The sequence below is a fragment of the Phycodurus eques genome, chromosome 12 (assembly GCF_024500275.1).
Source record: "Phycodurus eques isolate BA_2022a chromosome 12, UOR_Pequ_1.1, whole genome shotgun sequence".
NCBI lineage: Eukaryota > Metazoa > Chordata > Actinopteri > Syngnathiformes > Syngnathidae > Phycodurus > Phycodurus eques.
Window position 1 is genome coordinate 13,913,634 of NC_084536.1, and position 72,089 is coordinate 13,985,722.

At 41.6% G+C, this 72,089-nt stretch overlaps 2 protein-coding genes across 2 annotated transcripts; both read left to right on the forward strand.

The window, feature by feature from the left end:
* The first annotated feature begins 235 nt into the window (after nt 1–235).
* On the forward strand, nt 236–53,507 carry itprid2 (ITPR interacting domain containing 2). Its single transcript, XM_061692181.1, is given in 23 exon segments — nt 236–345; nt 1,938–1,981; nt 9,031–9,080; nt 9,177–9,230; nt 16,118–16,157; nt 16,244–16,339; nt 19,118–19,265; nt 19,757–19,817; nt 29,379–29,498; nt 33,769–34,102; nt 34,300–34,522; nt 36,941–36,992; nt 37,288–37,370; nt 39,479–40,102; nt 40,104–41,371; nt 41,374–41,443; nt 43,025–43,072; nt 43,154–43,219; nt 43,221–43,279; nt 43,461–43,578; nt 45,979–46,032; nt 49,550–49,864; nt 52,272–53,507. Coding segments are annotated over 23 exon segments (4,041 nt in total). The 5' UTR covers nt 236–312; the 3' UTR covers nt 52,353–53,507.
* A 3,422-nt stretch (nt 53,508–56,929) lies between these two features.
* hpxa (hemopexin a) lies at nt 56,930–65,418 on the forward strand. The gene is made up of 8 exons (XM_061691594.1): nt 56,930–57,000; nt 59,189–59,447; nt 61,790–61,943; nt 62,029–62,241; nt 62,357–62,452; nt 63,648–63,778; nt 63,872–64,019; nt 65,070–65,418. Exons 1-8 carry the CDS (start codon nt 56,945–56,947, stop codon nt 65,297–65,299), a joined length of 1,287 nt encoding a protein of 428 aa, XP_061547578.1. The 5' UTR covers nt 56,930–56,944; the 3' UTR covers nt 65,300–65,418.
* Nucleotides 65,419–72,089: the final 6,671 nt, after the last annotated feature.

Genomic DNA, 72,089 nt, shown 5'->3' on the forward strand with positions numbered 1-72,089 from the left:
TTAAAAACAAATTTTTAAGAACTTTATTGGCCATCAGATATTTACAGTAATACGGAACAAGGCTAAAAATAAACTTTCTTTTGGATTCAAATATACTGTGTACGATGGCGACGCAGAGTAAATGTCTTTTGTAAAGTCTACTTTGTAAAGTCTACTTTGAACCTTTAGATGGCAGTGCTGTGGCCGACTGCACCCTGGCGTCCCTGCGGCGGCGGGCCTGGGCCAAGAGCAGAGACTCTACCTGGCAGGAGACACAGAAAGCACTGACCTCTGGACCCCCACAGGGACATCTGACAGACTGCCCTGATTCCAATGGAGACCCTAAGAGGACCTCTGAAGAACCAGGTGAACCTCACCATCTTAGCTCTGACATGTTTGTTGATGTTCCTTTCCTGGTGATAGATCTGGTTCTTTGATTTGTTTGTAGATCTGGTTCATGGCTCTTGTGAAAGATCTGATTCTGTGATGTTAGGGATATATCTAGTTCAGGGATCTTGGTGACGATCTGGTTCTTTGGTGTTGGTGATAGATCTAGTTCATGGATCTTGGTGATAGATCTGGTTAATGGGATATGGTTGGTTGATCTTGTGGAAGATCATTTTTTTAAATTTTGCATTAGCTCTGGTTCTTTGAGGTGTTAGATCTAATTCATAGATCTTGGTGATAGAGCTGGCTCAGGAATATTGTTGTCGGTAGTTCTTGTGGTAGATCCAGTTCATGGATCTTGATCATAGATCTGGTTCTTTGAATTTGGTGGTTAGAATCTGGTTCTTTGATCTTGTTAGTAGATCTGGTTAATGGGTCTCAATAAAAAATCTGGTTCTTTGATATTGTTAGATCTGCTTCTTTGAACTTGGCGTAGTGATACAGCTCTTTCATTTTGGTATCAGGCACATAGAGCTGTATACCAGGTGATTGAAAAGTAAATCCCTATTTTTAAGTACTTTCTGAATTATAATTCTTACAAGAAATGAACATGAGAAGAAAGTGTATTGCATGGAGTTTTAGTCAAAATTCAATATGGGCACCAGCATTAGCCACCAGTTTCTCAAGCCGCTTGGATACCGCATTAACTGATTTCAAAAGGAACTCTTGTGGGATGGAAGACATAACTTCTCGTATTCGCCCTTCAAGTTCTTCCAAAGTCATTGGTTTGGTAGAATAATCTAGTTCTTCCAAAGTCATTGGTTTGGTAGAATAATCTAGTTCTTCCAAAGTCATTGGTTTGGTAGAATAGACTAGTTCTTCCAAAGTCATTGGTTTGGTAGAATAGTGTATGTTCCTTTAATCATGGAACATACACAAAAACATTTTGAAAAATATTACAACATATGAATAAATTATACGTATTTTAAAATAGGGAGTTACTTTTCAATCACCCTGTATATCTGCTTGGAGCTCAGTAAATAACTTTTTGAAGATGCCTATTCATCGTGATTTTGGTTAGCTATGTGAAGCTCTACACTAGCAGCATCAGACCTGTCACAAATGCTTTCTGTTCGGATGATCTTGTTTTATGAAAACAATATGTTTGCACTGCCATCATCCGGAAGATTTTTATCTCGTGAATGTTTGCACATAATAGCACTTAGCATAACAGCTAGCGGCATGCTATGACATATACTATGTCAGTCAGATAATTCCCTGGCGGCACAGTGGTTACAGTTTGGGAATGTTTTGTTTTGTGCTCTTGTTTCAACACGCCACGCGTTGACTTTTGTTCCTCTTTCTTGCCTTCCTGCGTTTATTTGTCAGCGCCACTCACTAAAACAAACACACAATGCATTAAAAAAAAAAAAAAACATTAGCCGCCAAGCCGGAAGCTTCTGGGGCTTAATGGTTTTTTTTCGTTTTTTTTCTTTTGTAACCAGTTTGGGTTGGATGCTGTCGTCTCACAGAGCATCGCTCTCTCCTCTCTCTTTTTCTTGTTTTCATAGGACTTACTCCCAACAAGATCACCGAGCTGGCTCGACCAATGCAGGTAAGTTTTGAATGACAGCTGATTGACAGCCTAAACAAATATGCTTGAAGGATAGGGATGTAACAATCTATATCTCACAGTTTGGTTTTATTTTACGATATTAATCAAGTGGTAAAATAATTATTGCGATATTGTGGTAAAGCTCACGGTATTATCGTAAAGGCTCTTTCACGCTGCACTTGGCAAGGCGTCTGATGCCCTCGATTTTCCCATTCGTTATCTGTGTGCTGAGGGGGCATCAGCACATTTTGACGTAACGCCGAGCGTCGCATCAATGCAGACGGGATCTGACGCTCAGCGTCGCGTCATCGGATAGAAAACTTTTCTATTCTGGAGCGTTGAAAAGCTCCTCCAATGGGAGCGGTGCTGGTGGAGTGTTTTCTGAGTGCTATTTTGGTGGACTGCTGTAAATGGCAAGGGGGAAATGGAGGAAGGGATAATAATTGCGGTGTCCCACTCCTCCGAACTTTGGGCCAATAGAAAAATAATATACCAAGATGGCTCTACAGGAGTCTTTCAAACTCCCTTTCAAAGGTCCCTGCTCAGCCTGAAATACACCTCGAAGCACTCTTCCTGGAACTAGAAACCTCACAAACGACTTTAAACTCTGAAATGCTGCTATGACGTTAGTATGAGATATCCACATTTCCTTTTTTTTCCCCGCCGCGTCACCTCCTTCTGCTTTTAAATAAGCAAAGTTAGGGCTTTCTTTTCCAGCAATGACTGCATCTTGCCGAGTTGCGGTCCACTTAGCGGGGAAAGCCTCCAGACTTCCTTCTCGGCTGTTGCATTACCACTTCCAAAGATGGAATGGCCACACCCCCGTTGCCGTCGTCGTTGCGCTTTGACGCGGGGGCCTTTCATACTGATCAAGTACAGTGCGAAGACTCAGGGTATTGCCGGAAGGTTCACGTAACAAGGGTACAGAGGTGAAAGCGGGACAACCGTAAACCTCTCTTTTTCTTGCTTTCTTACTTGAGTCCTTCTCGATATATTTTAGTTGTCTGTGCACAGTTTTCCCACAGGTTTTTGTGAAAAACACATCTTCAAACGGGCTCTACACAACTTTTGCACTTGACCCTTTTTTGGGGGAGGTACAGCATGACATATATATCCATCCATCCATTTTTCTGTACCGCTTATCCTCACTAGGGTCGCGGGCGTGCACATGAAATCTTTACTCGCACACACTGAAAAAAAGGGTCGCATATGCAACCACTTTGGTCGCAGTCTCGAGCTCTGTCAAATCATATATTACTGTGCACGGTATCACCGTCCATCCAGTGTTAACATTAGTTTACTGTACCTCCAAAACGCTATTATTGCTGTAGCAATAACATGGGTCTCGAGTGCAATTGATTTGGTCGCACATGCGGCCCTAATCTCTGAATGGTGCATCTTTAAATAAATAAATAAATAATTACTGTAATTTCTCGTGTATAATGCACCCCCCCTCCCCCCAAAATGTAAAAAGTCAATGGTGCGCATTATACATAGGTATAGGGGAAAATTCAATTTTATAAATGTATGCCCTCATCTCGAGTTTATCAAAAAGCTGTACACTTTCATTCCAATATGCCACCGCCACCTAGAGGTTATGAGAAAGGTGTACACTTTCATTCTAATATAGTCCACACAGGCGAACCACAACCTGAACCTCAACGTAACAGAATTATGGGCGAGGGGTCGTCCGTTGCAGCTGATTGTTCGTTATATTGAAGTACTTATGGACCCATATTACAGTACAGTACAATATTGTTTTGTACTTTTTTCATGGCCTAAAAGGCCCAGTACAGTAAAAAGTTATTGAAAATAAATACAAAGAAGCTTGAAAATATTTGAAAATGTTTAAATTTTATCCAAACTTCCTATGTTGGTGTGCGTTATGTAGCCATTGCTGACGTACTTGTCATAGGCGCGTCGCTTTCATGAGCCACGAGGAATTAGCATGCTTCCTTGTTCCAAATCCATTGCCATAGATGACTGGCTTGACAAAAAATGTTGTTCCAAATTCCAAAGACTCGTGTGTTGTGTTCCTCTTTGAGTTAATACCACAGCAAGTCATGTGCTGCTCTCTCTGCGTAGAGCACTATGCAAGATATAAAAAAAAAAAAAATCTTGTCTTCCGATGCCACCGCATCCCATCTTTTACGATCACTGGGGTTTATCTTGTCAACTCAAACGCAACCGGATATACTCATTACCATAGTGACGACAACAACAATGGATCGCGCTGCATGTATTGTAAGAACAAAATGGGGAAAACCGTGTGGTGGTATCACCGGTGCTCTGGAGTGGATGTTCTTTTCAGGATTGCTTGAGGTATGTTGACGTACTTTTAATACGATATGTCTCGCAAGCAGGCAACAAAACGTTATGTAGCCTAGCAAGCTAGTGCTAGCACTAATGGTTGTACGTAAACATGCCGGCGTTCTGTCGAATCATGCTCTAAGGTTTTGGTGTGTGTGAAGTAATTTAATTACAATACAGTAATTTTAGCACTCATTATTTCTGTCGTGTTGTAATGTTGGTTTGACCTGGCTGATTAGAATACATGACCTGACTAGAGAATACTTTTGAACATAATCAGTATGCAGTAAAAAAGCATAGACAGTAAATGAACAAGTTATTTAAATAGACACATTGCTTCAGCTTGTGATCAGATCGGTGATAGTTTTTTTTTTTAAACTCACTGATCGGAGATCGGCCCCAAAAATCCTGATCATGTAAAGCTTAATGGAAACTATTGTAGGACACATTGTTCATCCCTGGCGGTCCGTTTTATCCTATATCTGTTAAATTGTGGTCCGATTTAACGAGTTTCCACTGTATGTTTAAATAATTTTGCTGTGCTGCACTCTAGTGTTTAATTTTCACACTGCGGCTTTACTGAGGTATTCTCCACCTCACACATAGCCATCTGCATGTGAGCTGTCTTACACAATGTGCTGTAAACTCGACAGGTCATCTCCTTGGGTGGCAGTTTGACTCCTGGTGCAAGACAATAAAAAAATAGTTAAGCCAACAACAACAAGCTGCAGAGGGCTTGTCAAATTATTCATAATTTTACAACTATTTATGGAATTAGGGGACTAACTGACATAAAACAGCATTTTAACAACTATACAACGGTGCTAGGCATGCTGGGAAAACCTCTTGCCCAATCGATTGCAAAACGCGGCTTTGACTGGCTTAGTACGCCGTAGCAAGTTACAATGCTTCTGCATTCCGCCCAACGTAGCCATTCGGTCATGTGGGCCAGTCAGCCAATCAGTGCATTTCTTGTGACATGGTCACATGGGTTTTGCGTCCAATCGGGTGAATTTACACTCAAAGGAGGAAGTGAAGCGCTCTAGCAACCTGGCTAAGCGGGGTGGCTTGAAGTCTTTTAAGCAGAACTGCTCATTATTTTATATCGAGACAAGACCAAGACAATATCGAGGCACTTTTAATTTGGCAACTTATTCCATTTGCCTGCAGCATAGCAGCTGAAAGCTGCTTCACTATGTTTGCTTTGAACTCTCTGCTTCGTTAGCTGATCTGAGTCAGCAGATCTCAGAGCCCTACTAGGCTTATATTCCATGAGCATGTCTTTAATGTATTTAGGACCTAAACCGTTTAGTGATTTATAGACCAGAAACAGAACTTTATTCTCTTCTAAAGCTGACTCGGAGCCAGTGTAGAGACTTCAGAATTTGAGCAATGTGTTCTGATCTCTTTGTTCTGGACGGAACCCGAGCTGCAATGTTCTGAATGGGCTGCAGCCGTTGAATGCTCTTTTGATGGATTTCAGTCAGAATACCATTACAATAGTCAAGCCTACCAGAGATAAAAGCATGGATGAGCTTCTCCTGGTCTGCTTGGCACATGCAAGTCTTCACCCTGGATATGATGTTCAGCTGGTAAAATGCTGTTTAAGTGATTGATTTGCTATGACTGTTGAAAGTCAGGTCGGAGTCGATCAACACACCAAGGTTACGGACTTGGTCTGACGTCTTTATAGAGAATGACTCCAGGTATTTACTAACAGCAATCCTCTTTACTGCCAAAAACAATTATATACATTTTTTTGTGGTTTAATTGAAGAAAGTTTTGGCTCATCCAGTTATTTATCTGTTTTAGTCACGACCCAAAGCTCGTAACCATAAGTGAGGGTAAGGAACGTAGATCGACTAGTAAATTGAGAGCTTTACCTTTCTGCTCAGCTCCTTCTTTACCACAACAGACAATATAGCGTGCACATCACTGCAGACGCTGTATCGATCCGCCGGCCGATCTCCTGCTCCATTATTCCCTCACTCGTGAACAAGACCCCGAGATACTTGGACTCCTCCACTTGGGTCAGGACACATTGTCACCTACAGAAATGCTTTTGTGGTCTACATATAGGAACTTTATTGGAACATTTTAGAGGCATCTGTGGTGTAGTCAATACAAAATTGAGCTGAAGAAAGCCGTGTATCTATGCGGAAATGAATCTGCAAAGCATTTTCTCGTGGGATGATAAAATCATAAATACCGGGCCGATTGTTCTATTTTCAGAGGTGTACGTGGGCATAAATAGGGAGACAAATAAAGATGACATGCGGTAATTAATCTGCAAGAATGACTTCAATTGGGATGACGTGGTTATCTTCTTTCGTCAAGGAGGCATTTCAACGGTTGATTTATTTTTTATTTTTTTTAAAAACAATTCTTCCAACAATTCTTCCAACAAAATCACTATTTTCAGTCACTTTTGTATGAAAATGATCCAGATTTCAATACAGGCAACAATTACAACGCATAATACATAGAAGTTCAATGAGGAAATGTCTTTGCCTTCTGCCATCTATATGTCTGTCTGTGACAGGCTGACATGTCCAAAATGTGGGCGGGCTAAAATCTGGCTGAAAATAAAATATTTCATCAGAAAATTAGCATTAAATTACTACTGAGTCTATGTTGGGGGGCATTTTTTTATTATTTTAAAGACACTATGGAATAAGTGTCAATTTTCTCACCATTAACTAGTTCATTTAACAAAGGGTTTAGTTGATATATAGCATTTTCAGTTGGCTAATTTTTCTCACCTTATTAGTTTTTGTGTATCTTTGCCACAAAAAGCATTTGGCTAATTTATAGAGATGACAATTCTAAAAACGTTTTTATATCTGGCGTCAGAATGTCAACTAAATGGAATGTGAATTGCATTTGAATAAAAAAACACAATGATAGTTTTACAATATTTACAATAGTTTCTCTGCTTAATCAAACTTTATTTAGTTAATAAAAAATGTAAAGTGTCAAAAGTATTTATGTAAACCTTTAAAGAGCTCAACCTGTACCACGTATCCACTAGCAACATTTAGACAGCGTCACAACCATGTTATAGAATGCATTTAAAATACTTTTTTTTCAGTTTTTAGATGTAAAATCCGAGCCAATCATCACATTTTTGTTTGATATTCAACAACATGTAATGATTAGTAAATAAACCGCTACCCCTTCAATTAGACCAGTTAGCAACTAGCAACAGGCTATTTCCTAGTTGCAAAATCCACACAGTGAAAGGAGAGTCGAAGCCCCCAACTGTAGCGCCGGGTTCGGAGTGGCTACACTTAGATCTTGCTAATACGCCAACCAACTGACCTACAGGCTGGTGTTGTTTTTTTTTCTCTGACATCTCAAGGTGTGTTTATTTGTATTATCAGCCCACTGACGTAGGATCAACACACAGTCTTTGCTTATACGCACACACACGCACGCACGCACACACACACACACACACATACACACACACACACACACACACGCCCAAGTAGACGCTGTCAAAAAATGTCGAGAGACGAAAAAGAGAGAGTCAACAAAGGAGGAGCTACTTCATCTGCTGAGTCAACACTCTTATCACACACATGCTGGCACACTAGCTCACACATGCATGCACAGTGTTGCCATGTATGCAAAATTAAGCAATCGCTCTTTTCCATGGCAACCACCACAGGGCCCAACATGGCCACCTGTGGCAAGTTGGAGGGCATGTGAACGTGGCGGCTGCAGTAGGTTATGCAAAGTGTGTGCATGCGTGTATGTGTGTATTCATAATAACAGAGTGCGTGTGATAATGTGCATGAATAAAAAACTATATAAGTGTGCCCATGTGTGTGTTAAGAGAATGAATGTGTAAATGTGTATGAGAAAGTGTGTGTGTGTGTGTCTGTGTCTGTCTGTGTCTCTGAGGGAGGAGGGCAGCTTGAAGTTTGTCCCATTGATAAGAGCGTTGTCTTGCGTAAGAGCGTCCGGCTGCCTCTAGCTCAGTCGCTAAGCAGCTCTCAGCGAGTTGGTCCAGTCCAGTCGGTCCAGTCTAGTCTGGTCCGGTCGGTTCTAATCAACAGGTGACCCGCCATAGCTGACAGCCCCTTAGCCGCTTAACCACGTAGCCTGACAGACAGGTAAGACTGGGTGAGCTAACATCCAGGAGCTGCGCTATTTCAGGTGCTCAGTATGCGTGACGCCGTGGAGCACGCCTCGGCCTTTCTGGCACCTAGCGTCACTGTGTTAGCCTTTTTAGCATGACAGGAAGTTAGCCACATTTATCATGGGAGCTGGGAAGACTATTAGCATCAGCGCCTCAGTTGGATTAGGAGTTAGCATCATTGGCAGATCCTTTACTCGCGCAATTACTTGGTCCTACCTAAAAGTAGTTAGCCTAACCTGTTTTAGTTAGATAACTTTGCTCTGTGTGTGTGTGTGTGTGTGTGTGTATGCGCGTGCGCATGTAAATGTGCAGGGATCATAGAGTGCACGTGTGTGTAATTTTACAGGCATCTTGAGGTGTGTGCATGTAAATGTGCAGGGATCAGCGTGCAGGTGTGTGTGTGTGTGTAAATTTACAGAGATCTTAGTGTGTGTTTTTATGTGTGTTTAAATATACAGAGATCTCTGTGTGCGTGCGTCTGTATAAATTTAAAGGCTAACATGCTGTTTTTTTTTTGTTTTTTTTTGTGGGAACCTCTCAAGTGTTTGCTCCCGTCCCCACAGTATATTGTTTTAAAATATTTGTGTCTTAGGACGCCGCTGGCTGTGTCACTAGATGATCAGAGCACACCTTCGGGCAAAGGTAAGCACTTCCTGTACAGAACAACCTTTTGTGTGTGTGTGTGTTTAACGTGTGCGAAGCGATTTACGCCAGCCAGCATTTGTCAATTGACAACAGGTGCGCCGAGGAACGGCTGCAGCTTCGAAGATGACCTTTCTCTGGGAGCTGAAGGTCAGTAGTAGTATCTGTTCACATCTCTTTTAAGTGTGACCTACAGTACATACCAGAATGGCATCTTTCAAAGTTACGCAACGGAAGCATGTCAGAAGCCAATTAAGTTCAATTGTTGTTTTGTCATTTTGTCATACCGAGCGGGTGCAGAGGGCTAAATAAAGCAGTCATTTTGTCGTACCGAGCGGGTGCAGAGGGCTAAATAAACCAGTCAGAGTTATTTTTAGTAACATTATCTTTGTGGTAAGATTGTGACGGTAGGAAAATATTAACACCCAAAATCCCACGAAAAACGCCTCCATCAAATACAAAATGCCACACTGTGTGCTTCGCAGTTTGGTTTCATTCAGGGCTCTACACTTACTTTTGCCACTGGTAAGTTGGTCGCACCAGCACATGATTTGGTCGCACTCTTTTTTGGGGCGATACAGCATGACCATGCATGCTGATGAATAGTTGTCTTAATTGGCATACCGTAGTTTAAGATTGAAAGTGGGAAGGGAATATATAAATATATCAGAATCAGATTCATCTTTATTTTGCCAAGTATGTCCAAAAAACACACGAGAAATTTGTCTCCAGTACTCTAGTACGACAACAGACAGTCAGTTGACAGAGAATACTTTTGAGACATAAATACATTGAGAAAAACAATCACTGAGCAATAAACGGTTGCTGGTAATCTGGTAATGCCGGTACAAATTATTATTATTTTTCTTTTTTTTGACAATTGTACAAAAAGATGTAAGGTCCTCTAGCACTTAGAGCAATAGTCCGGTGCAATGACCATTGTGCAAAGGGCGCCGAGACTTCAAGGAGTGTATGCAGTTTAAAGTGACTAGTAGTGCGATAATCTGGGACAATGTTGATTGTGCAAATGTTGCAGATAGATATATATATATATATATATATATATATATATATATATATATATATATATATATATATATATATATATATATATATATATATATATATATATATATATATATATATATATATATATATATATATATATATATATATATATATATATATATAGAGAGAGAGAGAGAGAGAGAGAGAGAGAGAGAGAGAGAGAGAGAGAGAGAGAGAGAGAGAGAGAGAGAGAGAGAGAGAGAGAGAGAGAGAGAGAGAGAGAGAGAGAGAGAGAGAGAGAGAGAGAGAGAGAGAGAGAGAGAGAGAGAGAGAGAGAGAGAGAGAGAGAGAGAGAGAGAGAGAGAGAGAGAGAGAGAGAGAGAGAGAGAGAGCACACACACACACACAGATACAGCGGCTGAAATAAGTATTTAACACGTCACCATTTTTCTCACTAAATATACAGTACCTCCAAAGGTGCTATTGAACTGAAAATTTTGCCATAAATTGGGAACAACGCAAGTAATCCATACATACATAGAAAGTAGAACAAATAAGATCAGAAATTAAGTTGTGCGTAAAAATGTGAAATGACACAGGGAAAAAGTATTGAACACATGAAGGGAGGTGCAAAAAGGCATGGAAAGCCAAGACAATACCTACAATCTATCAATAATCAAACAGCAATGCAGCTCCTTGTCCTTGCAAATGAATATCAGCTGCTTCAGTCCTAATTAATGGCCTACAAAAGGTCTCATTGCCAAGGTGTGTGTCAAGACACATCTGATGGGTAAGAGCAGAGAGGTGTCTCAATGCCATCGCAAACTAATTGTTGCAAAACATAACAATGGCATATTACAGGCGCATATCTAAGCTTCTGAACATTCCAGTGAGCACGGTTGGGGCCATAATACATAAGTGGAAAGCCAATCGTACCGCAATAAATTGCCCTCGATCAGGTGCTCCTCCCAAGATTTCTGACAGAGGAGTGGCAAAGAATTATCTGAAGAGTTGTCTAAGAACCAATGACCACCTGTGAAGAGCTTCAGAAAGACCTGGAATTAGCAGGTACTGTTGTCAAAAGGATGTACTCCGGCCCCGTAGCCTGTATGCACGCGCACCACGCAAGACCTCATTTCTGGGGGGAAAAAAAGCATGTCAAAGTTTGCTTAAAGTTTGCTGAACAACATTTGGACAAGCCAGTAAAATACTGGGAGAATATAGTCTGGTCGGATAAGAGCAAAATCGAACTATTTGGATGCCATAATGCACACCATGTTTGGAGGACAAACGGCACTGCACATCACCCTAAAAACACCATAACAACAGTGAAGTTCGGAGGTGGGAACATGATGGTGTGGGGCTGCTTTTCAGAAAATGGTACTGGTAAACTTCACATAATTGAAGGAAGGAGGAATAGGCAAATGTACCTAGACATTCTTGACAGAAATCTGCTGCCATGTACAAGGATAGTGAAAGTGAAACGAGGGTGGAAATTTCAGCAGGATAATGATCCAAAACATACTGTCAAGGAAACTGTCAATTGGTTTCAAAGAAAAAAATAAAGCTGCTAGAATGGCCCAGCCAATCATCTGACTTGAATCCATCCATTTTCTGAGCCGCTTCTCCTCACTAGGGTCGCGGGCATGCTGGAGCCTATCCCAGCTATCATCGGGCAGGGAGGCGGGGTACACCCTGAACTGGTTGCCAATCGCAGGGCACATACAAACAAACAACCATTCGCACTCACATTCACACCTACGGGCAATTTAGAGTTTTCAAGTACCTACCATGCATGTTTTTGGGATGTGGGAGGAAACCGGAGTTCCCGGAGAAAACCCACGCAGGTATGGGGAGAACATGCAAACTCCACACAGGTGGGGCCGGGGATTGAACCGCGGTCCTCAGAACTGTGAGGCAGACGCTGTAACCAGTTTCCACCGTGCCGCCTTCAGAAAACCAATGTCAGTAAATACAGTTTGGCGCTACATCCGTAAGTGCAACTTGAAATTCTACTATGCAAAGCAAAAGCCATTTATCAACAACACCCAGAAAACCCGCCGGCTTCTCTGGGCATGAGCTCATCTAAGATGGACTGATGCAAAGTGGGAAAGTTTTCTGTGGTCCGATGAGTCTTGAATCCAATCGAAAATCAATGGAAAGAACTGAAACTCAAGGTCCCTAAAAGAAACCCATGGAACCTTCAAGATTTGAAGACTGCTTGTGGAGGAATGGGCCAAAATCACACCATTGCAATGCATGCGACTCGTTTCTCCATACAGGAGGCGTCCTGAACCTGTCATTGCAAACAAATACTTTTGTACAAAGTATTAAATGAATACCAGTTGGTGTGTTAAATACTTTCCCCCTTTGTCATTTTACATTATTACACACAACTTAATTTCTGAGCTAATTTGTTTTACTTTCTTTGTATGTGTTACTTGGGTTCTTCCCAACATCTGGTGAAATTTTCAGGTCAGTAGCACCTTTGGAAGTATATTTAGTGAGAAATACTTATTTCACCCGCTGTATATAGTGTTTTAGCTGAGAAGCAGATAGCATGATTTCCATGTTGGACTTGTAAGATTCGTCTACCTTGCCGAGTTGGAAATCCAACTTCAGGAAGGGTGGGTGATTAAAAAGTGGAGGGGACAAATCGATGTCATTATGATTCTGAGTGGGTACCAGTACCATCTGCGCCCTTGTCTGCGGCACATCCTCGCCCGACGACGGAGGGGACTGCTCCACCATGTGAGGCTCGCTCTCAGCCATGGAGATGGGGCAGCGCGCGGCCGTCAGCCGTTCACGAGAATAATGATACCACATTCTCTCTCTCTCTCCAGTGAAAAAGACGGCAACATTCAACCACCATGTCTTATAAAGTGAGATTGTTTTAGAGGGAGCATTAAAACAAGGCAATCAGCGCAAGTGCGACCAGATGAAATTTTTACTCATGCACACTGAAAAAAGGGTCGCATATGCGACCATTTTGGTCTCAGTCTCAAGCCCTGTTCATTAATGATTTTCATGTGCCTTAACATGATGAACGTGTCGGATTTCGTGTTCGTCGCACGCACTGCTGTTGGATGTGGATATTTTGCAACGCGCTCGGTGTGTATCTTGTTTCATCTCAGGCTGTTTATTTTTTTCATTTCCGTAGCTTTTTTTGTCCTCTATTTTTTTCATGACTTCTTTTGGCTTTCATATCTTTTTTTATCTTCCCTAATTTTTCTTGACTTAAGTTTTTGTTAATTGTTCTATTTTTTTTGAAATTTTCTTGACTTTTTCATAACTTTTTAAAACAAAATTCTATATATATATTTCTTTTTTCTTCACTTTTTATGTGTGGAGTTTGCATCTTCTCCCCGTGCCTGCATGGGCTTTCTCCGGGTACTCTTGGTTTCCTCCCACATCCCAAAAAACATGCACGCTAGGTTTATTGAAGTTTCTAAATTGCCCATAGGTGTGAATGTGAGTGCGAATGGTTGTTTGTTTATATCTGCCCTGCGATTGGCTGGCGACCAGTTCAGGGTGTACCCTGCCTCCTGCCCGTTGATAGCTGGGATAGGCTCCAGCACGCCCGTGACCCTTGTGAGGATAAGATGTTGAGAAAATGTGTTTTTATATATATTTTATATATATATAAAAATATATATATACACACACACAGACACGTATACATATTTATTCCTTTGTTGTTACTGTTGTAATATGGATAGGTTGGTTGTAAAACTGAATTGTGCTACTGGGACTAAAAGTATTCTGAATCATAACTGGAGCGAATTATATGATATTGGAATGAATGGTATGTATCGTATCACATGATAACTGACAAGAATCATGCTCTTGTAACTGTATTGCATCGCCTCATATTGTACAACCCCAATTCCAATGAAGTTGGGACGTTGTGTTAAACAAATAGTAACAGAATACAATGATTTGCAAATCATGTTCAACCTATATTTAATTGAATACACTACAAAGACAAGATATTTAATGTTCAAACTGATAAACTTGATTGTTTTTAGCAAATAATCATTAACTTTGAATTTTATGGCTGCAACACATTCCAAAAAACCTGGGACAGGTGGCAAAAAAGACTGAGAAAGTTGAGGAATGCTCATCAAACACCTGTTTGGAACACCCTACAGGTGAACAGGCTAATTGGGAACAGGTGGGCGCGATGATTGGGTATAAAAGGAGCTTCCCTGAATTGCTCAGTCATTCACAAGCAAAGATGGGGCAAGGTTCACCTCTTTGTGAACAAGTGCGTAAGAAAATAGTCGAACAGTTTAAGGACAATGTTCCTCAACGTACAATTGCAAGGAATTTAGGGATTTCATCATCTACGGTCCATAATATCATCAAAAGGTTCAGAGAATCTGGAGAAATCACTGAATGTAAGCGGCAAGGCCGAAAACCAACATTGAATGCCCGTGACCTTCGATCCCTCAGGCGTCACTGCATCAAAAACCGGCATCAATGTGTAAAGGGTATCACCACATGGGCTCAGGAACACCCACGCAGCCACGGGGAGAACATGCAAACTCCACACAGGTGGGGCCGGGGATTGAACCCCGGTCTCCGGTCCTCAGAACTGTGAGGCAGACGCTCTAACCAGTTTCCCACCGTGCCGCCTTCAGAAAACCAATCTCAGTAAATACAGTTCGGCGCTACATCCGTAAGTGCAACTTGAAATTCTACTATGCAAAGCAAAAGCCATTTATCAACAACACCCAGAAACCCCGCCGGCTTCTCTGGGCATGAGCTCATCTAAGATGGACTGATGCAAAGTGGAAAAGTTTTCTGTGGTCCGATGAGTCCACATTTCAAATTGTTTTTGGAAATTGCGGACGTCGTGTCCTCCTGGCCAAAGAGGAAAAGAACCATCCGGACTGTTATGAACGCAAAGGTCAAAAGCCAGCATCTGTGATCGAATGGGGTTGTGTAAGTGCCAATGGTATCGGTAACTTACACATCTGTGAAGGCACCATTAATGCTGAAAGGTACATACAGGTTTTGGAGAAACACATGCTGCCATCCAAGCAACGTCTTTTTCATGGATGCCCCTGCTTATTTCAGCAAGAAAATGCCAAACCACATTCTGCACGTGTTGCAACAGCGTGGCTTCGTAGTAAAGAAGTGCGGGTACTAGACCGGCCTGCCTGCAGTCCAGACCTGTCTCCCATTGAAAATGTGTGGCGCATTGTGAAGCGTAAAATACGACAACAGAGACCCCTGACTATTGAACAGCTGAAGCTGTACATCAAGCAAGAATGGGAAAGAATTCTACCTACAAAGCTTCAATAATTAGTGTCCTCATTTCCCAAACGTTTCTTGAATGTTGTTAAAAGAAAAGGTGATGTAACACAGTGGTAAACACGACCCTGTCCCATCTTTTTTGGAACGTGTTGCAGCCATAAAATTCTAAGTGAATGATTATTTGCTAAAAACAATAAAGTTTATCAGTTTGAACATAAACATCTTGTCTTTGTAGTGTATTCAATTAAATATAGGTCGAACATGATTTGCAAATCATTGTATTCTGTTTTTATTTATGTTTAACACAACGTCCCAACTTCATTGGAATTGGGGTTGCAAGTAGAGTGAATCATATGCTATCTCAACGGGACTGAATCGTGTCACTTCACAACTGGAATGAAACATATGCTATTGTGACTCGAGTAAATGATATTGTATCGTTCGAATGAATTCAATCTCATTGAAATTGAATTGAATCTTATGGTATCATATCGCATCGTAACTGGAAATGAATCGGATCGTAACTGGAGTGACTGGTATCACAATGAAATTAGGTTGAATTGAATTGTATTGTTGTGACAAGTCAACCGCATTGTAATTGGGATGAATCGTTTATATCGTAATTGAAGTAAATGATAGATATCGCATTGTAACTTCAGTTATTTCCATAGTATTGTAGTAGTTTTAAAAAAATAAATAAATTATGTATCATATCAAGATTACTATTGCTACATAATTGTTGATGTATTTTTATGTTGTGATTGCAGCTGACCATCTTCAGTCCAGCAGCAAGAAGACTGGATCCTGGTGAGTCGTCTTCATCTTCTTCCTCTTCATCTCAGTCGGCTAGCTTCCCACCAAAGGCCTAGCTCACTTCCTGTTTCGCCCCCCAGTGGCAGTCTGGCTGCCGATCAGAAGAGGAATCAGTACAAAGAAAAAGGACGAAGTATGAACTCCACCGGGTCTGGAAAGAGCAGCACTGTGTCCAGGTTAGTAACCGTTAGTGACTACTCCCACCTAATATTGTGGCGTTCAATGTCAACTGTAGTCTTCTGTGTTCAAGTGCAAAGTTTCAGCGAGGATAAGATCATGTTCCTTTTTAGACTGTAGTTCCCATGTCATATCAGTGAAGAGTAAACACGCCAGCGTTATTAGCGTTTTGTTTGCATCATGGCTTCTCATTGGCTTGGTAGCTTCTCAACCTGGAAGTGGAGCATCCTAGTATTATTATGAGTGATGTACCAAAATTTCGGCTGGCGAAATGTTTCGGCCGAAAATAACCCTAAAGTGCATTTTTAGTTTCAGATCGAAATACTTTTTTCACCGAAATAAAACTACTGAAATAACATGTCACATGCATAACATGTTGAAAATTGACGGCCATCGCACGTGGGTGTGTACACTTTTTAATAAAGAATAAAGAATCATTTACTATTAACATTACTATTAAATGCCCAAGAGAGCATTGGTTAATATCAAGTTGAGTTTACTGGGAGGTCACTTTATTACACACACACTACACTCACGGTTTGATAATGACTTAGTGCCATAAATCTAGCATAAATGTTAAATAACGCATATAGTCAACAAACCTACTGGTAACGTAAACGCACATTAATAACGAAGACGATTGTCTTTTATTGGAATAATTAAAATTTGCATGTCGCGATGAATTATGAACTGCGTGGCATCATGCTAGCTCAAACTAAGCGTCTTTCTTGTCGCTCAACCTCGATGCTTTCCGCTGTTTGGCTATGGAGAATGCTTGGTGCCTGCTATTTTGAGCCATCCAAGCTACCGTGGCTAAATATGATGCAGAGCCGCAGAGGCGAACGTTCGCTTGGCGTGAGTTGTCAGCGCAGCATCGCTAAGCTATCGCGTGACGTCACAAAACACCAAAATAAGTGATTGGGTGATACAGTACACCTATCACATTGGTCTGTCTGAAACTGTGTTACAGCAGAGATTAGCAGACTTTGAAGAGTAAAATAGCAGGCAAATTAGTATGTGCTTGTCGAGGAAAATACTGCAATATACAGCCATAACAGGGACCGGAAACAAATTAGTACCTCACCGCTGCTACGTCACTTGAACCTATAATTTAAAAGTATATTATTACAATAAATCTTTATAACCTTTATTCCCACAATGGAGAAATTTGCATCATTTCAGCAGCAATCATGGATACAGGAAACACAAAAATAGCATGCAAGAGAAGACATTTGGCTGCAAATGTCTCCATAATTACAAGGTTAATGCAATGAATACTTTAAAATAACAAATATAGAAATATTGAAATATTTATATTATATACGATTATTGAGTAATGATTATGTTGTATAATTGAACAGTATGGAGAATTTGTTTTTCCTATTACCGTATTTTCCGGACTATAAATCGCTCTGCAGTATAAGTTGAACCAGCCAAAAAATGCATAATAAAGAAGGAAAAAACATGTATAAGTCGCACTGGAGTATAAGTCGCATTTTTGGGGGGAAATTTATTTGATAAAATTCAACACCAAGAACAAACATTTCATCTTGAAAGGCAATTTAAAATAAAAATAGAATAGAGAACAACAGGCTGAATAGGTGTACGGTATGCTAACGTAACACATTCAGATAACGTTTCATGACGCAAAAACAACAAACTGAGAACGTGCCTGGTATGTTAATGTAACATATTAACAGTTATTCAGATAACTATAGCAGGAAGAACATTCTAACAAGTTTACCAAACCATCAGTGTCACTCCAAATCAATAAATCCAATGAAATCTTCATTCTCGGTGTCACTGCTAAACGATGCGCGGCTTCCTCTTTTGTCGCTTTCGTCAGGCCTAGAGCGCCCTCTTGTGGTTGTCAATGTGAAAATAACGTGAAATTATATAATAATGTGTTAATAATTTCACATATAAGTCGCTCCGGAGTATAAGTCGCACCACCGGCCAAACTATGAAAAAAAACTGCGACTTATAGTCTGAAAAATACAGTACATAATATACTGCAATAACTGTCTTGCGGTAATGTTCTTGACATAATTTAAAAAATATGGAAAAATTGTTTCTATAGGTTGGCAGCTTTGCAGTCATAGCCTTAAATGCAATTTTACTAATAATTGGCATAGTTTTATGAATAATAATTGCTGTGTTTGATTTATTTTTCTAATTTAATTTATGTGCAGCGCTCTGTGTTGTATTTTTTTGTATGAAAAGCGCTTACAAATAAAGTTTGATGATCTATTCCAGAGTTTCGGCGTTCGGATTTTGGCATCATGTTCACCAGTTTCGGTCAAGAATTCCGGTTTCTGTGCATCACTAATTATTATCATTATTGTTGTTAATGTTATTGTTGGTTGAGACATTTTGTGCGAAGTAGCCAGGACAGAGACGAGTCTAACGCAATAATCCAAAGAAAAAGAAAAACATGCTTGTGGAGTTCATCCCTAAGAATGATCACTTAAAAATGACACTTCCTGTTTCTTGGTTTTCATCACATTTTTCCTCTTTGCCGTCAGCAGTGCGTTTCTGGAGTAGCATCGCAAATATAAAGCCAACGAAAAAGCAAAAAACTTAATAGGCAATGTGTGAACTCAACAGCAGGTTAGCCTCTGCCTAGCATCATATCTACTAGCTTGGCTCATTATCACATTTAGGTGCCCTTCTAAGGTAGAATCACAAAAAAAGCCAACAACAAAGCAAAATACATTTTGCACCAGCACATTAGCATCCTATTAGCATCGTGCTTACTAGAATGTGTACCGATCCAGTGTGTCGGAGCTGCTGGACCTGTACGAGGAGGACCCAGAGGAGATCCTGCTGAATCTGGGTTTTGGGAGGGATGAGCCTGACATGTCCTCCAAGATCCCATCCAGATTCTTCAACAGCTCATCGGCAGCGCGCGGCATCGACATAAAAGTAGGAAAAACATTTACATTGACCAGATCTATGTGAAATCCATGTGTGAAGAACTTGCATCATTCCCAAAAAGACTCATGGCTGTACTAGCTCAAAAGGGTGCTTCTACTAAATACTGAGCAAAGGGTCTGAATACTTATGGCTGTGTGATATTTCAGTTTTTCTTCTTTAATAAATCTGCAAAAATATATGGGGTACTGTGTGTACATTAATGAGGAACAAAATGAATTTTTTTAAGGGGGTCTGAATACTTTCCTTCCCCATTGTATTAAAGGTATAGTTATAATACTAATGATTGTGTTTGAAGTGCGCCTGAAAGCCTCACTTGGCCCTCCCCTACCCGTTTAAGTCTGTCTGTAATGAGACAGTGTGTATGTAAATGGAAAGCTTGATAAATATGGCTTGACTTTTGTTAGCATTGTAGCCTCACCTGTGCCTTTTTGTTGTTGTTGTCTTTGTTGATGTGATGATGTCACTTCCTGTGCTTGCAGGTGTACCTGGGAGCTCAGCTTCAGCGTATGGAGGTGGAGAACCCAAACTACGCTCTGACAAGTCAGTGGCTCTTCTACACTTGTGTAACGCTGTTTAACGCCTCTTCAGTATGTGTTGAGGCTTCGTTGCTGCTGTGGCCCACTGCTTCCCTCCTTCCTTCCTTCCTTCCCTCCCTCCCTGCTTGTGTGCCTGCATTTCAGCATTTATGCCAATTGCCAGGACAACCGCAGCCACACACCACAAAGATGTGCTTGTTTGCCTCTCACATACACACTAACATGCACACATTCTCTCACAGTAACATGCACATACACTCACTCACTCACTCACTCAGTCGCTTACACACACACACACACACAGACACACACAGAAGCATACACGAACAAATACTTTTAAAACGGTGAAAGTCGCAATGCTTTTTCTTTTTTTCCATCTGCCAGGACCTCAACCTGCTGACTCCCCTTTATCCCCCTTCCCTCCACGCCGTGATGTTTCCAAGATGGCCGTTTTTATTTAGACTTAAATGTCTCTGCCATTAAACATGGTTGTGAAAAAGTGCTCTTTTTGTAAAGGCCCGTCTGGAAGTCGTCTTCCAGAACATTCTCGCCACACTACGTCCGTTCCCGGGATCTGATGCTTACGTAACAACATTAACAACACTGAGGCTGTGTTGGGAATCGCTCCCTGGCCACTATTATAGTGCGACTTTGAGTTGCACGTTTAATTTATTGTGACCACGCTCGTAACTCAAATCAACTTTCACCATTTAAATGAATGGAAATGCCATTAATCCGCTTAAAAAAAAAAAAAAAAAATCACACCCAAAAATGTTTTTCTTAAAACACATTCACTGCCATTGATGGCTTTAGAAATCAAATATCCATGTTAACTGGGACGGCTGACAGTGAATGAGTTAATAAGAAAAATAGCACGCTACAGTATTTGACTTCATAAATAACACATTGATAACATAATAAAGTAGAATGTCAATAATTAAGTTTTTGCATCAGGATTTCATGCTTCAATTCAATGGATGTTGTACTGCTCCTTCTGGTATGTGCATCAGGGGGCAGTTTAACACATACTTAATGACTTTAGACTTATAGGTTTAAAGATGAAACACGAAGAAGGCATCCCTTTCTGTGCAAGAGCATAAAGGAGATATATTGTTAGCCTAATAGCTAGGAGTGCACATGAGTGAGGCGCAGACACGCATGCTCGCGGACTTTACACAAAGTGTACCGTATTTTCACGACCATAGGGCACACCGTATTAAAAGGCGCAGTCTCAGTTACGGGGTCTATTTCTGTATTTAACACATACATAAGGTGCACCGTATTATTGGGCGCAGGCATGGTAAAACATACGCTAGCTTAAAACAAACGGTAGCATACATGAACGCTAAAACAATGTTTTTAAAAAGGCAGCGGGAGCAAAACTGAGTTCGGTTGTACTTTATTGAAGTATTTAACAATGTACTCATGTTATTTTTTGATCAATCATCATCCACAAATCCATCAAAGTCCTCATCTTCTGTATCCGAAATGAACAGCTGGGCAAGTTCTCAATCAAACACTCCAGGTTCGAGTCAGTCTCGTTGCCGTGCGATAGCTCGAACAACAGTGCAAGCAGACACGTTAGCCCCAGCATCCATTCACAAACTGTGGCGTAACTCGCCTGGCGCTGCCTCCTAGTCTTAGTAAAGCTTTGTTCGCCATCTGTCATCCATGGCTCCCACGCCGCTCACTTCACTTTGAATGCCCTGTTAACACGGATGTCTAGCGGTTCGTCAAGCCTCCCGGAATGACGGCAAGCCCGATTTATTGCATTCAGTCGAATGGTGACTGTAGAGACGCTTCTCCCAGCTGTTCTTTGCTCATTAATCCATTGCTCGAGTTGGTCTTCCAACTCGGGCCACCTCGCCTTGTTTCCGCATTTTGTTTTTCTTTTTTTTCCGCGGAAACTCAGCTTCGTCTTCTTGACTTGGTGTAGCTCGTTTTCCTCCTTCCTCCACTTTTGAACCATGGATTCGTTGATCTTGAATTCTCTCGCGGCTGCTCGATTCCCATGTTCCTCCTCGTAACTGATAGATTGGTGTTTAAACTGTGCTTCGTAAGCGTGTCTCTTCGTAGGTGCCATTTTCGGGGGTCCTGACCCAAACCGATGTTATTTTGCACAATGCTCCCAGTCAGTCAAGCGGTAAAAAAACAACAACAAAATGGCACTATATACCTACTGGGGGGGTGCCTTTAGCTTCCTACTTCACGCACCCTTCTCCGTGTCCTCAACCAGGTCCGCTTTTCCTCTGTGTAAGCAGCGTCTCGGCTAGAAATGCTTAAAAAAAAAAAAAAAAGTCAAGAGGAGCGCTCATCACACAACATTTATAGATGTTGGAACTCGGTGCACGCATTATAAGGCGCCCGAGTCCATTTTGGAGAAAATTTTAGACTTTTAAGTGCGGCTTGTGGTCGTGAAAATACAGTAATAAATACTGTTGTTTTGTCAGAGTCCTTTGTTCTTTGTTGTATATTTAGTTTTACAGTAAAGTTCAACTGGGAGTGGCAATAAACACAACAGTTAGCTGTAGTGTGAACTCGCGCTATTCACAGGGGATAGGGACCGAGCCCGACCGCGACTAGCGAAAACCAGGAATAATTGACACTCCATGAAACAAACAATTCTGAAAAAAAAGGTGTACATACAGGGATTGGGTAATAAAAAGGGAGCTTCTGTAGTGTTCGGCGAGATATCACAAAGCACAATTCGATCGATATTTTATTAATGCTCGATATGGGGAAAAAGGGATCATCGATTTGATTTTCTGTACGATTCGCTACTCCGTGAGACTTCCATCAACATGGAGGAGAAGATGCAAGTGATTAGCGAGCCATTAATAGCTCCAAAAAGAGCATGTCTAGCATATGGAAACAACCGTAGTCTGCATAACGTGTATAAAAGAAGTTACAACGATGAGAGGCATATCCATGTAAAATCACCTGAAGATGAAGCACGTTATCGAGGGCGACGCATGTATCACGTTAAAGAGAGCCGCGTCTCCGTCCCGCTCCCGTAACATAAACAAAACAATGCCGTGGAGCGCGTAGCGATCGTGGTGGCAGTTGAAATGCTTGTGGTTTTTTGTTCGTTCTATGAACGGGGCGGGAAGAAAACAAGATAGTAGTTTTTCGATCAGAAATGAGAGACAGTTTTCACAGGGTTTGTTTACATTAGCATGAGCATCTACTAGCTAGGATTGTTGCGTGAGCGATCACGGCAATAGTTTGACAGTGCGCTGGCCGTCACTATCTGAACTAACTGTTCCGTACTGTTGGGTGTGCACAGTGTGGCATTCTCTGGAATCGGTCTTGTATTTCTTTTTTTTCCCGCTTTATTTACAGATCAGCGCCTTATATTCGTTCCACACAGGGCCGGCCCGCCCAAATGCTAAAGGCACCATGGCCTCAAGTGGGCCCCAAAAATCGGGTAAAAAACTTTTTGTAAAATGTTTTATGGGGGAGAAATTCACCTTCAATATAATTCTATTAAAATGAAACACGAATTTAATTAATATAAACAATAAAAGAAGAGGCGCAAGGCAAGCTATTTACAGTACTTTGAAATCAGCTCACCTCGATGCTCTCTCTCGCTCCCGTTTTCCCCACAATGTGCAGAGCGATGCATTCAAAGCCAGTCGGAATTAACAGCTTTAAGCACAACAAAACCCTTCTTGCTCTCACAACCCCCCAACAGCAACACACCACAATAAATACACCAAACAGTTCGTTACAATATTAAAGGGCAATAAAAACATATAAAGACATTCATTATTTAATGTTAAACTAAAAGTTAAAACAACAGTGACAGGCCCATTTGTTGTGGAGAAAATTGAAAAATAATACATCTTAGGCTGGAGCTAGATGTTATCGAAATTACAGTTTTGTGTATTATGTTTCTCTCTTACCTACTTACGCATATTCAGATTAACATATTTTCTCTTATTTTTGTCAACATTTCTCCAAATTCTAAATATAGTTAAAATGAAGATGCCAATGCACATAAAGCACCACATTGCTAGAGATAAATGTAAGGAATGAAACTTATTGATGAACTGTCAAACTACTAATGATAAAATAAAATGAGACAAAAGGAAATTATTTCTTGGTCATTGAGTAAAACCCTAATGAAATCTTTGTCGCTGAATCAATCTCAGTGGGGAAGCTGCACATATTTTCAATGACTTGACAACTAACTTTTAACATTGAAAACATTGATTCAATTTTAAATGAATGCACACTTAATATTAATACAAATGATAATAGCAAATACTCCCTCCTCTGCTCAGGGCAAATTTATTGATGTGACCCCAGAGAACTTTGGAAATGTCAAAACGGCTAAAACTCTCCAGAACACAAGAGAAGAAGAAAGAAATTCGAGGGAAAATCGGAGAAAGAGAGATCAAGTTGTTGCTATTCATGGTTGCTACAGGTTTCGCAACAGCAAGTTACTCACATGATGTTAAAACTATTGCTATTCAACTTTTTTGTAAGCTTATGTAAATCGCTGGTGGAGGGGGGTGCATATAAAATCTCGCCCAGGGCACCACATTGGCTTGGGACGGCCCTGGTTCCACAACTTCATGTTTCTTCTTTGCATCATCTTCTTCCTGATTTCCGGCAGACTGGGCGTGTTTAAGTGCATTGCTACCGCCTAAGGGTTAAGTGATGAACCCCTACAACAGAGCCAAACCCGAAGAAATACATTAGAATAACAAATATTGACGCCATAATTTATTAATGATTACAATTGTAGAGTAATGATTATGTTGCGCAATTTTGAACAGTAGGCAGAATTATTCTTATCGTATTACATAATATAATGCAATAACTGTCCTGCGGTAATGTTCTTGACATAATTTACAAAATGTGGAAATTCAGTCAAATTGTTCTCGAAGTGAATTTCTACAGGTTGGCAGCTTTGCAGTCATAGCCATAAATGTAAGAAAATAATTTCTTCTGATGTTTCGGTTTTCGGCCTTGGGTTTCTCCTTTTTGTTTTTTGGGGGTTTTGGTCAAGAATTTTAATTTTGGTGCATCATTAATTTTTAGATAATTACATTTTGAAACACCTGCAGGGAAAAGTAATTCATTTCTTTGTGATGTTTATAATTGTTAAATAAACCTGCTTTATAATGTAAATCAATTTGGTCTGGTCCGGTTGTTTACATTTAGAAATTTAAATACAATAAATATCGAGTCATATCGAATATTGATATTTGGGGGAAAAAAATTGTGATATCAAATTTAGTCCCTATATGGGTTTTCAGCCAAATAAGGGGAAAGTTTCCCAAAAAATCAAATACATAAATTCACGAATGCCAAATCGCTAATATCAGAGTGTCCAATACACTTTCAGACTTTGTTGTGAAGTCCGCTGCCGCCATCCATCCTAAAGCTCACTTTTATGTCAAAATTATGCCTGCGACGCTAAGCATAAAATCTGCTTGTGACTGGAAAATCTTGTAAATTGTGGCACTCATAAATCAAGGTTCCGCTGTATTATCTAAAAATCCTGTTGAAGTGTTTCGGGTGAAGGGAAATCCTTCATTTCCTAATCGCTACAAAGGGATTTTTTTGTGGAATTTTTAGGGATCTTGGTTGACTATATAAAAATCCCTACACAGGGAGTAGAAAATTAGTTAATGATTCCCAACGCAGCGTGAGAAGTCTCCCCCCCCCCCACTTCCTGTTTCTTCTTTGTGTTTGTGGACAGTCAGCAAAAAGTCACATGTCAGGTTGACCAGTTTGGGCTTTATGCAAGGTCAGTGAAGACGTAACGTCAGCGCACACACAGTGTTTCGGAACTGACAAGTGTTTAGACCAAGGTGGTGGACAGCGGAGGTCCTCATAATCCCCGGAGGTCCTCATAATCAAATTTTTATCATTTCCAATAGTAATTATAATAATTTACAAGTCAATACAGCACTGTACTCCAAAAGCATCAATAGTGAGTGAGTGAGTGTTTAGTGTATTTCTGCAGGCAGGAAGCGTGTGTGGCATGCAGATATGCTAACGGCGCTTCCTTAAATAGCGCTTCTGTCTTTAATAGCATGCGGCTGTTTTAATGGATTACTGTTAGCGTACTCAACGACCCATCATTAAATAATGTTAAACGGGCAAAAATGGGCAAAAAAAGGCCTTTAAAATTAAATAGGCGCCAGGTTCTTGTGACCCGCTCAGTCCGGCTCCCGCTAAGGATGAAAAAAGGCTCCTGATGCTTTGCAGGGCAAGTACATTCCGTTCTTCTATTATTAGTCCCGATTTACACATATTGGACTAAGCAGCCAGGACGGAGGCCAATAGAACACTTTTCCTTAAGTTTCACTTACTCTTGTGTGGCGTCTTCACACAAAAAGTGACTTATTTTTACCTTACATCATTTTTTTATCTTTGGTGAAACATCTTTATATTTTCTTGATTTTGCCATCACTTTCTTTCGACTTTCTAGACATTTTCATTACTTTTTTGTTACTTTTAAAAATGACTTTGTCTTGCATTTTTTTTTACCCTTTTCATGACTTTCTCAACATTTTGATTTTTTTCTTAAAACTTTCAAATGACTTGGACTTTATATATATATTTTTTTTTTTACCTGTTTCATGATTTTTACATTTACATTAGTTTGTTATGACTGTGTTATTGCAACTTTTCATGACTTTTTTTTTTTTTTTCATGTTTTTCTTGACTTCATACATACATGGAAATCAGTTGCCGTTTCGAAATCAAAATAGGCCATTTACGTGAATCGTATAGATCCAATGTGTTTTTAGGGAGTGGAGTGGGGGGGGGGGGGTCGCCATCGGTGTCGTCATAGGCTGTTTCGTAGGCCTTGAACACTGGCAGAGAGATCCATTTCACACATCCACAATCCACACAAAGATGTAATTGTGAATATTACTCTGCAGCGGACTAATATGCGAGCACATTATCCTGAGGTTCCGGCTGTGCGCTTGGGACCTGCTTTGGATAAGTCACAGGAGTTGACGAGACCAGAAAAAACACTTCTGTCGCTTCTGCTGTAAAGAAGTAACGGTAATTTTACTCCGTTACAGTGATCTAAATGTCACTCGCTGCTTTTATTGATCAGTTATTGCTTGTTTATCAGCTATTTCATGTGTGAGACTACGACTTCGACTTCCGCATCGGGCTCTGTTTGCGCAAATCCAATTTAAGCACTAGTGACGTTTAAGTCTAGTTCATCAATCAAATGACACAAAGTCACATGACCTTGCACGTCTTCTATTGAGCTTCCCGGGAATAGGTATTATCACTAGATAAACCAGCCCGGCTGATTGTCGTGCCTTTGTGGCCACCATTTTTGGAAGGTCGTCGTTACCATGAAGGGAACGGCGTGCTGCTCTTGTTTATATTTAGACGAACAAAAACAACAGCTTTCATGTATTGTAGTATTTGTCTGGCACTGTCTACCCCAATGTGGATATTTCAGCTCAGTTATAACCTTCACACATGGAAATCAGTCGCCTTTTGGTGAAATACGCCGTTTTGAACTCAAAATAGGCCATTTACGTGAATCGTATAGAGTCGATGATTTTTTTCCTGGGGAGGAGGGGGTCACCGTTGCTGTCGTCATAGGCGCTCGGGACCTGCTTTGGAAAAGTGACAGGAGTTGACGAGACCAGAAAAATATACTTCTGCTGCTAAAAAGTAACGGTACTTTTACTCGGTTACAATGATCGCAATGTCACTCACTACATTTATTTATCAATTATTGCTTATTTATCAACTATTTCGTGCACAAGACTGCGACTTCGACTTGCGCATTGGGCGCTGGTTGCGTCAATCCAAGCGGTAGTGACGTTTAAGTCTAGTTCACCAATCAAACGGCACAAGAAAGTCACATGACCTCAGACAACGTCTTCTATTGGGCTTCCTGGGCATAGATATTAACATTAGATAAGCCAGCCCGGCTGATCGTTGTGCCGACATGGCCACCATTTTGGGAAGGTCGTCGTTATCATGAAGGAAAGGGCGCGCTACTCTTGTTTACATTTAAACTAACAAAAACAACAGCTTTCATGTATTTTTGTGTTTGTCTGCCCAAATGCGGATATTTCAACTCACTTATAACTTGAGAAAACACTGTGCAGTAAATTGCAAATGTTTTTGTTATTTATTTATTTTTTATTGTTTGTGCTACTTAGTCAGTACTTGAGTAATTATTTCACTGTGTACTTTTTACTCTTACTCAAGTATTTTTTTTGGAGGACTACTTTTACTTGAGTCACATTATTTTCAAGTAACAGTACTCATACTTGAGTACAATATTTGGCTACTCTACCCACCTCTGGAGCAGACATCCTCTATTGCTACTCCTGCGTTTAAGCAACATATTTGCTCATCAGATCAGCCAGTGTCGTATTTGTTACACTGGTCTTTTGTATTTTCGTGTTGAGGTTGTGCGGGTCGTGGCCCTGGTTGTGGTCCCAGGAGAACCGCAAAGCACACGTGACATCGGCGACAAGAGCTGATCCGCGAGTACATATTGTATTAATTAGGAAACGCGCCTACAATGATCGAATTAGTTTACTGGTGTTAATGTTAAATGTATTAAGCGACGGAGCGTTGTTAGGGATTATGTCACAACACAGAATGAACGAACTTCAAATTCAGAAATGGCCAATAAAAACAGAAAAATAGTGTACTTAATATTGTCCTGGAGGATGCATTTGGGATTAGCCTTTGAAGTTGGTAATGGTGAAAAATGAAGTGAAACAGACAATGATTTTAGTCAATTATTTTCCAGAATGAGAGTGCTTAAAGAGGAGGATGCTATTCATGTGGCACAGCTTGAAGCAGGGATCAGGTGCAGGTGGAGATGGGCCTGGCTCAAGTTGGAGGCCAAAACAAAAAAGCAAATAAATTAGGCAAATTAAATTTTAATATTAAATTTGTCCATCAACATGTACTTGAGTGGTGTAAATCAATGTTTTTTTGTGTGAAGAAAATGTGTTTATTTCTCCTTATTATACTTTTCATTCTTCCAGATTGCTTAATTTATGTGCGGGGGGGTTGCCTCCTACAATGTTTTTTTTGGGGGGGATTTGTCACCTTTTTCATGCCATTGGTGTTTGCATGTCTTTTCATAATACATTTTTCCTGATACCTTTGTCTGCAAGCGTTTGCTGTCATTTTCTTAGTATTATGACCTTTTCCTTTAGTTTGTTACGACGTTTTGTTGACTCATTACTTTTTTATTTTGCTTTTATGACTTTTTGTTGACTTATTTTTTGGGGGAAATTTTCATAACTTTTTCTTGCCTTTTTAAAACTTTTGTGACTTTAAAAAAAATATATCTGTACTTTTTCAGGCCTTTTTTTTTTCCATGACCATCAGTCCAATGTTTATGTGCCCTGACATTGATTGGCGACCAGTCGAAGGTGTGCAAAGTGCTTTAGAAAATAGTTTGGATACTCAAAGTAACTTATTGCAAAGCTTTTGTTGCATGTACTGTGACTGCCATTTTCTTGTATCTATGCACAGGTATAAAATGTCCACATCGTTTTTGATTGCGCGTGGTCGTCACCGTCTGTTGTCCGTCTGTCAGGTCGCTTCCGTCAGATTGAGGTCTTGACCACGGTGGCCAATCAGTTCATCCATCTTTACGGCCACGTGTCCGGTCAGCCCGTCCAGAGCGTCAGCAGCATCAGTGGCAGCAGGGATCAAGGTAAATGTGGTGACCACCAACAACAATACACTCTACATCGCAGTCTTGTTTGAGTTAACAAATGCTGCATCGTTTAAATTAGTATTGTACCTAATATTGCTGTTGCTAAGTTAATACGCTAAAAAATTTGTCAATTTATTACACTTTCATGTAGAGAATATGTCGCCACCGCAAGCCGTCCACATTAAAGTCTGCACTCACGGCGACCCACCGACCAGAAAGAAAGCCTGAAATCCTTCACAAAAGCAAACGACTGTAGTTACATCCGTCCCTGAAACCAGGTCATTCGAACTTCTCAAGCTTAGCTACGTCACTTGCGAAGATCTCCGCCTACCTCTCAGCTCCCGATAAAGCGCTGTCAACATAACACATGTGCTCTCACAAATCGGTCTTCTACATGGAGGCAACCAATCAGGGGAAAGGGGGCGGTCTTAGCCAAACATTGACAAAGCGACTACAAAACTGGGTCAAACAGAAGTAGCTGTTAGAGGTGCCTTTTCTAGGTACTCGTATGACAAAACCAAGGTTGTTTTTCTTCAAAAAGGAAACTTTAACTTTTGTATCAAGTCCATGTTAGAGACTCACTCTGTGGAGGTCTAAATAGCCAAAATATGGGACCTTTAAAAAAAATTAACAATAGTTGAACAACTTATCTATCAATTTGTTGTGTTTATATCATAATATGAGGCGATCATACATTTATGAGTTCACAGTCATAACCGCCCTCCGAGAGAAATCATAACTCCAATGTGGGCCACGACAAAACGAGTTTGACACCCCTGGCTAAAACTAATGCCATATATAAACAGTTATATGTTATCATGTTTTTATTGAGCATAACGTAGGCATTCACAGGACACGGAGGGGAACATAAGTGAAAGTGAAACCTTGGATTTAATAACTGAGTGACCCTCCTTTGGCAGCAATAACCTCAACTAAAGTTTAATGTAGTTTCAGATCAAATGTGCACAACGATAGCATAAATTATAGGCCATTCCTCTTTACAAAACTGTTGCAGTTCAGCAAGATTCCTGGTATGTCTGATGTGAATAGCTCTCTTGATGTCATGCCAAAGCATCTCAATTGGGTTGAGGTCAGAACTTTAAATGGGCCACTCCAGAACACATTTTTCTTCCTCTGAAGCCATTCTGTTGTTGATTTGTTTCTGTGTTTTGGATCATTTTCCTGATGCAACACCCATCCTCTTTTGAGCTATAACTGTTGGACAGATGGTTCCAAGTTCTTCTGCCAAATAGCTTGAGAATCTTGTGAATTAATTTTTCCATTGATGATAGCAAGTAGGCCTGTCACGATAATTACTATTTCGACTTATCGTTTGATAAACAAAATGGACACAATAGTTTTTCCGGACTCGATGAATTGTCATTGTTGTGGTGAGCTGGCGCGCGGAACACACAGTGAGCCGACAGAGTTCGACGGCTGTGTCATTAGCCGCTAGTGGGCTCATGGACGGGGCTGGACTTGCAGTAAAATATTTCTTCCACTGCAGGTACTTCCGGGTCCCACAGTCGCCATGGCGTCAGGGTTAGATTTTTGTAAACACTATCTGCCAGTCAATGCAACAGCATGCTCCTTAAGTAAAGTTTCAGTGTACAAAAAGCACAACTGTCGATCATTGATGTGCGCTTTTGTTTTTCTATGTGCCTTTGTGTGAGGCTTCTGTAGTATTAGCCCGTGTGAACTGTAGCCTCACAGCACACAGCACTGCTGAGCGAAGCATAGGCTGGGCAAAATGAAGAGCGGCTAGGAGAAAACTTTTGATTATGTAAACATTAGGCCAATGAAAAATATTGCAACACATTCCCTATTCTATTTTGGAGCTTGTGGATGATCAAAGGCTGACTTGGACCTAACAGATAAAGGAAACTGCTTGCTTCTTGAAATCACCACGAAAGGAGGAAAAAACAAGATAATGTTGTGTTATTGTAGTTTGCTTTGCTTAAATACGTTAATAAAATGTCAACGATTGTGTCATCGCTTGCAGTTTCTTTTGACCAAAGAATGAGTGGGCTGGAGTGATCGGTCCATATTGAACTCAGGTCTTGATTTTGATGATTATGCTTTAATGATACGTCGTCGTCGTCGTCTTCTCAACACGTTTGGCGAAATTTTCGGTGTACCTTTAGTGAATTGTTAGTAATACAGTCATTTGGTGCAGAGATCAACGGACCAGAAGAGGCGGGGCGGGATCAGTCCTTAAAACCGCAAATGCGTGGCTTAACCCCCGTTGAAACGTCAACATATTTGATTGACAGGAGAAGGGCTCGTCTTCAGCAGACCACCCACAGTCTTGCAGCTCGAGGGCGGGCCTGATTTTTCATGATTTCAGAGCCATAAAACAACAACAACAATATTTTATATTATTATCCTTTATCGTGATAGTTTTGGGGAAAATGTATCATCCTTAAAAAAATTATCGTGACAGGCCTAATAGCAATCTGTCCAGGCCCTGAGGAAGCAAGGCACGCCCATACCATGATGCTCTCTCCACCGTGCTTCACAGTTGGGATAAGGTTTTGATGTTCGTGTGCTGGCTATTTTTTCTTCCACACATGGCATTTTTTTCCCCTTCCAAACAATTCAACTTTGGTTTCACCTGTCTACAAAATATTTTGCCAGTAGTGCTGTAGAACATCCTTGTGCTCTTTAGTAAACTTCAAATGTGCAGCAATGTTTTTTTAGACAATAACACTTCCTCCCATAGTGTTCGCCCATGATCTCAAATTCTTGTTTAATGTTTGACGTTTGGTGGATTTGTCAATAGAGATGTTGTCATGTCCAGGTGATTTCAGCTGAAACTCTAGGGTTATGTTTTTTCTTTTTTTTTAATTGAGATGCTGAGGCATGACCTCAAGAGAGCTATTCACCAGACATACCATGCATCTTACTGAACTGCAGCAGTTTTGTAAAGAGGAATGGTTCAGAATTCTTCCTGATTGTTGTGCACATCTGATCTGCAACTACAGAAAACCTTTGGTTGAGGTTATTGCTGCCAAAGGAGGGTCAGTCATTAAATCCAAGGGTTCACATACCTTTTCCTCACTGTCCTGTGAATGTTTCCATGTTATTTTCAATAAAAATATGAAAACATAAAATTGTATGGAATTAGTTTAAGCAGACTATTGTTTGTTCTTGTGATTTAGATGATCAAACTACATTTGCTAACCAATTTTTGCAAAAATTTCAGAAATTCCAAAGGGTTCACAATCATACATTTTCCTCCCACTGTAAATATTTTCCCTTGTTTTTGTGTTGAAAAAACAGAGACTTTCAATCTCTAGGTAACAAAATGTTGCACGGCTCCCGCAGAGTGACTGTAGAGGCAGTTTTACAACACTTTTCAACTATCTGAAAAATGTTGTTTGATAGTTAATAGATTTGTTCTCGAGCAATTTTCAACACTTTAAATTGTTTAATGCGTAAAAATAACAGACGACATGGGGAGACACCAATACTATTGATTTTGAAAGAAAATATGAAACGTACTATATTTGGACGTACAGTGGGTATGGAAAGTATTCTGACACCCTTGAATTTTTCACACTTTGTTATATTGCAGCCATTTGCTAAAATCATTTTAGTTCATTTTTTTCCTCATTAATGTACACGCAGCACCCCATATTGACAGAAAAAAACAGAATTGTTTAAATATTTGCAGATTTATAAAAACTTAAATATCACACAGCCATAAGTATTCAGATCCTTTGCTGTGACACTCATATTTAACTCGGGTGCTGTCCATTTCTTCTGATCATCCTTGAGATGGTTCTACACCTTCATTGGAGTCCAGCTGTGTTTGATTATACTGATTGGACTTGATTAGGAAAGCCACAGACATGCCTATATAAGACCTTACAGCTCACAGTGCATGTCAGAGCAAATGTGAATCATGAGGTCAAAGGAACTGCCTGAAGAGCTCAGAGACAAAATTGTGGCAAGGCATAGATCTGGCCAAGGTAACAAAAAAATTCAGCTCCACTTAAGGTTCCTAACAGTACAGTGGCCTCCATAATCCTTAAATGGAAAACGTTTAGGACGACCAGAAAATAGTTTTTTCTGAAGAAAAAGTATTTTAATGCAAATCCTAAAAAGAGTCAGATAACATTGGAGGGAAAAAAACTACAAAAAAAAAAAATAATAATAATAGTAATTGAAAAAAATGTATATTTCGCTCCAAAAAACTGGATATTTCAGATTTTTAAAAAATTTCAACAAAAGTGGTAATTAACTTTTAACCACATGACCTCAGGAGGAGGAGAGGTCGCCAAAGACCAGTCGCCGCCGTCCCTTTTTCAGAGGAGAACCTCTGCTCAGAATGTGGCCGACCGTCTGAAGAAGAGCCTGAGCAAACACAATCTGCTGATGGCGTCACCCAGTCCGCCGGGCCGGCCCGCTGACAAAGCGCCACCTGCTCTTGCCAACGGGCACAGCGGGCATCTCTACAACGGGCATCCCGCACAAGATGGCGACGAGCAGCACGTCGAAAAGCACATCCGCAAGAAGGACAGCTGCTCGTTGGCCACTGTCACCGAGGAAGGTGGCGGTAGTGGTGACGGCGAGGTGGAGCAACACACATACCACAGGTCGGAAAAACACTCCTAAAAGGGGTTTGTAATTGCGTGTAGATGCCACAAGAGGGCGTCAACGCCCTTAATGTACACAATCATGAACCCATGTTACATGAATTAAGCATTCAAACAAACCACCCTCACTTGAGGCTCATCAATAATAGCTGATATCATATTGGTCAGCTGATGTGTAGAGATGTCTTCCCTCCCAGACAAAATGGACCCGGCGGTGAGCCCGAATCCGCTGACACTACATCGACAAATCAGAGTGCAGATGAGCCACGGGCCAGTGGCGCAGAGGAGAAGAGCAAAACCATAAACCCTGACAAGGCCCTGCCCGACAAGGCGCCACCTGCTCAAGGGGAGGGCCCTCTGCCGTCCACCCTGCTAGCTCAGTTGCGCCCGGAGAACGCAGACTCCTTCGACATGGAGGAGGTACGCAATACCCGTTACCCCATTAAAAAAATAAGTTTTTACTAAATTGGCCATCCCACCATCATGATGCATTTTCTTAACTTTTGTATTTTTTTTTTTACCCCTATTTTATTACTTTTCCCTTACTTTTTGATACCTTTTCTTTACTGTTTCTGTCCCTTTTTCCCTCCACATTTTCCTGGCTTTTTCTTTAACCTTTTTCATAAATTTCTTATACCGGTACTTTTGTATATATATTTTTTTAATGTTGCTCAAAACTTTATTTGAACATATTTACATATTTATAACACTTTCTTGCCCCCCTCTTTTTCCTTTTTTAAAGTTGTTCACAACTTTCTGTTACACTTTTGTATTTTTTTTTTTTACTTAACTTTTTTACTTGTTTGTTCTTTTTGTATTTTTTTAACAATTTCCATAAAATGTTTTGCCTTTTATATTTTTTTACTTTCTCTTGAATTTTATGTATTTTCATAACATTTTCTGACATTTTTGAAAAGGGTTTTCTGTAACTAATTTTTACTTTTTGTAAACAGGACTTTTTCCTTGACTTTTTAAAAATTTTTTTTTTTTTTTTTTTTTTTTATAACTACATACAGTTGAAACCAGATGTTTACATACACTACCAGGTGATTGAAAAGTAACTCCCTATTTTTAAGTACTTGTAATTTATTTCTTAACTATAATTCTTACAAGAAATGAACAAGAGAAGAAAGTCTATTGGATGGAGTTTTATTTAAAATTCGATATGGGCGCCAGCATTAGCCACCAGTTTCTCAAGCCGCCTGGGAACCGCATTCACTGATTTCACAAGGAACTCTTGTGGGATGGAAGACGTAACTTCTCGTATTCGCCCTTCAAGTTCTTCCAAAGTCATTGGTTTGGTAGAATAGACTGGCTCCTTTAATCATGGAACATACACAAAAAAAAATAGAGAAAAATATTACAACATATGAATAAATTATAAGTATTTTAAAATAGGGAGTTACTTTTCAATCACCCTGTATATTAAAAGACATACACTTTTTTTTTCTCACTGTCTGACAGGAAATCTGAATAAACTTTTCCAAAATTATTTCTCTTTGCTAAAGGCCAGAGTAATGACAGAAGGATTTTGTCGACATTTTTTTCATTACTTTTGCCAAAATCTGAAGTTTACATACAGTAAGATTATTTTGCCTTTAAACAATTGGGGAAAACCCAGATGATGCGTTCACTGTCAGTATGAATATCAATAATTCTGCTCACTTACATTTATGTACTTCCTTGTCCGTTCCGCCATTTTGTAAGCAAGAGCTTCGCCTGTCAGCAGGGGCAGTCCTAAACCCCTCTTTTCAAGTGAGCTCCCAGACCACACTTGGTTTCAAGGGCTATCCCAGGAAATGGGATACCCCTTCATTCTCTTGTATGCTCAAAACCAAGGGCAAAGACAAAGGGTTAGGGCTAAGGGGTAGAATTGGGATTGGTTCTTGGTACAAAAGTGTCAATTTAATTATAAAAAATACCTTGGTTTCGTCATACTTGTGTCCAGAAAAGGCCCCAATGAAACTGCTACTTCTGATTGACCCAGTTTTGTATCCGCTTTGTCCATATTTGGCTAAGACTGCCCCTTTCCTCTGATTGGTTGCGTCCGTGGAGAAGACCCACTTTTGAGAGCACACGTTTATGTTGACAGCGCTGGCTCGGAAGCGGAGAGGTAGGTGGAGATCTTCGCTAGTGACGTAAATGAGCTCGAGAAATTTGAATTCAGGCCTCTCGGCAGGAAAACCTCTGGTGCTCGCGTGGACGATTTTAAATCATATTTCACATGTTCACTGGGGCACCATAGAACCAATATTACATCCCAAATATTATAAAAAGTTGGTTTGGTAAAATATGGCACCTTTAAGGATAACAAAGTCATTGTTTTGGAGTGACCATCATAAAGCCCTGATCCTTTTGAAAATTTAAGGTAGCCTACAAACTTGGCTCTTACACCAGTTCTTTTAGGAGGAATGGGCCAAAATTCCTGCCAACTATTGTGAGACGTTTGTGGAAGGAGATCCAAAATATTTGACCGAAGTCCCGCAGTTTAAAGGCAATGGTAACAAATACTAATGAAATGTATGTAAACTTCTGACTTTGAAGAAAGTAATGAAAAGTTGTCAGAAACAAATCCTCTTATTATTCTGGCATGTAGCAAATAGAAATAATCTTGGTAATCCTAATTGATCTGAAACTAGAGTGTGTTTTTATATTGTGTATGCAAACATGTTTTCAACTGTAACCTTCTCTTGATTTTAGAATGTGAATCTGCTTGCTTCGGGGAACATCCAAATGATTTGCTTCTTATTTTTCTTTTTCCTACTTTTTCTTCATCCAATTTTTCGTCTTGTTTTTATTCTTGTGTTTTCATTCTAAAAATGAGCCTTATCTCCTCAGATTCAGAGTAACGAGGATGAAGCTCTACTATCCAGTACATCCAGAAGTTCAGGTGGGAAGTCACATTGGAGTATTTTTTTATTTTATCTTATTTTTATTTTTTTGGGCGGGGCTGCGTTCTTGACTGCTTGACACCTCTGACCGGTATGGCTGTTTGATTTCACTTTCTGGCTCCTAAGAAAATTTCCATGTCATGAATCTCTTACTCAAGTCTGCCTATAAACAAACTCTGTCACAAGCGCTTGATGGATCGCAGGGACCCACTCTGACGTTGTTTATGCAAGAGTGGCCTCCTCTGGACAAACTCAGGAATACGCCAATCCAGCATTTTGGTCCGTTCCTTTCAGATTTGCTGAGGACTGTGAGCCAGCAGTCGGACAGCAGCGGCTTTGCGGAGGAGACGTCGTCCGTGGATGCCAGCAACCTCAAGGTAGCCTCAAATGGTTATTTATAACTAATTAACAATTATTTCATAAAATAAGTACAGCAGTGCCAAATGTGTATATTTTTATATTTTAAGGTTTTTCTATTTTACAGTAAATCAATAAAATAGCTAATACATAATGCATCCATCCATTTTTCGTACCAAGTTAAAGTTAACCAATTATTTGATTAAAAATTAAATGTATATGTAAAATACTTTAATTAATAATAATAATAATAAAAGCATGAATAAATCATCAATTAATAATGTTATAATTGTAACATTTTTATTTATAATTAAGCAACTGATTATATAATAAAACAGCAGAAATGCTTACTGTATATGTAAATATTTAATTTTACAATCGTTACAATTGACAATTTAATGAATGTATTTATAAAAATATTTTGATGATACAATAATTTATACACATTTTTCAGGTTGGTTATCTATAATTCATTCACCAATTATTTCTAAAGAAAATGCAAAAATATTAAATGTAAATGGAAATGTTTTTTATACTAAAATGTTTAATTTTAGTATTAAAAATAAAAAAGTTAAGTTATTTAATAAAAAAAATATATACTTACAATTATTTGTTTTGATGATAAAAAATAATTGATCCTAATTTTGTATTTATCTATAATTATTGGATTATAATTAAAGAACCATTTGCAGAGGTGGGAGTAAGTCACATATGTGCAGGTCACAAGGAAGTCTCAAGTCATAACCTTCAAGTCTCAAGTAATTCCCAAGTCACTGTGGGGGGGAAAAAAAATCAAGCAAGTCGAGTCAAGTCATTACTTGGGTTAAGCAAGTCGCAAGTCAAGTCATACCAGTCTTGCTCCAGTCTCAACATATATTGGAGTGGTAATAAAAATTCTAAAAAATTAAGCAAAAGCCAAGACTGTTTTCTGTTGGTCAAATATAATTAGATGTGTACCGAATGGACGAATGGAGAATGAAAGAAATTCATAAATAAGGCAATAGTACATCACATAAAAATGTTGCCATCCTTAAAAAAAACTGTGAACAAAATTTGCATTCCTCGTGTGTGCTCTACTTTGATTAAATCACTCAATTGGGTTTGTTCATTTATTTAGAAGCACTGACTCTGGACAATTGACAATTGTCATCAGATTAAAGGTTATGTTTCATATGCTTTGGTCTCAGTTTTAAACATAGGGCAGACAGCTTTATCACAGAGCCGACACAACAGATGACATTTTAATGGTAACACTCAAATAAACACATTGCGTAGTATGAAAATTATATTCACGCATAGCTACTCACAATTTTTACTGTAGTTACTAATAGTGGAACGCACTTTTGTCAACATTTTTATCACCTGTGATTGTAATGCAAAGTGATCCCATACAGCAGACCTATAACGCACCTGGCCTCTTCTAGCGCCGACTCTTTCATCATTTTTATTTTCAATTGTCCCAAACCAGTCTATGAAACGTAATGTTTGGCCAGCTAGCTAAACTGTTAAATTAGCTTACGTCTTTGTGAGTTTTGTAGTGACTGATGAAGTTTGACGTTGATGTTTTTGTGTCTTTAATGCCTTACAAGCCATGCAGGTTGCCATCCTCTTTTTGTAGATTTCATCAACAACATAACACTTGAATCCAAATAGTATTATCCTTGCAGCTCCTTCCATCGTTGTTCATGCAGGTGGCTGTGTCACACTGGCAAGTGTACATCAACGCCGACTGTGTTGCCAGGTTGGCACGAATGACCCTGAAAACTTTCTTTACAAAAAAAATGCAAACTGTCTCAATTAAAATAAAAATTAAAATGCAGACCTGTCAGAGGACAAAGATTAAAAAACAATTATTGACTTTTTTTATTTATTTATAGTATTGTAAATATATTTTCAATTTATCTAGAAATATATTTGCCAATTATATAACAAAAATGTTAAATTTATATTATGTCGAATTGTTTATTTTAATATTTAAAAAAAAAGTATTTAGAATAAATACATTATTAATTAATAATGTCGTCACACCCTAAGCATGTAACAACCCTTGAGGAGATACATATAATAATATTATTATTATATGTATCCTAATGATGTTAGTAATATGCTAATGTACGGATGTGTTCAGGTTCAGGAGAGCAGTGACAGCTGTGACAGCGAAACCACAGTGACATCGCACCCCTCGCAGGACGTAGCGACACCCATCGCTTTGGACCAACCGGCGTTCAACTTGCCAGATACCCGGGCCGAGGAGTTGGAACTCACTTCTGGTGCCAGGGCTACAGCCGTGTCCATTGGGAGTTCCCAGAAACAGGAAAAGGATGAAAAATGCGATGAGAATTCAGAGCTGGTGCCGCAGTACAAGGCCCACCAGCTTCCCACAAACATTCTAGCGAGGGATGAAAGGCCGGGTGGCAGCGGCCCGGAACCTCAGGAAGATCCCAAACAGGAACAGATACAAGCTTTGCAAGATGATACCCAAAGGGATCTGCCTCAATTGGATCCGCCACCCTTGGATCCGCCACCTTTGGATCCGTTGTCTTGGAATCCGCCGCGCTTGGATCTGTCGTCTTTGGATCCACAGACCTTGGATTCGCTGCCCTCAGATCCGCAGCCCTCAGAGCCTCTGTCCTCAGAGCCTCTGTCCTCAAATCTGCCCTCACATTCACCGTCCTTGGATCCGCCACCCTCAGATCATCCCCTCAGTCTCCAAACGCTGTCACCCCCGGATCATCCTTTCTGTCTCCCCACACCAGGACTCCCCCGTCCTGAGTGCGCTGAGTCGCGTCAAACAGCGTTTGGGTGACGTAGGTCCATGCCCAAGCAGAAGGCGTCGTCGAGACGGTCTTCCCTTGCAGAGGTCATCTTCTCTCCCGTCCTCGCTGCTGTCCCCCACCAGGGTGGTGTCCTCCGTCAAGGTCCAGTTAGGACGAGGCCGGGCGTTTTGCAGCCAGCCCCGCTACGCCTTCCGCTACATCCAGGAGCCCAACGCCAACCCGAAGACTGCCGACGTGCCCACCTGCATCTCCACCCTGGTCATCAAGAACACCTTGGAGTCCGACCACCAAGATTCTGCCCCGCCCAAAGCCGCCCCCCGTCCACTCATGCGCTCATCACGTTCGCTGAGATCTACCAGCCCTCCCACCGATTGGCCCTGGATCACCCAGAGTGTCCCCGATCTTTCCTCCAATCAGGAGCAGTTCGGACACTACGGGCAGGGCGGGACCCCTAATCCGGGACCGGATACCTTCCTCTCCCCCAGTCCTAGCCACAGACCAGAGACTCCTATATCTGTCCCCCCTGTGAACCCATCCCTGCTGTACCCCACGCCTTTTCATCCCTACGCCAGTCTCCCCAATCTACTCCACCCTTATTCCAACCACTTCCCATTGCACCAGCCCCCCATGGGTACACCCCCCTACTCCGATAGCCTGTGGAACCTCCCTTCAGGAACTCCTCCTATGCCCCACCACTACGGCGGCAACTACCACATAGCGTATCATTCCCTTCCCCACAGCCCGCCCTATCTGGGTTACCATGGTTACGACCTCAGCCCCTTCCCCCCATTGGCCCCGGACCACATCATGCATCGGGGTGGCGCCCCTCCTGGGCCGGGCTTCCACTCAGATCTTGGCCAGGATCACAGCCCCCACCGCGGTCTCGTGAATAGCTCTCACCCGGGTCATAATCTTGGTCAGAGCCCCCACCAAGGTTTTGGTAATAGCTCCCACCCAGGTCATAATCTGGGCATCCACCCAGGTCATAATCTGGGCCTCCACCCAGTTGTCAGCCAGGGTCACAGCTCCTACAATGGTGTTGGCAATAGCCTTCACCTGGGTCATAGTCTTGGTCACAGCCCCTACCTAGGTGTCAGCCCAGGCCATAGCCCCTACACGGGTCATAATCTGCCTCACAACCCTCACCCGGGTCTCGAGCCAGGTCACAGCCCCCACCCGAGTCACAGCCTGGGTCCTGGTCATAGCCCCCACGTGGGCTTTGAGTCCGGGTTCCAGTCACGGTCTTGTCTGGTACGGAGATGCAGCTAAGGAGGGTTCTACATGAAATCAGAGGGACCGTACATAGTCTGAACCAGGTGGGTTCCTAGTCCGTAGTTCTCAAACATGATTGGTCATATTAGGGGTTGCAAAGGTTGAATAATTTCTAGTAAACTAGTAGTTTACCTGTAAATTAACTGGTAATTTAATGGAAATGTATGAGAGATCATTATAAGCATTTTGTTTTGTTTAAAGCAGACATCCATGCAAAATAGCTCTCCTTGCCCACATGCATTGGCATTACAGTACCTTAACTGCACTATTTTCTCTTCACTCGAGCAGCAGCATAGCTGATGGTAGATCGTAAATCAAAGACAAAAACATAAAGTAAAAACATTGAACCAAATGATGGCTGGTAATTCGAAGTTCTACTGTATACAACCTTTCTACATTTATGACATTTCGGAAATATAAAATTTTTTCAGAAGTGTTTTTCTTTAGTTGTAGTCAGGATTATGCTTAAAATACAGCAGATATAAAAGGTCTCCACACCTCCATTCAAATGCTAAGTTTTTGTGATGTAAAAAAAAAAAAAATGAGACCAAGATAAATCTTTTCAAAACATTCAAACAACCGTTAATGTGACCTCTAACCTGTAAAATTAAATTTACAAAAAACAAGAAATCTTTTTTTTTTGAGGGGAGGTAAACATAAAAAAATGAGATGTTGAACACACCCTCTTATGCTGTATTTGCGAATGTGGCTTTTTTCAGAACTAACCAATCACATTTAAACTCATGTTCAGTGCCAACATTTTGAGTGCCTCTGAGTAACCCCAGATAAATTTAGCTGCTCTGGTAGCCTTTTCTTCTCATTTATGCAGTCACATTTTACATTGCAATGCAATCATCTGCAGAGCGCTTCCACAGTATCAGAGGGATCTCGTTGTTTAAAGCTATCAGTTAGAAGATCGGGGGGGGGGGATAATTTCCAAGGCATTAAATAAGTAAATTGTGGAACCAAGTGAAAACAGTCATCATAAAATGGAGAAAATATTACAATGAACTGGGCATCCCTCCAAAACTGATAAAAACACAAGGAGAACACTGCTCACCGAGGCTGGCAAGACACTGACAGCAACATTGAAGGTACTGCAGGGAATGTCAGCAAAAGCGTACTAGAACATCTGTACTTTACTTGCGGTTAATCAAAGGTCAAAAAAGAAAAAAAAAATGTCAAAAAGCGGGTAGGTGTGTGCCAAATTCCATTCAGCATGAGTTTGAATGTGGTTGATTCATTCTGGACACAGTCACATCCTTAGTTATAAGAGAGTGCGCACTTGTGCAACCATATTGTCTCAGTTGTTTATTTTTACTTCCCCTCTCTTTCTAAAAGATTTTATTTTGTTTTCAGTGGACTTGTACAGGTTACAGGGCTCATTATTAGTGGAAAAAGTTCAGAAATTATCTTTCATTTTTCATATCACCAAAAAACAGGCGTTGAAACGGCTGTGTAGACGTTTTTTATATTATCCACTGTATACACTATTTCCCCCAACAATATTTAAGATTCCTTTTAAGAGCCAACATTCCTTTCATGGTTTCTTCCCATAAATTCCTGTTAATTCCCATAGAAGGTTTCCTAGTCAGTCTTTGTAAAAAGCTTCTGTCTTCTTATAGCACCACGCGGACACCTCTGACGTGTGCCTCGAAGCCTCCTGCCAACATGTAAGCCACCACCTGCACTGCTCTACCACACCCCTTTCCCGCTTCCCGATTGACATTTCCCTCTCGCTGCCCTCCCTCCAGGCCCTGGAAGCGCTCCAGCAGAAGCGGCGGAGTCTGGGCCTGTTTCGGGCCCAGATGATGGACCTAGGAGCTGTCCATTGTCCGCCAGCAGGCCCTCGTCTACAAACACCTGAGCCCTGCTGACAGGTACGTCGCCACTCAGCACCGCGCACTGGCTGTGTACCATTATACGTGCACGTGTCTGTGCATGACAGTACGTGTGTTTGTAAGGGTGTGGGTGTGTGTGCCTGTTTACTTATGTGTGTGTCTTTTTGTATGCCTCTGTGTATATGTTTCTATTTCTGCGTGCGTGCGTGCATGTGTAAAGGTTGGAGGTGGAGCAGCTTGAATCTCTGCGGTCAGCCATCAGAGAAGAACTGCTAGAGTTGGAACAACAGCTGGAGGATAAACTGATGGAGCTGACGCAACAAGCAGCGCCACGCAAGGTAAACATACACGTACACACAAGGATACAGGTATGTAAACAAGCAAACAAACCCACACGAGTCTTGCTCTCATTAACACTACTCAAATGCTCTCATTGACTACTCAAATGCTCTCATTGATACTACTCAAATGCTCTCATTTACACTGCTCAAATGCTCTCATTTACACTAGTCAAATGCTCTCATTGACACTACTCAAATGCTCTCATTGACACTACTCAAATGCTCTCATTGACACTACTCAAATGCTATCGTTTACACTAGTCAAATACTCTCGTTTACACTACTCAAATGCTCTCATTGAGACTGCTCAAATGCTCTCATACACACGAGTCTTGCTCTCATTAACACTACTCAAATGATCTCATACACACGCATCTTACTCTCATCAACACTACTCAAATGCGTTCACGCGAGCACGTCAATCACATTCTTGCACACATTACTGGCACTCACGAGTTCATGTCAATCATGCTCACACGTGAATAGTGTAAATCTTTTATTAGGTAGTTCAATTCAAAAAGAAATTATAGAGATGAACTGCACACTGCACACACTCAGAGTGAAATATTTCATATTTAAAATATGTATTATTTTGATGATTGTAGCACATAGCAAATAAAAAATATTCCCCAGATTGACAAACTAAAATATAACGTCAAAACGAAATAGTGAATTAATTCAAGAAATTGTGATTTTTTTTATTTGAGATGAGATTTGAAATGTGAAAGGATTTGAGTATATCTTATGAATGAATTTGAGGATAGGTATGTGAATAGATTTGACATGTTCATGCGAGTGTGTTTGACGTGTATGTGTACAAACATTTGAGGCGTGTATGTGAGCGTGTATTTATATGAGTTGAAAAGGAAGTGGTTTCAAAATAAAATAAGGCATTGACCAACAGCCATACAAGTACAATAGTAAGCCTAACTCAAGCAGCAGCGTTACATAGCATTATACTTTATAGTACATACATATATTCTTTTAATGTATATATGTCGTATACTTGATTATTGTGTTATTGTGTTACAATGACGCTTTTCCACATTGATTTAAAATGGCTGATTTTAATGTGTAAGTGCTGTAGGATATGACGTAATGGTCGGCCAATCAGAAGCCGTGTCGTACATGACGTAGGGCTAGGCTTGCTCGTCTATCAAGAGCAAGACGCCATTAACTGGACGCGGATGCTACCGAATAAATGTGCCTTTTGGGCTAAATGCCCAGTGGATGTGTGTTTACTCCTGGACTCAAGACAGAGTTTCAACACCGCTGCGTTACAATCTGAAACGTATATGGTTCGTTGGAGGCATGATGGCCGCATAGTCACATTTAAGCTCCCCTGCGCCGGTGTACCTAATGAGGTGTCCAAAGGGAATGAAGGAATTTAATTGTCGTAGTGAAACTCGTGTCATAGATATGCACTCCAGACTACACACAGTCAGAGTCAAATATTTTATGACTTTTTTAATATAGGTACACCTCAATAAATTAGAAAATAGTTGAAAAGTTTTTCTTCAGTACTCTACAATGATTAAACACTGAAGTACTTCTCAGAGGGCAAATTCCAGCCTAATTTCTACATGAAAAATCACTTTATTTCTTGAATTAATTCACAATTTCTTTTGACGTTATATTTTAGTTTCTCAATATGGGGAGTTTTTTTTTATTTGCTATGTGCTACAATCATCAAAATAATACATATTGTAAATATGAAATACTTTTGTGCAGTCTGCAGTTCATCTCTAAAATTTCACTTTTTGAATTGAACTACCTAATAAAAGATTTACACTATTCACGTATAAGCATGATTGACATGAACTAGTGAATGCCAGTGATGTGAGCGAGAATGTGATTGACGCGCTCGCGTGAACTCATTTGAGTAGTTGATGATAGCAAGACGCGTGCGTGTGAGAGCATTTGAGTAGTGTAAATGAGAGCATTTGACTAGTGTAAATGAGAGCATTTGAGTAGTTGTCATGAGAGCAAGACTCGTGTGTATGAGAGCATTTGAGTAGGCAAGTGAGCATTAGAGTAGTGTTAATGAGAGCAAGACTCGTGTGTATGAGAGCGTTTGAGTAGTCCTAATGAGAGCCTTTCAGTAGTTTGTATGTGTGAAAGCATTTGACTAGTAAGTGTGAGAGCTAATCCTGAATAATGTCCCTAACGCCCCCTGATACACATGCACACGGACACACATACACAGACATACATGATGGCTCAGACAAGCACACATTAGGACTCACACATATACATACACATGCACACTTAAACATGCACAGTTGCGCGCACACATGCAGGTATACACTGACACATGAACATGCACTCACAAGGACACACAAAAACACAATTGTTGAAATAAGTACTAACGTCTTCATTTTTGTTCCTCCTCACAAGGGCGTCAGCATGGACAACGTGTCCACCAACTCAGCACTCAGAGCCATGGAGCCGGTCAGTACACACCGAAATTATAATGGTTTCGGATTTGTCATTTGACTGAGTTTTCATTTCGTTTTGACTTCTTCTAACTCACTTAGATTTACAGTGGGTTTGCTAGTTTTTATTTCCATCCATCCATCCAGCCATCCATTTTCCATATGGGTTATAGTCACTCGTGTCGCGGGCATGCTGGAGCCTATCCCAGCTGTCTCTCGGCTAGAGGCGGGGTACAGCCAATCGCAGGGCACATATAAACAAACAACCATTCACACCCACGTTCACACCTCAATTATTCAATTAACATAACATGCATGTTTTTGGAATGTGGGAGGAAACCGGAGTACCTGGAGAAAACCCACGCAGGCACAGGGACAACATGCAAACTCCATACAGGCGAGGCCGGAGTTGAACCCAGGTCCTCAGAACTGTGAGGCAGATGTGCGAACCAGTCGTCCCCACCGTGCCTAGTTTTTATTTGTTTTTTATTTTTATAAAATTCTTATTTTTAGTTTAGTTTATTAGTTTTAGCATTAAATGTGTTTGTAATACAGGGCATTTGTCAGGTGTGGGATTACCAACAACTACTAGATAAGCCACCATCTACCATCCACAAAACCAGTACGTGACTGCACTGACAGTTGCAGTTTATAATAACTGCTTCTAAAGTTAGATGTAAATTCACATTTGTTCAGTTTGAATCAGGAATTAATAAATTTCACATTCCATTTGTGAGATGTGCTTTTCTTATACAGTGGTGCCTTGAGATTAAAGTTTATTTCCGTGACCATGCTCATAACCGAAAACACTCATATCTCAAATAATTTCCCCATTGAAATGAATGGAAATGCCATTTATCTGTTCCAGCCTTTCCCAAAAAAAACAACAAAATTTGTTTTCTGTATATTAATGAGGAAAAAAGCAGTCCCATAGAATTGTACTTATCAGAACATGCAGTAATGACATAATTAAATACAATTGAAAAGACAAACTGTTTTTGTCACATTGCGTCAATTAAATGCTCCTTCTGGTGTGCCCGCCTTGGCCTCTTGGTGGGAGTATAACACAGACAGACAGATCTACTGTTCATCGAGGTATTATTATGAATCCCACTTAGGTTCTAGGCAGTCATTGTCTGGATACAGCAACCAATTATAGTGCAGCGGGGCATGTCCTGCCTAGAACTCAAGTGGGATTCAAAATAAAATCTCAACTCCTCTCTCAGGTCATCAGTATGTCAATATGAGTCGTTCTATGCAGAGGATAAAGAATAAATGGCTTAGTGCTGTTATATTGTCTGTCTACATGCTGTTGCTTAACTGTTTGTGTTCAATCCATTGCTTAAAAGGTTAAAACACTGCAAATAGACGCTAATTAGCATTAGCATTAAGTATTATAGCCTTATTTTAGGTAATTGGTTGTTTTAAATGCACAAGATGTTAATTTTGTTTTGTTTAGTTTGACAGTAAACTGTCAACTGGGAGCAACATTAAACAGCTTGAAGACTTTTTTTATGAATTGTTCACTACAGTATTTGCCAAACCTGCTTATTGTCAAATGTGTTGAGTTGAGTTGAGTTCACTGCCACCATACAGCTCTCATATCTCAAGTTTGAGCTTGCAAGTCAAAGCAAAGCAATAATCTGATCAACTGCTCGCCTCTCAAAAAAACTAACTCTGGTCACTCATATCTCAAAGCATCACTGTAGTTAATTGTAATTAGTTTTGTAAACAGACAATGCGTTTCAGTTATCGTTTTTTTTAAACTACTTATTATATTTATTTTGCTAACGTAATAGTTTTTTTTTTTCATTTCAGTTTTTTATTTCATTCATTTTCATTAACTACATGTATAATAACCTTGGCCGAAATTTGATGATAGGATTTATTTTTTCCTAATGTCAATACTCGATATGACTCTATTTATTGTAATAAAGTTTTTAAATGTATACAACTGGAGTAGACATTGATTTATATTATAAAGCAGAAAATTAAAAACATCACAAAGAAATAAATTACTTTTACCTACAAGTATTTCAAAATATAATTATCGCAGAAGCCACTCTAGCAACCTGACCTGATTCTCTTTGTTGAGCTTCCTAAAATTTAAGGCATCTTTAAGTCCTTGTGCAATTGTCTTGCCAGTATGATCTTTGAGTGCATAGCTTGTCTGCAAACAGTTACTTTAATGATGTACGTTGCACTGTGCAACAACTCCACCAGTCAGTAGTCGTAGAAAAGTGTTTTACAGCCGACCCGCCCAAACTTTCTCCTTGACATTATTGTAAAGTTTAGCAATGCCTTCTGTGCGAAATATTTCCTTACTGGGCAACTCTTATCTGAGATACAATGTTTTCATCAGCTTTTTGAATCCATCTTTTTCCACTGTATAAATTGGAATCATGTCCTAGGCTACAGTATGTAAAATGAGATTGTTGATCGACCATGGCTTGCCTCCATGTCATTGTGTAAGCAAATGCCACAGCATATTGTGAGGGCGTGTGGTGGTGAGAATTTACAGCTCATCAAATAGCGTTACCTTTAGCATTTTCAGCGAGCTATCCTTGTCCAAAGCACGTGACTGGTGATTATTTGACTAGAAGCTACACTGGGTACGGAAAGTATTCAGACCCCCTTAAATGTTTCACTCTTTTTTATATTGCGGCCGTTTGCTAAAATCATTTAAGTTGCTGTGTGTACATTAATGAGGAAAAAATGAACTTAGATGACTTTAACAAATGGCTGCAATGTAACAAAGAGTGAAAGATTTAAGGGGGTCTGAAAACTTTCCGTACCCACTGTATAGCCGTCCGTATATATATATATATATATATATATAGAGAGAGAGACAGAGAGAGAGAGAGAGAGAGAGAGAGAGAGAGAGAGAGAGAGAGAGAGAGAGAGGTATAGATATATATATATATATATATATATATATAAATATATCCATTGCGCAGTGGAAAAGTTGATGCATCAATTATTTTAATAACACTGGGGAACAATTTGGAAAAACAAATTCTGTTGAATTAGATTTTTATGCTGATTACAACTAAAATTGGAATGCTGATTCCACAATTGCGGTCAGTTTCTTCTAGCATGTCAAGTTTTTTCTCCACAGCTTACCCTCCCGATAAGCAAAATTCCACTGATTAGCTGTAGTAAGTAAGACTTACCAGCTGATTGCGATTGGACTCATCTACAGCTACGTGGCAACTGGTTTGTGCAGTCACAATTGAGACAGTGCGGTGAGAGGTGTGTGCAGCTCCCGATAGATCAATATCTGCAAACAGAAAGCTAGCATAGTAGGAATTAAGAGTGTAATTGGTTCAACCCCTTGTCGGCACATGTTCTCCCTCGCTCTCTCTCTCTCTCACACACACACACACACACACACACACACACACACACACTTATGCAAGGAGGCACACACAAATACTGTACATATACACAAGCAGATAAGCACTCACGCATAAACATACACACCATGTGAACCAAATCTAACAATGCTAATGTGTGTGTGTGTGTGTGTACAGGTCTCAGACCTCCTAAGGGAGCAGTTCCTCCTCCAATCGGAACTGAGCTACGACGATCACGCTGCCTCCTCCACACCCTCTTCGGTGCCTTCCTCGCGCCCCTGCAGCCCGACATCGGGTGTAGGTGGCAGCCAGCAGAGACCCGGCGTGTACCGTGCATCCATCACCATCACCCCAGTGCCGCCTCCTCGCCCCGACAGGTTGCGATACCAGCGAGAGGAAGAGGAGGAGGGAGCGGGCGACAAAGATAAAGCACTGGAAGAAGCGGTAGCAGCAGGACTCTGCAGGGACAACCTGCACCAGCTCATTACAGAGGTGAGCGCTACACTACACTAAATGGAGTAGGAAGTGGCTAAGATGGTAGACTTTTGCCATAGTAAAGGCAGTCGTACCAATTTAAAAAAAAAAAAAAAAAAAAGGGTAGCGTAAATGTGTATGTAAACTAGGTAACAATTTATTACCATTATTTAATTTTATTAATGTTAATTCATTTAAAATAATGAAATAAACAAAGTTAAAATACCTTTACTGATTTGTTTTTATTTTATGTAAAAAAATATATTTTAATAAACTTCTGAAACATGTAGATAGGCTTATTAGGCTACTATTGGCCTTTTCGGCCAATAGTTTTAGAAAAAGTTTTAAAAAAAAAAAAGTCATAACCTTTATTTGTCCCACAATGGGTTAATCCATCCATCCATCCATTTTCTGAGCCGCTTATCCTCACAAGGGTGGTAATTAATGTCACTTGAGAAATAAAGTGAGAAAAACTCAGTCATAACATTGCATTTTCACAGAATAACTGAAAACGTACTATCAATCGGTTTTGAAGGGGGCAATAAACTAAGTCCCCCCGTTGACGATTGGCTTTGAAGGTGCAAAAACATTTTCTAGTTTTCTTATAAAGGTTCAATGCACTTGTTTATCAAATTTATTTTGATCAATAAATATGGATTTTAAAATATATTAAATATATAAATGCAGTATATACTGTAATATCCATCCATTTTCCATACCACTTACCCTCACTAGGGTCACGGGAGTGCTGGAGCCAATCCCAGCCATCATCGAGCAGGAGGCGGGCGGGGTCCACCCTGAACTGGTTGCCAGCCAATCGCAGGGCACATACAAACAAACAACCATTCGCACTCACATTTACACCTACGGGCAATTTAGAGTCTTCAATGAACCTACCATGCATGTTTTTGGGATGTGGGAGGAAACCGGAGTGGCCGGAGAAAACCCACGCAGGCACGGGGAGAACATGCAAACTCCACACAGGCGGGGTCGGGGATTGAACCCCGGACCTCAGAACTGTGTGGCAGACGCTCTAACCAGTCCCACACCGTGCCAACAATGGGATAACCTGCACGGTGTATCTTTTAAAAGGAAAAAGTTGTATATTTCAGTAACAGTTGTATATTGCAGATGTTAAAATTTTTTATAATTTTGAGAGAAACAATTTTTTGTTTTGTTTTTTTGTTAAAGTTGTAGGCATTTGAAAATGTTGCATATGTTCAAAAGAAGTTGCACATTTTGCAAGGAACAATATATTTGTACATATACTGTTTATTGTATTTCTAAAATAATGTTGACTATTCCAGAAAAGTTGTATATTTTTGAGGAAATTAGCATTTTATGATGATCGGCTGATGCTGATCGGCTTTAATGTAATAATTCGCCGATCCGATCAGTGATGTCATTGATCAGCTGCGCAAAAGACATTTACACCATGTCGCCATCATGTACAGTATATTTGAATCCAAAACCGGGTTTATTTTTAGCCTTATCGCGTGTCTTGATGTAGTACTGTAAATATCTGACCGCCAATAGTTGTTGTTTTTTTTTTTTTTTTAAACGTCGGCGATGTGGGACAGACAACACGTCTGAGACAGACAACACGTAATACTTGGATCAGACTACAAGACAAATTTGGTCTTTCACAATTGCACTATGTCAGACTACTGCAATAAAATCTTGTATTCCAGTACCACCGCATCCCGTCTTTTACGAACACTGGGCTTTATCTTGTCAAATCAAACACGACCAGATATACACGACAACAACAATCGATCGCGCGTGTATTGTGTTGGTCAAAAAAAGAACAAAATGGGGCAAGACGTATGGTGTTGCTCGGGAGAAGACATTCATTCAAGGATTGCGTGAGATATATTCACGTACTTTTAATATGATACGGCTCGCAAGCAAGCAACAAAACATTATGTAGCCTGGCAAGCTCTAACGGATGTACGTAAACATGCCAGCGTTCTGTTTAATCATGCTCTAAAGTTTTGGTGTGTGTGAAGTAATTTAATTACAATAAAGTAATTTAATTACAGTAAGTTAGCACCCATTATCATGTTGTAATGTTGGTTTGACCAGACTGATTTGAATACATGACCTGATGAGAATATTTTTGAAGATATTCAGTATACAGTACATATACAGTAAGTAAGTATACAGTAAATGAACAAGTCATACACATTGCTCCATCTTGTGATTGGATTGATGATTGATTATCGTTTTGTTTTTTTTAAACTCTGTGATCGGCCCCAAAAATCGTGATTGTGTAAAGCTTTGAAAAGCAAATATTGTTTTGAAAAAAAGGTGTATTTAAAAAAAAAAAAAAAAAAAAAGTTTCTTTTTGAGAAAAACTCTTGACTGAGCTGAAGTATTTCAAATACAGTCTGTCAATCATAGTTTGTCTGTCATTGTGCTTTAGATCCGTGAGAGCGTGACACAGGAAGTGCGGCGGGAGATCTTCAATGAGCTCATGGCGGCCACTGGGGCACCCTGCCCGTAGCCCGCCCAGCAGCCCCTGACCCGTACTGCATGTTTGGAACACTGTCGGAGAGCATCACTGAATGTCTACTACACTGCATTGGGAGATAGCACACCAGCCATCAACAACCTGCCAGCAACAACCAGACAACAAACATGCTCAAACAACCACCAGCAACCAACAACCAGCCACGTCTGAGGGAAGCACTTCCACTTTTTAGTTTGTTTTTGTTTTGTCATTTTGCTGGTGTTAACTGTTGTCCCTTTAACTACGAAACACTGCCGACACAAAGACCAAAAAACCCAAACATGACCACTCCGTAGGACCTGTCAGAAGGACTGAGACCGCGCAGCAGGACTGGAACCTGGACATGAGCCAGCAACCACAATCACTCAACTGGGAAAGCAAGCAAGCTTGGAACCTGTCAGAAACACCAGTACCAGTAAAAAGGACTGATCTTTAGGACCAGAAAAACAACTTGGTCCTTGGCGCTGTGCCACGACCAGGATCAGTTAGCAGGACCAGGACGTGTCAATCAAAAAGTAAGACCAGGACAAGTCGGCAAGATTGGTAGCAGCAAACAGGCCAGGTCATCAGGACCTGTACCATCAAATAGAACCAAAACCACTTAATAGGACAAATGAAGTGGACTACACACCAAAACCAGAATTGGGACCAGTAAACAGGACTTGGACCTGAAAGCAGGACCGGGACCAGGACCAGTCAGACATCAACCAGTACTGCAACACTTTTTTTTTTAAACCACAACTCACCACAGTGTCACACAACTACACAACAGAAGGGATATGTGTGTGTGTGTGTGTGTGTGTGTGTGTGTGCGCGCGCATTACATTAATTCACTCCATCATCCACGACATCACGTGTGAGAGTACCATTAGCTCATTCGAGTTATCTGTTAGCGAGCGACCTTAGCTGTACTATAGATGTTCAAACTTGACCGATTCGAACATTTTTGTTGTTGTTTGGTAACATGCGTACTAACACGCAAGCGACGTATTAGCAGCTAGACAGCTACTGAAAAATCACACTAGCTTCCATGCTACTGTAATTAAGCAGCTAACATTAATATAAATAAGAAGGCTGAAATAAGGTTTAAACAAATATTGTTCCCAGCCATGTTGCTAAGCCAGTGGTCCCCAAATACTGCCCCCCCCCCACAACTAAAGACAGTGCATCCCCCCCACCTCGTTGATGATTTGCATGTCCATAGACTCTGTCTACCCCACTCTGCGCATCCCTTCAGACGTTTAGCTTCCAACTCAGTCGCCACCACCCCCACCCTGGCCAGCCGATTAGCTTCTGATTGGGAAGGTCCGTCAAGCACGCACCCTCCCCGTCGACAACTGGTTGCCGGTCCACGAAACGTGTACTAGGGATGAACCAGTCTGTGGTGGAAAAAAGGATGGCGACCACTGCACTAGGCTAGTCGTCACGTTGAAATTGTACATGAAAGTAGATGAGCTATTAACAACCAGAGCTGAGGAGGCATTGTTCAAACAAGATCGATGATATCTTTTGTTGACTAAAATTTGTGCTAGCACTCTAGCGACATGTCAAGGCTAGGTAAATATAGCTAGATTGCATGCTAACTCAAGAGCTAACAAGCCCATTTATTTACCACACTTATTTCTTTGCAGACATGTATTATAAGTCAGAAAATACGGTGGAGACAAAAATTGGATGGTAGCTCGTTAATCTGTTAGCATTATCTGTTTTGCAACACATTTCTGAGCTATTTCACCATTGCTGGTATTTTATTGACACTTTTTGTAATTCAACTACATACATGAATGAGTGCTTTTGGTCGCCTAGCATATGAGTGGCTAAAAATGTCAACAGAGATACGTTTGCGTTGTTGATGCCAACATTGACGTTCAGAACTGGCAAAAAGGATTGTTGCGCAGCGGGTGTACGTATGTAGGTCATGTCGATGGTCGAATGGAGTCTAGCGCTAAGGCGTGTTTGCATTATGAATTTCAATGTATGAAATATCCGGCTAACATTTAACGTCACTGTGTGTCCAGCCACTCTTATTTTGTGAACGATAAACCTTTTTTTTTTTTTTTTTTTTTTTTTTTTTTTTAAGGTTGAAAGTTTACTTGTTTTTAGCTTGTGTCGTGTACTGATGACATCATCGTTTCATTCAAACAACTTGGATGTTGTTCACTATTCCTTCACTTTGTTTGTTTCTTTACAAAATTGTGAATCTGTCTAATCACACTCTGGTGTTTTGGAATTTGCTTTTAGCGAACATGTGCGTGTGTGTGTGTGTGTGTGATTTGTACAAGTGTCAATGCATGGTGGGCTCACTCGTTAGAAATAAGAATAATAATAAAGATGTATTTATTTTCTTTATAACTGACTCATGACTATCCTTCATGTGTGAATGCATGTGTTAAGAGTATGTTTCGACTGGTCTTTAGGGAAACAATGAATAAATTCCGTTTAGCAAGTGTCCTATAGGGCAAAATGAGGTCATCCTTTGAATTTGGAGGTGAAAAGGAGTGATCCTTCTGAAAACCACCTAGGAACAAATTTGCCTTGGGCAAATTATCAAGTCAGACAGTCTTCCTGACAATAAGTGACCAATGGAGAAAAAAATGAGTATGCCCCTATTACTGCTCTTGTGTTGTTGGTTTGAAGCTAGTTAGCCAACTTTTTGCGAAACACCTTCGCCCTTCTAACTAGGCTACCTTCATCAAACTAATTACTCGACAGCACTTCTTGCTGTCCTCATTTTTAGTTGCTGTCTGGGGGGAGCTTGGCATCACTTTCTGTGTTACATGACCATCCCCAGCAAACACCAATATGACCTTTTGTGAGTTTGTTCCAGGTCAACAACATTGGTTTGAACTCAGATAACACCTGAATGTATCGCTGATTTGCTATGTGCATAAATACAAACGTAAATAAACACATCTCACCAAAGCAGAGGAAGGCCCTTATAGAATCTGAATTTTAAAAAAATTACAAATCCTTCCCAGGAAAATCAATTTGCCCTATGAATTCTACCTGGCATGAAGTGGGCAATAGGGAAAAATTGAGCCAGCCTTATGAATTCTGCTTATTAAAAAGTGGCTGATAGGTTATAAATGGTGATCCCTCTTATTTCTGCCTCAGAATGAATGACTAATTAGTAAAAAATGACTAAGGTCTATAAATCATGCCCAACAAAAACGGGTTTATGAGGCAAATAATTGTGACACCTATTAATTCTTGGAGCAAAAGTGTCCAATCTGTATGAAAACTGCCTTGCAACAAGTGGCCCATTAGGCTCAAATTAGTTTGCCAATGAATTCTGCCTCAAAATATGTGGCCTTTGGAACGCAAATGACTGATCCTTTGGAAAGAATGAAGTGTCTAATTGGAATAAGTGACCGATCCCTCAAAATTCTGCTGAACAACAAGTGTCCAATCGGCCAAAAATGAGTGTGCCTTAAGAATTCTGCCAAGCAACAAATGGCCTTTAACGCGAAAATGAGTGTTCTCCAAGCAACAAGTGTTTTATTGGCAAACAATGAGCAACCCTTTGAAATCTGCCTAGCAGCAAGTTTCCCATTGGGTAACATTAGCTTGTCCAATTAATTCTTCCCAGTATAAATTTGTTAACCCGAGGGCAAAAAAATGACTGAGCCCTGTGAATTCTGCCTGGCAATGAGAGGCCAATGAGACAAAATGAGTTTGTCCTGTGAATTCAAGTGGCCACGGGGGCAACAAAAATACTAAGGTAGATTAATTCCACATTGAAACAAGTCCCCAACAGGGCAAAACCATTTCGCCCTATGAATTCTGCCGAGCAATATAAATGGCCATTAAAGCCAAAACGAGTGACCTCTATGAAACTGGAAGTGTACAATTGGCGCAAAAATGAGCGAGCCCTATAAATGCTGCCAAGGAACAAATAGCTCATAGGGGACAATAGAGTGATCCCTAAGCAGCAAGTGGACCTTGGGGCAAAAATGAGTTGGCCCTATGAATTCTGCCCAGCAACAACAGTGCAAATATGACCGAGCCGGATAAAATCTACCTCGTCACAGCAAGAAGAATACGTGCAGTTCTACTAATTTCCGTTGCTGCGTCTGCTTGATAGAAATTGATTCCGTTTTATTTTCTGCACCGTGGATGTTGACTGTCCATAGATGTGTGCCAATGTGGTCAGTCCCATGAAATACAAATTCTGTTAATGTTCACTCTACAGACGTGTTGTACAACGGCTGGTGAGTGCATGACCTGCTGGCACGGTGGGTTAGTTACCTCTCACTGTGGACCTTCTGGAACTTTCTGGACCTGGTTTAACCCGTACCCACGTTGGTATTTTGACTCATCCCCAATGACTTCAGGACACTTAACATGGCAAAATTAGATGGCCACCGGCCAATCGCTGCAAAGGATGTAAGGGAGTATGTGTGCTTGTGCATATTGATTTGTTCTGGGTGCGTGATTCCCCACGGGTCCATGCAGGTGAGTCTTGGGGACATGGCGTTCTCGATCGAACAGGTCTGGCTCGCCCACGCTCTTGGTGTGACTTTATAAATAGCATCAGGGCCAGTTGAGTCGCCACCTCCGGTCTTGCTCGCTCTTGTCAGCCCGCCATGAAGATCCTGCTCACTACCGTCCTGTGCCTGTGCCTGGCCTCGGTGTGGGCCGACCAGTAAGTCTTTTAAAAACGTTCGACACTTTCTAGCACACACGGTGTCAAACTTCCATTGTTTTCATGTCGGTCGCCTTGGTAGGTAGGATTTCAATCAGGTTTCTGATTACAATGGTGAAAGTGCGTCAATGTGTAAGCGTTAAAGTTGTAATGGTATGCCTCAAATCGCGGTTTGATATGTACCTTGGTTTTAAGGTCATAGTTTGGTTCATTTTCAGTATAGTAGTCCAGTCATTACCAATCACACTGAAATGATCCAATTTCACTAAATGGATCTAAAAATTCTATTTACTATTGAAGGATAATGTAAGATACATTTGAAATTATATTAAAGTGCTTGGGCATTATAATTTGTGGGATATTTACAGTTATGTATAACTATTCATATAGGCAAATGCAAAGATTTTTAGGGCATCAATTGCATGTGGTTTACTGTACATAATTGCCCCCTGCATTTGAGTAGTATCTTTTTTATGACTCGCTTCCACCAGAGCTCAAGGAAATATTGTGGCTTTATTTTATTTTATTTTTGCGAGCCGCATAAAATGACGCACTCACTGATGGTGTAGTGGTACCCTCGGCTGACTAGCAGTGTAGGATCAGTTCCCACTCAGTGACGGTGTGAATGTGAGTGCGAATGGTTGTCCGTGTCTATATGTACCCTGCGACTGACTGGCGAACAGTTCAGGGTGTAGTCCACCTTTCACCCGAAGTTAGCTGGGATAGGCTCCAGCACCCCGTGACCCTAACCAGGAGAAGCGGTGTTGACAATGGATGGATGGATGGATAAAATGACACAGACAGCTGGATCGGGCCCGCTGGCTTTCAATTTGACACCTGTGTTCTAGAATGTCTTTTCAAAAAATACAAGCCTGACATGTCTTTCTTTTTTCCGACAGCCGTGACGGCCATTCAGGTGAGCAACACTGAACCCTCATCTTCTTCTTCATCATTTTGGCTGTCTTGGGGATCATTTACTAATTCTCTACTCCCTATATGCAGATTTTTATGTAGTGGACATAGATAGTTTCGAAAAATTTCTGCTAAAATACCAAATGCTGCGACTGCATTCGGAATCATTCACTCATTCCGTACTTCCTAAACACTATTTAGAGATTTTTAGATAGTGGTCATCAGTAGAGTTGGGCGTCAAGTATCGAGAATCAGTTGGAACCGGTTCATGCAACGGTGTGCAGCAGCAATCGAATGTAGCTTAAGGTTGTTTAAAAAAAAAAAAAAAAAAAAAAAAAAAAAACTACACACACACACACACACACAGCTTAGTGTAGGTCTGTTACTAAATCCAGAAAAACCTTTCCATTTTGCTGTAATGAATTTTGTCACGCAAATTTAGCAGAGGTCCACCAAAATTGCATTTTGTTATTGTTTCGCGCAAGGTAATACTTGTTCTTTTCAGATTACTTTGTGGGGAATTTCCTTTAGCACATCGTTTTTGAACATTTCAATTCGGTTGTGATTTTCTGTGGTTCTGACAAAAATGAAAATGTTCCTCGATTTCGGTGTCGAAAATCACAAGTTCACAGGATTTGTACATGATAGAAAACTATATGTCCGTGATCCGCTATTATTATTCTTGTTTTCTGTGAAGTTTGAAGTAATTCTCACGATGCGCTTGCTCTCAGTTTGACCCGGACACACACGCACACACACACACACACACACACACACATACATTGGCTGCCTGTTTGTAGGCAAAATACGTCATTTGCGCTATTTTAGAGCACCACCAGGTGAACCAGCGTGGGAATGTATAGGATAGTTACTAAATATAAAAAAAAAAAATATTGGAAACTATAGCAAAATGTGATGAAGCTGATAGGCTTAATCAGCATTCTGTCATCTAGTCGTGGCTTGGGTGAAAAAAACTTTTGCTTTCTTTTTCAACAAAACAAATGAGGATTATAGCTTTAAGGACATCATAATCTGAAGGAGTTTCATTCAGCCATGCAATAGTCCTGTCTAATAGAAAACAGTGCTTTCCTGCCATCTTGTGTCATCAGTAGGCAATGACTTTTTGGGTGGGCATAAATTAGGATTTTCATTATTTGGGGTGGGGCTCGCCCCGCTCTACTCACTGCGCATTCAAACAGCATTACAAAATGTACAACTCACTGGATACTGGATTGGGATGCCCAAAAAAAACTCTTGTAACAGCGCTTATATTCTCACGGCAACCATTTTGTGCAGACGTCCCGGACCGCTGTCTGGGTCTGGAGATGGATGCCGTGGCGGTCAGCGAGGAGGGCATGCCTTTCTTCTTTAAAGGCTACTTCCTGTTCAAGGGTTTTCACGGCAAAGCGGAGCTGCTCAACGGCTCTTTCCCTGAGCTGTACGACCACGATCATCCTCTGGACCATATCGATGCCGCTTTCCGGATGCACTTCGAGAACGCCTCAGACCATGACCACATCTTTTTCTTCGTGGTATACGCGCCGTACTTCCCTGTTGATTTCGCAAAAAGTAGCCAATGGGGTGTAACAATAGAGGTCCTATGAATTCTGCCGAAAGAGTAATGTGGGTCCCGGTTCCCATGGGTTCACCACCTGTGGGAGGGGCCATAGGGGTCGAGTGCAGTGTGAGCTGGGCGGTGGCTGAAGGGGGGGACCTTGGCGATCCGATCCCTGGCTACAGAAACTGGCTCGAGGGACGTGGAATGTCACCTCTCCGTCAGAAGGAGTTTCAACTCCCACCTCCGGCAGAACTTCACCCACGTCTCGGGGGAGGCGGGAGACATTGAGTCCGAGTGGATCATGTTCCGTGCCTCCATTGGCGAGGCAGCCAACCGGAGCTGTGGCCATAAGGTAGTCGGTGCCTGTCGTGGCGGGAATACCCAAACCCATTGGTGGACACCAGCGGTGAGGGATGCCGTCAAGCTGAAGAAGGAGTCCTATCGGGCCTTTTTGGCCTGTGGGACTCCTGAGGCAGCTGATGCGTCCCGGCGGGCAAAGCGGAATGCAGCTTTGGTGGTCGCTGAAGCAAAAACTCGGGTATGGGAGGAGTTCGGTGAGGCCATGGAGAACGACTTCCGGACAGCTTTGAGGAAATTCTAGTCCATCATCCGGCGTCTCAGGAGAGGGAAGCAGTGCACCATCAACACTGTGTATAGTGGGGATGGGGCGCTGCTGACCTCGACTCGGGACGTTGTGAGTCAGTGGGGGGAATACTTCGAATACCTCGTCAATTCCACCAACACGCCTTCCCATGAGGAAGCAGGGTCTGGGGTCTCCGAGGCGGGCTTGCCTATCTCTGGGGTTGAGGTCACCGAGGTGGTTAAAAAGCTCCTTGGTGGCAAGGCCCCGGGAGTGGATGAGATTCGCCCGGCGTTCCTAAAGGCTCTGGATGTTTTGGAGCTGTCCTGGTTGACACGCCTCTGCAACATCGCATGGACATCGGGGAGAGTGCCTCTGGATTGGCAGACTGGGGTGGTGGTCCCCCTTTTTAAAAAAGGGGACTGGAGGGTGTGTTCCAACTACAGGGGGATCACATTCCTCAGCCTCCAGGGTAAGGTCTATACAGGGGTGCTGGAGAGGAGGGTCCGTCGGGAAGTCGAATCTCAGATTCAGGAGGAGCAGTGTGGTTTTTGTCCTGGCCGTGGAACAGTGGACTCGTTCTTCACCCTCGGCAGGGTCCTCGAGGGTGCATGGGAGTTCGGCCAACAAGTCTACATGTGTTTTGTGGATTTGGAGAAGACGTTCGACTGTGTCCCTCGGGGAGTCCTGTGGGGGGTGGTTCTGTTGGCTTCATCAGGCCATGATCTCCGACTCTCACTTGAGCGGTTCACAGCCAAGCGTGAAGCGGCTGGGATGAGAATCAGCACCTCCAAATCTGAGACCATGGTCCTCACTCCGTCCGACCTGGAGTGCCCTCTCCAGTCGGGGATGAGATCCTACCCCAAGTGGAGGAGTTCAAATATCTTGGGGTCTTGTTCATGAGTGAGGGAAGAATGGAACGGGAGATCGACAGTCGGATCGGTGCAGCGTCTGCAGTAATGCGGACTTTGTATCGGTCCGTTGTGGAGAAGAAGGAGCTAAGCCGAAAAGCGAAGCTCTATTTACCGGTCGAGCTTCGTTCCTACCCTCACCTATGGTCACGAGCTGTGGGTTGTGACCGAAAGAACAAGATCCCAGATACAAGCAGCCGAAAAGAACTTCCTCCGCAGGGTGTCCAGGCTCTCCCTTAGAGAGAGGGTGAGAAGCTTGGCTATCCGGGAGGATCTCAGAGTAGAGCTGCTGCTCCTCCACATCGAGAGGAGCCAGATGAGGTGGCTGGGCATCTGATTCGGATGCCTCCCGGACGCCTCTCCGATGGGGTGTTCCGGGCATGTCCCACCAGGAGGAGACCCCTGGGACACCCCAGGACACTATGTCTCTCAGCCTGCCTGGGAACGCCTCGGGATCCCCTCGGAAGAGTTGGAGGAAGTGGTTGGGAACAGGTAAGTCTGGGTTTCCCTGCGAAAGCTACTGCCCCCGCGACCCGACCTCGGATAAGCGGAAGAAAATGGATGGATGCATGAATTCTGATGGATGCATGAATTCTGCCTCGCAAGTGTTTAATAGGCCAAAAACTAGTGATTCTATGAGTTCTGCCTAGCAACAAGTGGACTCTATCGGGCGCAAATAAGCGGGCCCTATAAAATCTGTCAAACCACAAGTATCGGGCCCTATAGGCCATAGAGCAAAATTGAGCAACCCATAGGAAACCTGCCTAGCAACATGTGTCCGATGGGGCAAAAATAGAATTGTCTAGATGTTCTCTTTCCATCCAGAACGACAAGGTGTTCGCCTACTACAAGCACAAGTTGGAGGAGGGTTTCCCGAAGCCCATCTCCGAAGTCTTCCCAGGCATCCCAGACCACCTGGATGCCGCCGTTGTTTGTCCCAAGCCAGACTGTGAAGAGAACGAGGTCATCTTCTTCAAGGGTTGGTTATCACTTGCTCATAAAGATGCATTATGCTCCGCATCTTACTTCTTCTACAAACGCTAATTTACTCCTGCTTCCAACAGAACACGAAATCTACCACTACCATGTGGACAACAAGGCCGTGGAACACAGGGAGTTCAAGACCATGGTCAACTGCACGTCCGCCTTCCGCTACATGGAGCACTACTATTGCTTCCAGGGACATCAGTTCTCCAAGTTTGATCCCAAGACCGGCGAGGTCCATGGCAGATACCCTAAGGAGGCCCGCGACTTCTTCATGAGGTGCTCTAACTACAGTAAGTCCATCTCTTCCCCGGAGAAGATTGCTGTAAACCAGCCATGAGTCTCAACTTGGAACTCTTGACGTAACCGTCAATGTAGCAATTAGCATGAGGCTACGCTATGTTGCAGGCGAGGAAACCGACGACGTGGAGCGAGAGAGATGCAGCCACGTTCACCTGGATGCCATCACCTCAGACGACGAAGGCAACTTGTATGCTTTCAGAGGTGAACAATAAATTCTGCCTAGCAACAAGTGTCAAATGTGGCAAAAAGGTAGAGATTCTATAAATTCTTCCTAGCATCAAGCGAATTGATAGCTATCCTATGAATGCTGTCAAGCAACATTTGCTCTATGGAGCAAAAATCAGTGAGACCTGTTCAAATTGGTGTAATGACACAGATTCTTTGAATGGACTCTATGCACACAACACTTCCACGTTTGGGATGAGATGGCGTGCTAACTTCCGGCTGCCAAACAAATGCATACCAATAACAATGACAGCCTCAAACTCTTCAAAGTATACTCACTGTCTGCTGGAATGATATAGTTACCGTGAATGACGTATCACCATTGTAATTGCTACAGTTATCCAAGTATCAGTGATGCAGTCAAAGGATCCTGGCTTTGAGTGCAGTTAGAAAAACAATCACAGCTAGGGCTGTACATAAAGATTGAACATAAATCGAATACAAAGCCGTTGTTGTTATTGCAAGGTGCAGATAAAATAAAATGTGGGTTATGAAAACAAAAAACACAACCACTAATAAAATAATAATAATGACAAGTATGTAGTACTGGCAGGATCCCTGTTCTCACGGCTTGATTGTGAGCCAAGCAACGGCGACCTGGGAGGGAAAGACGGAGAGCTCAGAAGGGGGCGGAGCTTCGACCGCCGCGACGCTTGTTGTTGCGATGGTTAAAATTCTCTCGCCGAATGTTAACTTCCATCTCCTTTGTAGTACCAGGTCACTGTTAAACGGGTTAACGTAAAAAGCAGAGTTGAAATGCTGAACATAACAGGCGAGCGGGCGGCACACCGCAGTGTTGGCTGGAACACCTATCCCCTACTTAAAAAGTAAAAAAGCAAAAAAATGGAGATCCTCTGAGTTCTACCCAGGAACGAGTGACAATGAGGGAAGCGTGCGTGAGCTTAGAAATTCTGCCTAGGATCAAGTGTCCAATGGAGTGAAAGGATAGCAATCTTATGAATTCTACCCAGCAATCTATGGTCTGTGGGGCAAAAATTAGACATGCTATGAATTATGACAAGCAGAATGTTATCAATGTTGTGATCTAAACCATTCTGCCTAGCAACAAGTGGCCATAAGGCACAAATGTGAGGTGAGATCATGTCATTCAGGGTGATCCACTTGTTTAGCTTTAGTGTTGTCACTAGCTGTTCTTTTTTGCTTTCCTCAGGTCATCATTTCCTGCAGAGAGACGGCAACAACGACACGGTGAAGGCCAACTCCATTGAGAGCTCCTTCAAGGAACTTCACAGCGAGGTGGATGCCGTCTTCTCCTACGAGGACCACCTCTACATGATGAAGGTATGCCTCACTTCCTGTCCATCAGCTGTCCACTTTCTGGTCTTTAGTCTTAATAATTATGTTAACAATGATGTGGTGGTCTTCATTTTGCAGGACAACCAACTGTATCTGTACAAGGTCAGCGAGCCGCACACTCTTTTGGACGGTTACCCCAAAACCGTGAAGGAGGTCCTGGGTCTGGAGGGTCCAATTGACGCCGCCTTTGTCTGTCATAATGAGCACTTCGCTCACGTCATCAAAGGTGATCTGTCAGACCGCCAAGTAGGACAGACTTTCTTTTTCTAGACTGCTACGGAGGCACTAGTCTTGGAAAGGCCCAAATGTTTTATTAAGTTAAGCAACTGAACAGCTTGTACAAGCCTGACTGTACGATGTAAAGACCTGATTCTGGTCTCCCCACAACCCTACTGCATTCCAAAGTATTCAGGTCTTGGAAAGACCCTCATATGGTCTACTACGAGCTTATGGTTCTACTTCAGTTACTGTTCTTATACAAGTCTGCCTAGCAACAAGCGCCATATGGGGCAAAAACTAGTGATCACATAAAAGTGTCCAATGGGGCAAACCAATAGAGATTACATGAGTTCTGCCAAGCAACAAATGTCCAATAGAGGAAATGTATGTGATCCTATAAATTCTGCCTAGCAGTGAGTGTCCAATTGGGTGAAAGGATACCTGTCCTATGAATTTGTTAAAGCAATGTTTGATCTATGGGGCAAAAATTAGTGAGCCCAAATATTCGGGTCTTGGAAAGGCTCACGTTTGGTTTTACTGCAACTGGTCTTGTACAAGCCTAGGTCTGACTGAACTCTTTTATGTCCCCACTATTGGTCTTTTACAGGCCTATTGCCACTGGTCTTTGAAAGAACCACGACTGTTTTTATTTTAGTTGCTGATTCTTCTGATCTCTTACAAAGCCACTGCTGGTCTCCTAAATGTCTAATGCCAAGGTATTCTGGTCTTTGAAAGGCCTACTGACGGTTTTACTTCAGTTGCTGATCTTGTACAGGCCTGGATCTGATTCTGGTTTCACTCATACCCACTAATGATGAGGTATTATGGCCTTGGAAAGGCCCGCTGATGGTTTTACTTCAGTTGCTCGTACAGACTGGACTGGTCTCGTATAGACAGGATTCCGGTCTCAAACAAGCCCACTGCTGGTTTTACATGTTTCTCATCTTGATTCTTCTGGTTTCCTACAAAGTTACTTGTGGTCTCATACCCCAGATCCTCTGCTGTTCTCCATCCAGGTCTTCCTTCATCCTGAAGCTTGTTGTGATTTGATTTTCAGGTGATCACATCTACGATGTGGATCTGAAGGCATCACCTCCTGTGGCCAACAACGAGCGTCCATTGTCTTTGATCAAAAAGGTGGACGCTGCCATGTGTGACCCTCATGGAGTACGTGTGATAGTAGGAAACCACTTCTACCACTTCGATAGCATCAAGCTCTTCGTGGAAGGCCGTTCCATCCCAGAGCAGAACCGAGTGTCCATGGACCTCTTTGGCTGTGACCACTGAAGGCCGGAACGCCACCACCTGGACTACCACCTTCTGACAAGCGTGTCTGATGAGCTCAGAGGGAGTCAGCACCCGCTAGTGGATAATTATGTACAATGCTGTTGTCAATAAAGTTAAGCAGAAGCACTCTTCCTCTTGTCATTACTCTAATGACCTCCACCCAACGACCAGGCAACAAAGAGATAAAAACTCATCTCTGTGTACCTATAAATTTTATTTGTAAAATTCAGATTTTATTTACGAACAAAATCGCAGAAAATTTTGGACACACACACACACACACACACACACACACACACACACACACACACACACAAATTAAGCAGAGAAACTTCTGTCTCGTAAAAAAAAAAAAAAAAAGAAAAGAAAAGAAAAACTTCTGTCTGATCACCACCAGGGGACCTCACATCTCCATTTTTGAGTCACTCTGAGATAGACAGGATAAAAGAAATTTAAATCTTATTTCAGCTAGAAAACAAATACATTATTAAGATGTTCCACGTATGTATATAGTAAATACTAAATACATAAATACTGTATACTCTAATAAAGCTACAGTTATTTTATAATTTGTTGGAAGTAAAATAGTTACACTTACAGTGAGAATAATGATTGAGCTATGAATTATAATACACCAATATGTGCCAAGTAGGAAATATGCCAATATTGCACGTTTAATTTTTTATGAATGGTTCTGAGGTCTACTTCTAAAGTCGGGTTTTGGAAAGTTCTAACGTCCAGTCTTGGGGACCGGTTTTGTTCAGTTGTTGTACGGTCCATTTACAGTGTATGGCTCACTTCTGAAATCTAGTTATTAGATTCACTTCTGACGTTCAGTTCCGAGGACCAGTTTTTTCATCCAATACTGAGGTGCGTATCTAGAGTCCAGTTCTGAGATCCATTTCTTAAGTTCACTTCTGAGTACCAGTTCTTACAACCAGTTATGATTGGACTGGATCCAGCTCTAAAGTCCAGTTCTGAGGTTCACTTCTGAGATGTGGTTACCAGGAGCTGTTCAGAAATCCAATTCTAAGGACCTCTTCAAAAGTCCATTCCTTAGGTCCAGCTCTGAGGAATCATTTTGAAGTTGACATCTGATTTCTAGTTATGAGGACCATTTTTTTAAGCCTCTTCAAGAATTGCACCTAAAGACTAGACCTTAGAAGTGGAACTAAGACCTGTTCTGAGGTCCAGTTCTTTGGTCCACATCTGAAGTCCCCAGACTCACTCACACACTTTTTTTTTTTTTTTTAATTGTATGTGTGCGATTGTGTTTGTGCATGTTTGTATATGTGTATTACTGAGTGTATGTGTGTACATGCGGGAGTGCATGTATGTGTTTATGTGTGTCTGAGTGCATGCAAGTGAGTGTGCGTGTCGGTGTGTGTCTGTATGTGTGTGTGTTTGTGTGTGCACTGATTCTGCTTAATTAAGCGGACAAGGAGTGTTGACGGACATCTGCTCTCAGCCTGTCATTTGGGGTGGCGTGACCCTGTGTGTGTGTGTGTGTGTGTGTGTGTGTGTGCTTAGGTATGGCCAGTGGCCAAGAGCGTGGCAGGTAAACGTTGGCTCTGTTGAGCAGATGGTCTCGGCCCGCCGCCCCTCTGGACCGGTGACCGCCAAAAACACTCCCGCACATGTGACCTTAGCGCCCCACATCAAACTGACAGCACACATGCACTCACACAGAAGCAGGAAAACAATGGACAGTCTTTTGTGGGCGAGTGGAGCATCTGTAACAAAGACAATCTTTGACCTTCTTGTGTAATTGGACTCGAACAGAACATTAGTTCTGAATGTGACACATACACAAACACACGCACAAGGAGCATTTGCACACTTTTCCCCCAATATTCCAAAGCTGTGAAGCAACAGTTAACATAGGTACAAGATGATCCACAAATAAAATCAAACAAGCTCCAAAAGTACCAGCACCAGGGCCAGGAACAGTGAGCAGTACCAGAACCAAGACCGGGTAAAGATGCAGGACAATGACCAGGAACAGAACCAAGACTGAGCCAAGAACCGGCGATTGTAACATGACCAGAAACAATGACAAGGACCAGAAGCACGACAATGACAAGTACCAGGAACAGAGTCAGGACTGTGACAAGCACCGTAAAGAAGGACCGGGAACAGTCAGCGGGACCAGAACCTGTATCAGTGAGGAGGAAATAGACCAGAACTGTGCTCTAGACCAGGACAAGGAGGAAGGTAAGGACAAGGACAAGGACAAGGTCGATGACTAGGAGCAGTATCAGAACTAGGGTACTGGAGCAGTACATGCACAAGGAACAAAACCAAATGTGGTCCAAGAACCAGGAACTGGAACATTACCAGGACCAATGACAAGAACCAGAACCAATACAAGGATGAGCACCAGATACAGCATAACAACTGTGACAAGGATCGCAAAGTAGGACCAGGAACTGTAGGGACCAGAGCCTGGAACGGGACACGGACCGGGACAAGGAGCAGGGCGAGGACAAGGACAAGGTCAACAACGACGAATAGGAGCAGGATAGGTACCAGGACCAGCGCAAGGGCAAGGGCAATGACAATGACAAGAAGCAAGACAAGTGCTTGAAACAGGAACAAGACCGCATTGAGCAGGAACAAGACCAAAAACTCTGCCCTAGACCAGGACAGGGAGCAGGACGAGAACAAGAACAAGAACAAGTACCAGGTCAAGTGCCGGACCAGGTCAAGTGCCGGGGCAAGAACGAGGACAAGGAAGGATCAGGATCAGTGATGATGATGATGATGATGATGATGATGATGGAGGCCACTCTTGTTGTCTTCATCTTCCTCCCCTCTACTTTTCTTTGATTTCCGTCAGCTTGCTGGCAAACTGCCTTAACTTTTCCCCAGTGTATGGTTGTGTGTGTCTGTGCATGTGTGTGTGTGTGCGTGTTTGCGTGTGCGTGTGTGTGTGTCCTGATGGGGCTGAGCTGTCAATGTTATGTTGAACGTGCCAAGAAGACGAAGAAGAAGCAGCTTGTGTCAGAAATGAAGCGCAAAGTCTACATGACCTTCCCGCCTCTGGGACCAACACAGCAACACAACATAAGTACACCGGATATAAACACACACACACACACACACACACACACACACTATACTGTATACAGTGCCGTGAAAAGGTGTTTGCCCCTCCTCAAAATCTTTTTTTTTTGGGTATAATTTCACCACTTCGTTTAAAATCATCAAACAAATGTAAAAATCAGACAAAAATAACCAAAGTCAGCATAAAATGGAGTTTTTAACTCTTTTTTTTTTTACTTTATTTATTAAGGGGGAGAGTACAATTCAAAGCTAGCCGGCCCTGTGTGCAAAAGTAATTGCTCCCTAAACCAACCGGTTGGGCCATCCTCGGCAGCAAAAATTCTGAAATCAAGCGTTTTCTGTAAGTGGCAATGAGTTTTTTTACATCTCTGTGGAGAAATTTTGGCCCATCCTTACAGATTTGTTTTAATTCAGCAACACTGGAGGGTTTTCGAGAATGACCGGCCTTTTTAAGGTCATGCCACAGCATTTCAATTAGATTCAAGTCCGGGCTATGCCACTGCGAAACCTTCATTTTGTTTTTTTAAGCCATTCAGAAGTTGACTTGCTGGTGTGTTTTGGATCGTTATGCTGCTGCAGAAGAGTCTCCGAGGGAACCTGAAGCCTCTACGAGTCAAGTGAGAGCCTCTCCTCCGCCACCAGCGCAAGCCTCTTCGCCTCTCCCAGAAGGCAATGTTGATGAATGTTAATTACTGTATAAGGTTTTATAATTAAAGTTCTACTCTAAATAATATTTGTCTCAAATATGTAAAGTATAAATACTGTTTCCATATTTTAAACATTCTGGTACCCACATACATATCCACGAAAATGTCTGGGGGTGGTTTTTGACCTTTCGCAGGGGGTTCAGCTCCCCATTAACCACGAAAAACGAGGGAACACTGTACATATATATTTTGTTTTGTTTTGTTGTTGTTGTTTTTTTTTTTTGCAAAAGTACATGGCGGACGGCTGGTTAGCACATCCGCCTCACAGTTCTGGGGACCAAGATTCAAATCCGGCCTTGCCTGTGTGGAGTTTGCAAGTTCTCCCCGTGCCTGCTTGAGTTTTCTCTGGGTACTCCGGTTTCCTCCCACATCCCAAAAACATGCATGGCAGGTTATTTGAAGACTCTAAATTGCCCTTAGGTGTGAATGTGTGCGCGAATGGTTGTTTGTTTATATGTGCCCTGCGATTGGCTGGCGACCAGTTCTGGGTGTACCCCTTCATTTGAAATGCTTTTCTAGGCCTTTACTGGAACGTCTTTCAGTTCTTGTTTGTTTCTGGGGGTTTCTCCCTTCAGTCTCCTCTTCGGGAGGTAAAATGCATACTCTATTGGGTTAAGGTCCGGTGATTGACTTGGCGAGTCTAAGAACTTCCACTTTATTCCCCCTGATGAAGTCCTTTGTTGTGTTGGCAGTGTGTTTTGGGTCATTGTCTTGTTGCATGATGAAGCTTCTCCCGATTAGTTTGGATGCATTTTTCTGTGAATTGCCAGACAAAATGGTTTTGTAGAATTGATTCTGCTGGGCGGCACGGTGGACGACTGGTTAGACCGTCAGCCTCACAGTTCTGGGGACCCGGGTTCAATCCCCGGCCCCGCCTGTGTGGAGTTTGCATGTTCTCCCCGTGCCTGCGTGGGTTTTCTCCGGGCACTCCGGTTTCCTCCCACATCCCATAAACATGCATGAATTGGAGACTCTAAATTGCCCGTAGGTGTGAATGTGAGTGCGAATGGTTGTTTGTTTGTATGTGCCCTGCGATTGGCTGGCAGCCAGTTCAGGGTGTACCCCGCCTCCTGCCCGATGATAGCTGGGATAGACTCCAGCACGCCCGCGACCCTAGTGAGGAGAAGCGGCTCAAAAAATTGATGGGTGGATGATTCTGCTGCTACCATCCTGAGTTACATCATCCATAAAGACTAGTGAGCCCGTTCGAGAAGCAGCCCTGTAAGCCCAAGCCATGACATTACCTCCACCATGCTTCACAGAAGAGCTTGTGTATTTTGGATCATGAGCAGATCCTTTCTTTCTCTGTACTTTTGCCTTTCCATCACTTTGGTTGAGGTTAATCTAGGTCGCATCAGTCCATAAAACAAACCTTGTTCCAAAACCTTTGTGGCTCATATCTGTACTTCTTTGCAAAATCCAATCTGGCCTTCCGATTCTTTTTGCTGATTAGTGGGTTGCATCATGTGGTATGGCCTGTATCTTTCTTCTCTTGAAGTCTTCTTCGAACAGTGGATTGTGATACCTTCACCCCTGCCCTGTGGAGGGTGGCAGTGATGTTACTGATTGTTGTCTTTGGGTGTTTCTTCACAGCTCTCACAAAGTTTCTGTCGTCAACTGCAGTTGATACCCTTGGCCGACGCGTTCGACGTCTGTTGCTCAGTGCACCAGTAGTTTCTTTCTTTTTCAGAACATTCCAAATTGTTGTATTGGCTATGCCCAAAGTTTGTGCAACACCTCTGATGGATTTTCCATCTTCTCTCAGCTTCAAAATGGTTTGCTTTTCACCCATAGACAAGACAGCTCTCTGGTCTTCATGGTTCAACAGAAAATGCAGTTTTCACAGGTGAAACCCAAAGCCAAAAACAAGCACGATCTGTTGAAGCAATCAATCTAAAAGGCAACATCTGAGCATCTAGAAACACCCATCAGTCACATGTGCCAATATTTTTGCTCACTTGAAAAGTGGGTGGGTTCAAACAAAAGATGCTCTGTCCTGAATTGTTTAACACATCTAGATGTAAATGCCATGAAATAAAAGCTGGAATTCTGAACTTTTGTCTCTTATTCATGATTTGATCTGAAGCCCAAATATCTTCAGTATACAACAAAAACAAGGGAATTGATCTTGCTGCTCCAATACTTTTGGAGGGGACTGTATGTTCTTTTTGGTCAGCAGTGGTTTTTGCCTTAGAACTCTGCCATGGATGCCATTTTTGCCTAATTATTCACTTTGTAACTTGACCTATAGTTCTGTTATTATTGTTGTTTATTGTTTGTTTCCTGTGTATATTGTCATTCATTCGGGTCATTTTATTTTCAGGGCATCGAATCGATCGCAACTGGACTGTTCTGGTTGTCTAAGAAGAGGTTTCGCCTGTCATCCGAGCAGCCTAGTAGGTGTCCTATCTAGCCTTGCATGAACTGATAAAGACTGCTCAGATGAGAGGTGACAACCAGAACAGTCCAGTTGCGATAGATTCAATGCTCTGAGATTTTATTGTGAGTTCAACTTAGACATTCAGCCAGAGCGGCAAGTTTTTGACTTTTCCGTGGTCGAGGTTTTCATTTCCCGTTCAGTGAGCTCGTCATTAGCGACGCTTGCACATTGCCTTGATCCTTTCTGGGCCCCCTGGGGTACCTAAGCACAGTTTTGGGGCCCCCTGGGTGTGTGTGTGCGTGCGCATGTGTATTTGTCTGTGTGTGTGTGTAGGGGTGTGTGAGAGAGAGTCTCTAGACTGCACACAAACTGAACACACAATACACAGTGTATTTTTGCAGGCTGTTCTCCAGTTGTGACAGGCCTCGCTTCCTTATGATGACAATTAGTGGCTGTTAGGGAGCAGTGTGTGTGTGTGTGTGGGGGGGGGGGGGGGGGGGGGGGTAGTAGCAAGGGAGGAGGCCAGGCAGCAAGGGGAGGGGGGCAGCTGGTATAAAAGGACACAATTAACAAACACGCAAAAAAAATTCTAATGAGGTTGCACAAACTCCCGAGACCTGATCAGGTGTCGTGAGGG

What these genes read in the sequence shown, in the direction of transcription:
- hpxa (XM_061691594.1), top strand. Translation starts at nt 56,945, where the DNA reads ATGAAGATCCTGCTCACTACCGTCCTGTGCCTGTGCCTGGCCTCGGTG. An exon ending in CTGGCCTCGGTGTGGGCCGA is followed by an intron (nt 57,001 to 59,188) that starts CCAGTAAGTCTT and finishes AGCGCTTATATT; the next exon opens with CTCACGGCAACCATTTTGTG. An exon ending in CTTCGCTCACGTCATCAAAG is followed by an intron (nt 64,020 to 65,069) that starts GTGATCTGTCAG and finishes TTTGATTTTCAG; the next exon opens with GTGATCACATCTACGATGTG.